This window comes from Symphalangus syndactylus, chromosome 14 (genome assembly GCF_028878055.3).
Source record: "Symphalangus syndactylus isolate Jambi chromosome 14, NHGRI_mSymSyn1-v2.1_pri, whole genome shotgun sequence".
In the NCBI taxonomy this organism is placed as follows: Eukaryota; Metazoa; Chordata; class Mammalia; order Primates; family Hylobatidae; genus Symphalangus; species Symphalangus syndactylus.
Window position 1 is genome coordinate 70,974,856 of NC_072436.2, and position 50,851 is coordinate 71,025,706.

At 43.0% G+C, this 50,851-nt stretch overlaps 1 protein-coding gene across 6 annotated transcripts; it reads left to right on the top strand.

Moving 5' to 3' along the window:
• Positions 1 to 1,856: 1,856 nt before the first annotated feature.
• On the top strand, positions 1,857 to 43,149 carry NFU1 (NFU1 iron-sulfur cluster scaffold). 6 transcript variants are annotated; one of them, XM_055242008.2, is made up of 8 exons: positions 1,857 to 2,146; positions 7,510 to 7,613; positions 17,220 to 17,355; positions 21,198 to 21,264; positions 25,509 to 25,623; positions 33,796 to 33,856; positions 38,433 to 38,607; positions 42,979 to 43,149. In XM_055242008.2, the coding sequence occupies exons 1-8, from the start codon at positions 2,085 to 2,087 to the stop codon at positions 43,021 to 43,023; spliced, it is 765 nt and encodes a 254-aa protein (XP_055097983.1). In that variant the 5' UTR covers positions 1,857 to 2,084; the 3' UTR covers positions 43,024 to 43,149. The 6 variants fall into 6 exon arrangements, with proteins under 6 accessions (XP_055097983.1, XP_055097986.1, XP_055097987.1 ...); XM_055242009.2 differs by having other exon boundaries at positions 2,102 to 2,175; XM_063617872.1 differs by lacking the exon at positions 1,857 to 2,146 and adding an exon at positions 2,283 to 2,303.
• The last annotated feature ends 7,702 nt before the right edge of the window (positions 43,150 to 50,851 follow it).

The window sequence follows — 50,851 nt, forward strand, 5'->3', positions numbered from 1 at the left end:
TTCCACGTTGTGAAAGCTTTGCTCTTTTGCTCTTTGCAATAAATCTTGATGCTGCTCACTCTTTGGGTCCGTGCCGCCTTTATGAACTGTAATACTCACCGCAAAGGTCTGCAGCTTCACTCCTGAAGTCAGCGAGACCACGAATCCACGAGAAGAAACAAACTCTGGACACATCTGAACATCTGAAGGAACAAACTCCGGACATATCATCTTTAAGAACTGTACCACCACAAGGGTCCGTGGCTTCATTCTTGAAGTCAGCGAGACCAAGAACCCACCAATTCCGGACACAGTAGCACAGAGGCTGTGGGTGGTTTGACTAGAGCAGGCCCTAGGAATGGTGGGACACAGAAGCCTCGTTTCAGGGGTTTGAGGAGTGGGAAGTGAAAAACTAGAGACTAAGAGTGCAGACAAATTTTTTAAGCTACTTGGTTCTGAAGGGAAGAAAAGAGAGTGGAAGAGGATTTGGGGCAAGGCAGGATTTTTCTTATGATAAGGAATCCATAAGAGAGGGAAAAATTGAAGTCTGAGAAGAACGATTGTTCCAAGGTGGAAGAGCCACATTTTATTTTTGATTGAGGGTCAAAAAGAGAGCCTTGGACTGCCTTGTGGTCTAGAATGGGTGTGTGTGTGGGGGGGGGCAGGGCAGAGGGTTAGATGGGGGAAGACCACTAGTGGTTAAAAGCAAGTATGCAGCATTGGGAAGTGAACCAAACTGGTAGGAGGCACTGTCCAGGCCTGGGCGAGCTGCAGGCCTGAAACCCACCCACCCTCTTAGATGTGTCTGTGGGCCATAGAAATTACTAGGGTTGTCTTGGGTGTGGCCTCAATCTGTCCAACAACAGGTGTGCTGTTTCCATTCTGGAAACCAGTCCTCTGTCTTGCAGAACAGTGATTTTCAAATTTTAGCTGGCATCAGAATCCCGGGAAGGGTTTGTTATAACACTACTAGGCAGGGAGAGGTAACCTAAGAGCTTTTGGAGGCCCAGGCGAGAGGGATCACTTGAGGCCAGCAGAGTTCAAGAGCAGCCCAGGCAACATAGGGAGACCTCTTCTCTACAAAAATACTACTACTACCACTGCTACTAAAAATAGCCAGGCATGGTGGCTCACACCTGTAATCCCAGTGCTTTGGGAGGCTGAGGCTGGAGGATGAATCACTTGAGCCCAGGAGTTGGTTTTGGTGAGCTATGATTGCACTCCTGCTCTCCAGCCTGGGCAACAGAGATAGACCCTGTCTCCAGAAAAAGAAAAAACAACAACAACAAAAAGATTTCTAGTCCCCATCTATAGAGATTGTCCCTCAATAAGTATAAAGTGGGGCCCAGGATTTCTAACATGTTCTAACGTGCCTTTCTAACGTGTTCTGCTGTTTTTTGGCCCCTAGTCTGCACTTTGAGAACCGCTGTCCTAGAGAAAACTGAATACTCCAGGAAGGTTCTGGAAGAATAGGTAATGGGCTTTGGCACTCTGCCCTGGAAACTAGTCAACTCTCATGTTAATCCAGAGAAGGGCGGCACTGTACCAGGTACGTCCTCTGTGCGGGTTGGTCCAAGATGACCAAGAGGCAGCCGACAAGCACAGCTATGAGGAAGGGTTAGACACAGTTCCACATCAGACCCGTGGGAAAAGGGCAGGAGAAATGCGAGAACCTCTTGGAAGGAATGCTCCAGGGAGTCTTTGGGGGCACTCACTAAGCTGGGCCTGGAGGCTGAGTAGGGTCCTACAGGAGGGAATGGGTCAAGTTTAGGGACGGGAAACAGCATTCGCAACCGCAGCACCAGCACCAGCTAAAAACCCAGCCAACAGGGAAAGCAAAGTACGGAAATACGCATGCGTTCAGAGTGCTGCGTGAATTAACCAGGCGCCGGCGCAAACACCAAACGTTTCCCGGCCTCTCTTGGTCAGGGTGACGCAGTAGTCTGCAAACCTCGGAGCGTAGGCCACCGCACTTATCCGCAGCAGGGCCGCCTGCAGCCAGTAGGGTGGGCTCTTCCCCGTGCCCGCCCAGCTACCGGCCAGCCTGCGGCTGCGCAGATCTTTCGTGGTTCTGTCGGGGAGACCCCTGGGCATTCCGGACTAAGATGGCGGCGACGGCCAGGCGGGGCTGGGGAGCTGCGGCTGTTGCCGCCGGGCTGCGCAGGCGGTAGGTGACGAGCCTGGAGCTCCGAATAGGTGTGCCCCTGGGCTTAGCCAGCGGAGCGGTAGCCGCCTTTGCAGACCCTTTCTCGAGGCGGGTGGGTGGTGCATCTGATGGAGCCGGCGGGTCTGCCCTGTCGCCGCAGTTGGGGGTGAGCCCTGAGGTGTGTGGCTGTCGGTGCGGGAGCTCAGCGCTTCTGTGGCCTAATCGGACGGACTCTCTGGAGCTTCGTCTCAGGCTCAGAGACCCAGTGCTTGAGTCTCTGCGGTACGGAAGCTTGTAGAGACTGGCTGTAGAGCCAGAACGGAGGAGCTGTTTTAAAAAATCGTGTGCCTCTCCCGCCCCCAAGCCCTCTACCAGGTGCATTCCCTCCTCTTCTAAACACAGAATCAGAATGTCACACAGAAGGGAAGAAAATACCTTGTCTCGTTTCCTCATTTTCCCAGTAAGGCCCTGAAAGAGGAGGTGACATGTCCAAGGTCACACAGTTTCTAAGTGATGGAATTCCGACTAGAATCCAGACCCCTAGATTCCTTGCACCCACCACCATTAAGCCCACTGTGTTTCCTTGTTTTTCCCCCTTCCCTGAGCCATACCTTTGAGTTTCACCTTTCAAAGACTTCTGTGAACATTGCTAAGAGGACATTTATGTAGGTGTACCTTAATTTTACGTCTGGAGAAAATGGCCTACGGAGAGTTTGCCCTTTTGAGTATTAGAAATTTTAGTGTTAATGTTTCTCTTGAAGTTTAAATGTATATCCTAAAAAGATTTAAGTTGGTAGAATTTTTTGTTAGTTACCTCCTGTGTTTGAGTAGATGTCTTCCTTGAATAATGTAATCCATTCTTACTTTAAAAACAAGACTTTAAACCTGTATGTTGGAATGTGCTTCCTCTTTATTCATTCTGCTGCCTTTTCCCTGGGCTGAAGGGACAAGAATATTATTCTTCTAGTCTATTTCCAAATTCCAGAGTATTCACAGATTTAGATACTGAGTTATAGAAAAAGGCATTTTTACCCCAAAGCTTGAACTTCACTCAATTAGTAATTATTGGGCACCAATTAAATAATGGTAGCAGCTGCCATTTATTGAGCACTTACTGCATGGCCTGGCACTGGTTTAAGCACTTTACATGGATTCGCTGGATTATTTATGAAGTAGCTGCGAAACTAACCTCATTCTAGAGATGAACTGAGGCCATTGTGCTAGCAGCTAGAAATGAAGATAGTTTCTCCCCTTGATGAGTATGCAGTCTAGCAAGAAAAATATATTAACAAATAATGACAGTCATGAGTGCTGTAATAGATTCATATAATTTAAAGTGCTGTGCCGGGCGTGGTGGCTCACGCCTGTAATCCCAGCACTTTGGGAGGCCAAGCTGGGCGGATTGGCTGAGGTCAGGAGTTCAAGACCAGTGTGGCCAACATGGTGAAACTAAAAATACAAAAAAAAAAAAAAAAAAAAAAAAGCCGGGCGTGGTGGTGTGTGTCTGTAATCCCAGCTACTCAGGAGGCTGAGGCAGGGGAATTGCTTGAACCAGGGAGGTGGAGGTTGCAGTGAGCCAGATCACGCCACTTTACTTCAGCCCGGGTGACAGAGTGAGAAAAACGAGATTATTTCCATCTCAAAATAAATAAAGTGGTGACAGCTCTTACTGTGATCAACACTGGAGCTAGTGTGGGGAGTGGCAGTCAGGACTTCACATATTATTTGATTCCCATTCAGTGTTGATTCCATTGTTCTCTTGAATCCTCAGTGCCGATCGTTTTATCTCTCCAATAACATCTAAGAAACTCTATGGGTTACAGTCCCACAGTATCCCAGTAGTCTTTTGCTTATCAATGGCATATAAAGATTACCGAAGGTAGGAAACAGTTCATCTGTATTCTGTTAATACTTAATTGGTGCCCACTCATTCTTTTCCACAAGAATTCCAGTTTTGTGAGAGAGAGAAAAAAATGTGGCAGCCCCTGTTGCTTCTTGCCTGTTTTAAGCAGAAAATAATTAGATAAATGTGATCTTGTGTTTGATCACAAACAATTTTTGCCTTTGCAAAAAATTTTAACAGAAAATTATGACAGTGAAAGACCGTTCTAACCGACCACCATTTTGCCTTTAGCCTCTAGATGCCCATTCCCGGGCTTGGGCCAAGCTAACTTTGGGAGACGTTTAGTTTATAGTTTAAATGATAATAGCCCTTTCCCAAAATTAAACCATCTTTATAAAGCTAATGAAAGACCACCAGGTTTGGAGGATGAGAGGAGCCTGAATTCTGCTAAGGTGTAGATGTAAATGATTACCAGCCATTATTCTGGCGGTCCTAAGAGTTGCAACTTCCCCAATTACTCCTGCAGAAAACATCACTCTTGTAGAACCTAAGATTAGCCTTTTCAGGTTTTTGCATTTCTGACTGGTCCTGTGGCCCTGCCCACAAACGAGCTGAGCACTCAGGAGGATCATTTTCCACACGCCTGTGATTGCATCCCCAACCAATCATCAACACCCGTTCCCTGGCCTGCCAATCTATCCTTGAAAACCCCTAGCCTCAGATCCAGAGAGACTGAGTACTAAAACTCCACTCTCCCTTCCAGCTGGCTCCGTGTGAATTAAACTCTTTATTGCAAATCCCCTGTCTTGATGAATTAGTATCTGGACAGTGGGCAAAGTGAACCCAGTGGCAATTATAAATGACTCCTGTGCTTAAAATTTTTCCATGGCTCCTATGAAGTGCCAGTTGTAATGGATAGCGATGATATTTTCAAGTAAACCAGATTTTAAAGTAAATCGCATTGGGATTTTAAGAATTTTCACTATTAAAGTCTCCTTTTACTTCCTTTTCCAGTAATATTTGCTTTCATTTTCTTCCTTTGTTTTCAGTTTGTCAAAGCCATCAAAAATAGCCAATTAAGTTTTCTCTATGAGAGTGAAGTAAAGTTAGAGGCCTGGCACGGTGGCTCACGCCTGTAATCCCAGCACTTTGGGAGGCCAAGGCAGGTGGATCACGAGGTCAGGAGTTCAAGACCAGCCTGGCCAAGGTGGTGAATCCTGTCTCTACTAAAAATACAAAAATTAGCCGGGCATGGTGGTGGGCACCTGTAATCCCAACTACTTGGGAGGCTGAGGCAGAGAATTGCTTGAACCCAGGAGGCGGAGGTTTCAGTGAGCCAAGATCGCACCACTGCACTTCATCTTGGGTGACAGAGCAAGACTCCATCTCACAAAAAAAAAAGAAAAAAAAAAAAATGAAGTGAAGTTACAACACTGGGTTAATATGTTTCCATCCAAAAAGCATATAAAAGGCAGGGCACGGTGGCCTGTAATCCCAGCACTTTGGGAGGCCAAAGTGGGTGGATTACCTGAGCCAGGAGCTGGAGATCAGCCTGAGCAACATAGTGATAATCCATCTCTACCAGAAGTAAAAAAAAAAACTAGCTGGGCATGGTGGCATACACCTGTAGTGTCACCTACTTGGGAGGCTGAGGTAGGAGAATCACTTGAGCCTAGGATGTTGAGGCTGCAGTGAGCCCTGATCACACCATTGTACTGTAGCATGGGTGACAGAACAAGACCCTGTCTCAAACCAAAACACGAAAAGCATGATCAAGATCGTTGGCTGTGTAATCTCAGCATTTTGGGAGGCCAAGGCGGGTGGATCACTTGAGGTCAGGAGTTCGAGATCAGCCTGGACAACATGGTGAAACCCTGTCTCTACTAAAAATATAAAAATTAGCCGGGTGTGATGGTGTACACCTGTAATCCCAGCTACTAGGGAGGCTGAGGCAAGAGAATCGCTTGAACCCAGGAGGTGGAGGTTACAGTAAGCTGGGATCGCATCACTGCACTCCAGCCTGGGCGACAAAGTGAGACTCAGTCTCAAAAAAAAGGACGGGCCAGGCGTGCTGTCTCACGCCTGTAATCTCAGCACTTTGGGAGGCTGATACGGGAGGATCACCTGAGGTCAAGAGTTTGAGACCATCCTGGCCAACATGGTGAAACCCCGTCTCTACTAAAAAGTACAAAAATTAGCCAGGCACGGTGGCGGGCACCTGTAATCTCAGCTACTCGGGAGGCTGAGGCAGCAGAATTGCTGGAACCTGGGAGACGGAGGTTGCAGTGAGCTGAGATTGTGCCATTGCACTCCAGCCTGGGCCAACAACAGTGAGACTCCATCTCAAAAACAAAAAGGACAAGACTATACTTTTTTTTTTTTTTTTTTTTTTGGAGATGGAGTCTTGCTCTTTGGGCCAGGCTGGAGTGCAGGGGTGCAATCTCGGCTCACTGCAACCTCCGCCTCCTGGGTTCAAGCGATTCCTCTGCCTCAGCCTCCCGAGTAGCTGGGATTACAGGCGCCCACCACCACTCCCAGCTATTTTTTGTATTTTTAGTAGAGATGGGGTATCACCATGTTGGCCAGGCTGGTCTCGAACTCCTGACCTCAGGAGATCCATCTGCCTTGGCCTCCCAAAGTGCTGGCATTACAGGCGTGAGCCACCACCCCTGGCCCAATAGTATACTTTCTTTTAGATTTTTTGAAGTATTGAAATACTTTTCAAAACAGGTAATATAGGTTATCTTGAGAGAGGGAAACGTGGTAAGGGACAGGAAAGGAGGGAGGCTTTCACTATATATGCTTTTTTCCCTTATCAATTTTGAACCATGTGACTCTATTGCCTAATTCTAAATTTTTTTAAAAAATAAAAAAGCTTAATAGTCATTTGCTTCCTTCATGCATAACCAAGAGTCTGGGACTATGGGTTATAAATTACTAATGTAGACACAATTCTGTTTCTTTTTTTTTTTGAGACAGAGTTTCACTCTTGTTGCCCAGGCTGGAGTGCAATGGCATGATGTTGGCTCACTGCAACCTCCGCCTCCCAGGTTGAAGTGATTCTCTTGCCTCAGCCTCCTGAGTAGCTGGGATTACAGGCATGTGCCACCATGCCCGGCTAATTTTGTATTTTTAGTAGAGATGGGGTTTCTCCATGTTGGTCGGGCTGGTCTTGAACTCCCAACCTCAGGTGATCCACCTGCCTCGGCCTCCCAAAATGCTGGGATTACAGGCGTGAGCCACCTCGCCCAGCCCAATTCTGTTTCTTATACCTGGATGTTATATTATCCTGTGCACACCCAGTTATCAAGGGTAGGAATTTCCATTTGAGCTCTACCTGATTTTGAATTGTTTGTAGGTATTGCTTGCCTAAGTAAGTGGAAATAATGTAGATGGAAGATGAAAAGTCTGTTCTCTAATTATTTCTATTGCTGGTTATGTTTAAATTTTACATAGGTCTTTTTTACACATGAGAAGTAGAAACCAACTTTGAAAGATTAGAGCTCTTAAAATGTCATTCATTTTGTGCTTTTAAACGTAGGTTCTGTCATATGTTGAAGAATCCATACACCATTAAGAAACAGCCTCTGCATCAGTTTGTACAAAGACCACTTTTCCCACTACCTGCAGCCTTTTATAACCCAGGTAAAATTTCACCTCTTTTATAGCAGTTGTGTTTCAGAAACTACAGGAAGTGTGCTAGGATTTTGTGGATCATAAAAGATGAGAATCTGTATATTTCCTATTTAGAAGCCTATGGAAAGAATATAGGAAAAAAAAAGCTATATTTTTCTTATAGGCTTCTAAGTAGAAAATGTATTTGCAAGGACATTGTCCAATAGATCTGTGAAATCTCAGTATTTTGTATAACACATCCCCTGCAACACAAGAGTTGCTCAATAAATGATTTCCAAAATGAAAATATTATAGAAGTTAAAATCTGACTGGGTGTAGTGGCTCATGCCTGTAATCCCAGTGCTTTGAGAGGCTGAGGCAGGTTGATCGCTTGAGCCCAGGAGTTTGAGACCAGCCTGGGCAACACAGCAAAACCCTGTCTCTACAAAAAAGTACAAAAAATTAGCTGGGCATGGTGGTGCACACCTGTAGTCCCAACTGCTTGGGAGGCTGAGGTGGGAGAATCCCTTTAGCCCAGGAGTTCAAGCTTGCAATGAGCTGTGATCACACCACTGTGCTCCAGCCTGGGTGACAGAGTGGGACCCTTTCTCAAAAAGAAGTTTCAAATGGGGATTGTGTTTCAAAGAATTCTATGTATTTAAAGCTGCTGCTTTCCTTTTTTTGGATAAGAATACCCTTAAAATTAGTAAATTTCTGGCTTTCATCCAGACCTTAGAACACAGGATTTTGAATGTAGTAAAAAACTACATTCATTCAAAAAAAAGAAAAACTTTTTTGTCAAAATTAATTACTATGGTTTTGTTAATAATCTTGATTGTTAACAAGATATATACTTTGATTTTCTTTAATTTGGGAAATAGATATGATTTAAAATAATTTGAAGTGTGATGACTGTAATGTAGAGTTAGAGAAGTTTAAGGGGAGAGGGTATGTGTGTCTGCATGTGTGTATGTATGTAAATGTATACCTATATGTGTTATGGAGCTGTAAGCATATAAATTCAGCCTCTCCTTTCCATTGCTAGCTTGAACACATTCCTGTGGGCATACTCTGGCTGATTCTGGCTAAGGGCATGAATTAAATCTGGGTAGACCTTACCCCTTCTGTAGCTAGGGGCCAGAAGAGGAACACTTTCCTGCAGGCTTGCCTGACTGCTTGAATCACAGAATAGTTTAGATATAAATATTGTAAATACTGAGTAACTCAGCTGATTAAACCACTTTAATTGGACTTTTAAACTTTGTAGGACTGAAATATGTGTTCATATAGGCTTTTCAAATAGGAAACCCATTAATTTTAGTCATTGATACTGACTTTAAGCACCACTAATCTGTATTTTGGGGGAGTTTACATCTACCTCCTTAGGTACCTATTAGTACCAAGCATAATAGGAAGAAATAGGCTGGCATGGTGGCTCATGCCTGTAATCCCAACACTTTGAGAGGCTGAGGTGGGCAGATCCCTTGAGCCCAAGAAGTTTGAGACCAGCCTCAGCAACATGGTCAAACCCTGTCTTTATAAAAAAATACAAAAGTTATCTGGACTTGGTGGTGCACCCTTGTAGTCCCAGCTACTCAGGAGGCTGAGGTGGGAGAATGACTTGAGCCTAGGAGGTCGAGGCTGCAGTGAGCTGTAATCATGCCACTGCACTTCAGCCTGTGCAGCAGAGTGAGACACTGCCTCAAAAAAAAAAAAGGAAGAGATATTTTTTATCATTCTGTCCTGTTTCCTGTTGTAACTCTCATGACATTTTCATGAGCATCTTTCTGGATGATGGACCTGGGAGTCATTTTTGAGATACCAAATTAAACCCAATTGAGATTATAATTGTAATGATTTTGTTAAATACCTATTCAAATTAGGTGTTTCTTTTGTTTTTGAGGCAAGGTCTCACTATGTTGCCCAGGCTGAAGTGCAGTGGTGTGATCTTGGCTCACTGTAACCTCCGCCTCCTGGGCTCCAGCCATCCTCCCACCTCAGTCTCCCAAGTTGCTGGTACTACAGGTGTGTACCAACACACCCAGCTAATTTTCGTATTTTTTGTAGAGACGAGGTTTCACTATGTTACCTAGGCTGGTCTTGAACTCCAGAGCTCAAGTAACCTGCCTGGCTCAGCCTCCCAAAGTCCTGGGATTATAGGCGTGAGCCACCGGGCCCAGCCTCAATTAGTTTTTTAGTAATAGCTTTATTTATTGTCAAAAGTAAAAAGTTCTGTGATGATGTCATTCATTTTCATACTTTCTACTTAGGCAGTATAGAGTATATGCTCTTAAGTGACTTTTTATTTTGCATTTGTAGTTTTTACCCTCAAGGATTTCTAAAAATTTTGCTTTCTGCAGGTGTAGTTTTCCTCAAATTGATTGACTAGAATAAAGTCAGAATTTTTTTTTTTGTCTTTGCTGACTGCATCCTCTACTGCCTGGGCTCAAGCAGTCCTCTTGCCTCAGCCTCCTATATAGCTGGGATTACAGGCACATGCCACCACAACTGACCAATTTTTGTATTTTTTTGTGGAGACAGGATCTCTGTTGCCCAGGCTGGTCTGGAACTTCTGCCCTCAAGTGATCCTCCTGACTTGGCCTCCCAAAGTGCTGGGATTATAGGTGTGAGCTGATGCACCCAGTCAAAGCCAGATTTAATTCTTCAAATATTGGTAGAGTACTGTGTGCAGATTTTGGTTAGCAATAAATTTTAATGCAAGCTGCAAGAAATGATTGGTTCAGGGCCAGAGTTAGAAGATTATTTACAGAACGTGTTGGTAGCCCTTTCTTTAATGTGTCATTGAAAAATCATTCCCTTATAACACAGATATGCAGAAGAATGTCTTACTAGAAATATACATATTTTAAATCAAGTACTTGGACATTTAAAATATACATATTTTAAATCAAGTACTATTTTTTCATTTTTTAGGAATTGTCTGGTTGTCTAATTAGAAAAAGGACTTAAACAAAATGTATGGGAGTTCACTTTCAATTTTTTTCTTTATCCATGAAATGGTTTAACTTCAGCTAGCTGGAACTGCATGGCAAAGTGCAAAAATGACTCTCAGTTGTCAAATTAGAACCTTTTCTGTAATGACTAAGAAAAGCATTTTTGTACCAACCATATGTTTTGCCAAATTTAAACTCTTTCAAATTTAAAATAAAACTCTTGCTTTTTGATATTCTATTCTCTCTCCTAAAATAGGTGATGTGAAAATTAGAACAGGAAGACTGATCTTAAATGTATTTTCCTATTATGCTTGGCAATGTTAGATAAGGATTAGCAATATGTACGGTGGCTAAGAAAGTCAGCACCTAGAAAATTGTCCAGCTTTGAATCCTGGCTCTGTCACTTAGTAGCTGAGTGACCTTTAGTCTCCTTATTATAAAATAAGATAAAAATAGTACCTCACTGAAAGGATGTAAGGATTAAATGATATAATACATGTAACGTGCTTAGCACTCTGCTCAGCGCATGATAGGCACTGAATAATGTTTTTTTTTCTTTTGAGACAGAGTCTCACTATGTCTCACAGGCTGGAGTGCGTGGTGGCTGGATCTTGGCTCACTGCAACCTCCCCCTCCTGGGTTCAAGCAATTCTCCTGCGTCAGCCTTCTGGGTAGCTGGGATTACAGGCACACATCACCACGCCTGGCCAATTTTTGTATTTTTAGTAGACACAGGGTTTTACCATGTTGACCAGGCTGTTCTCGAACTCCTGACCTCAGGTGATCCGCCTGCCTTGGCCTCCCAAAGTGCTGGGATTATAGGCATGAGCCACTGTGCCCGGCCAGGCACTGAATAAATTTTTAATTGTTATATAATATTGTCAATCTATTTAAATATAATCCTGTAAGATGGAGGATTTCTTTTTACTCAGAAGGTTCATTTTCTTTCTTTTTTTTTTTTTTTTGAGACGGAGTCTCGCTCTGTTGCCCAGGCTGGAGTGTAATGGCGCAATCTCGGTTCACTGCAGCCTCCGCCTCCCAGGTTCAAGTGATTGTCCTGCCTCAGCCTCCTAAGTAGCTGGGATTATAGGAGCACACTACCATGCTTGGCTAATTTTTGTATTTTTACAAATACCTCTACAAAATACACCTACCTACCTACCTACCTACCTACCTACCTACCTCCCTCCCTCCCTCCCTCCCTCCCTCCCTCCCTTCCTTCCTTCCTTCCTTCCTTCCTTTCTTTCTTTCCTTCTTTCTTTCTTTCTTTCCTCTTTTCCCTCTCTGGCCCAGGCTGCAATCTACTCGGCTTCCTGCTGCCCGCGCCGTGGACTGCCTGGGTCTGCCGGTGCGCGCCACCGCTGCCTGCCTTTTCTCCTTTCGCTGCAGGCACGCGTTCGCCATCTTGGCCATGCTGGTCGCCAGCTCCTCACGCCGAGTGCTCTGCCCGCCTCAGCCTCCCGAGGTACTGGAACTACAGACGGAGTCTCGCTCACCCAGTGCTCGGTGTTGCCCAGGCTGGAGTGCGGTGGCGTGGTCTGGCCTCGCGGCAGCCTCCACCCCCCAGCCGCCTGCCTTGGCCTGCCAGGGTGCTGGGATTGCAGCCCCTGCCCGGCCGCCGCCCCATCTGGGAGGTGGGGAGCGCCTCTGCCCGGCCGCCCCGTCTGGGAAGTGAGGAGCGCCTCTGCCCGGCCACCCACCGTCTGGGAAGTGAGGAGCGCCTCTGCCCGGCCACCCACCGTCTGGGAAGTGAGGAGCGCCTCTGCCCGGCCACCCACCGTCTGGGAGGTGAGGAGCGCCTCTGCCCGGCCGCCCCGTCTGGGAAGTGAGGAGCGCCTCTGCCCGGCCACCCACCGTCTGGGAAGTGAGGAGCGCCTCTGCCCGGCCACCCACCGTCTGGGAAGTGAGGAGCGCCTCTGCCCGGCCACCCATCGTCTGGGAAGTGAGGCGCGCCTCTGCCCGGCCACCCATCGTCTGGGAAGTGAGGAGCGCCTCTGCCCGGCCACCCATCGTCTGGGAAGTGAGGAGCGCCTCTGCCCGGCCACCCATCGTCTGGGAAGTGAGGAGCGCCTCTGCCCGGCCACCCATCGTCTGGGAAGTGAGGAGCACCTCTGCCCGGCCGCCCCGTCTGGGAAGTGAGGAGCGCCTCTGCCCGGCCACCCATCGTCTGGGAGGTGAGGAGCGCCTCTGCCCGGCCGCCCCGTCCGGGAGGAAGTGAGGAGCGCCTCTGCCCGGCCGCCCCGTCCGGGAAGAAGTGAGGAGCGCCTCTGCCCGGCCACCCCGTCTGGGAAGTGAGGAGCGCCTCTGCCCGGCCGCCCCGTCCGGGAAGAAATGAGGAGTGCCTCTGCCCGGGCGCCCCGTCCGGGAAGAAGTGAGGAGCGCCTCTGCCTGGCCGCCCCGTCTGGGAAGTGAGGAGCGCCTCTGCCCGGCCACCCACCGTCTGGGAAGTGAGGAGCGCCTCTGCCCGGCCACCCACCGTCTGGGAAGTGAGGAGCGCCTCTGCCCGGCCACCCACCGTCTGGGAGGTGAGGAGCGCCTCTGCCCGGCCACCCACCGTCTGGGAGGTGAGGAGCGCCTCTGCCCGGCCACCCACCGTCTGGGAGGTGAGGAGCGCCTCTGCCCGGCCACCCACCGTCTGGGAGGTGAGGAGCGCCTCTGCCCGGCCACCCACCGTCTGGGAGGTGAGGAGCGCCTCTGCCCGGCCACCCACCGTCTGGGAGGTGAGGAGCGCCTCTGCCCGGCCACCCACCGTCTGGGAGGTGAGGAGCGCCTCTGCCCGGCCGCCCCGTCTGAGAAGTGAGGAGTGCCTCTGCCCGGCCACCCATCGTCTGGGAAGTGAGCAGCGCCTCTGCCCGGCCGCCCCGTCCGGGAAGAAGTGGGGAGCGCCTCTGCCCGGCCGCCCCGTCCGGGAAGAAGTGGGGAGCGCCTCTGCCCGGCCGCCCCGTCCGGGAAGAAGTGGGGAGCGCCTCTGCCCGGCCGCCCCGTCCGGGAAGAAGTGGGGAGCGCCTCTGCCCGGCCGCCCCGTCCGGGAGGAAGTGGGGAGCGCCTCTGCCCGGCCGCCCCGTCCGGGAAGAAGTGGGGAGCGCCTCTGCCCGGCCACCCATCGTCTGGGAGGTGAGGAGCGCCTCTGCCCGGCCACCCATCGTCTGGGAGGTGAGGAGCGCCTCTGCCCGGCCACCCATCGTCTGGGAGGTGAGGAGCGCCTCTGCCCGGCCACCTATCGTCTGGGAAGAAGTGAGGAGCGTCTCTGCCTGGCCGCTCCGTCTGGGAGGTGAGGAGCTCCTCTGCCCGGCCGCCCTGTGTCTGGGTAGAAGTGAGGAGCTCCTCTGCCTGGCCGCTCCGTATGGGAGGTCTACCACGGAGGCCAGAAGCAATGTGGGGGCTGGACGTGGTGGCTCACGCCTGTGGTCCCGGCACTCTGGGGGGCGAGGCGGGTTGATCACTTCGGGCTAGGAGTTCGAGACCAGTCTGGCCAACTTGGCGAAACATGAAGAATACAACAGACAAACCAACCAACCAACTCAGTGACAACAAAACAGGTCTACCCTGGAGTCATACTCTAATTTTTTCTATTTTCTTCCCTTTCTGATCCTTTATCCCACTTTCTTTTTCTTCCTCTTCCTTCTCCCTCTTCTTTGTCAAATAGAGGATTGAGTTATTATCACTGATCCATATAAAGTCCCTCTCTCATTTATTTTAACTCCCACCCCCATTTCTATTCCCCGACTTCCCATGTGCAACCTTCCTAATATGTTTGATACGCATCTTTTTGTTTGTATGTATTTTTAGAAAATGTTTATTGTTTTTGTATGCAAAAATTAATTAAAAAAAAAAAAATACCCCTACCTCTACAAAACCTCTGTAGAGACAGGGTTTCACCATGTTGGCCAGGCTGGTCCTGAACTCCTGACCTCAGGTCATCTGCCCACGTCGTCTCCACTAAAAATACAAAAATTAGCTGGGCATGGTGGTGCGTGCTGGTAATCTCAGCTACTCAGGGGGCTGAGGCAGGAGAATTGCTTGAACCCGGGAGGCAGAGGTTGCAGTGAGCCGAGATCATGCCACTGCACTCCAGCTTGGGCGACAAAGCGAGACTCAATCTCAATAAAAGAAGAGTCTGTAAAGATATCTTTTAGGCTAGGCACAGTGGCTCACGCCTTTAATCCTAGCACTTTGGGAGGCCGAGGTGGGTGGATCGCTTCAGGCCAGGAGTTCAAGACCAGTCTGGCCAACATGGTGAAACCCCATCTCTACAAAAAATTCAAAAATTAGCTGAGTGTGGTGGTGCACACCTGTAGTTCCAGCCACTTGGGAAGCTGAGGCATGAGAATTGCTTGAATCCAGAAAGCAGAGGTTGTAGTGAGCCAAGATTGTGCCACTGTACTCTAGCTTGGGTACAATGTGAGTCCTTGTCTCGAAACAAACAAAAGATGTCTTTTAAATATTCCAGGAAGTAATTTGCATAGATTCTTGCTTATGTTGTATTTTGTTATGTTACTTACTATACCATTAGGCAACTTAATTAATATCTCTAAGCCTCCATGTCTTCATTTGTAAAATGGGAATAAGAGTTCCTTCTTTACAGGGTTGTTAAAGGCATAAGTACATTTAAAGCACTTGGGCCAGACACGGTGGCTCATGCCTGTAATCCCAACACTTTGGGAGGCTGAGGTAGGTGGATCACTTGAGGCAAGGAGTTTGAGACCAGCCTGGCCAACATGGTGAAACCCAGTTAAAAAAAAAAAAAAAATTAGGCCGGGCACAGTGGCTTACACCTGTAATCCCACCACTTTGGGAGGCTGAGGTGGGTGGGTCACCTGAGGTCAGGAGTTTGAGACCAGCTGGGCCAACATGGTGAAACCCTGTCTCTACTAAAAATACAAAAATTAGCTGGGCATGGTGGTGCATGCCTGTAATCCCAGCTACTCAGGAGGCTGAGGCAGGAGAATCACTTGAACCTGGCGGGTGGAGGTTGCAGTGAGCCACGATTGTGCCACTTCACTCTAGCCTGGTGGAAAGCGCGAAACTCCATCTCAAAAAAAAAAAAAAAAATTAAAAATAAATAAATAAAGCACTTCGCCCCAGAGCTGGACATGATGGCTTACACCTGTAATCCCAGCACTTTACTTTGGGAGGCCAAAGGTGGAAGGATCACTTGAGGCCAGGAGTTTGAGATCAGCCTGAGCAACATTAGGAGACTCCACCTCCACAAAATTTTTTTTAAAAAAGCCTTTGGCTGGGCGCGGTGGCTCACACCTGTAATCCCAGCACTTTGTGAGGCCGAGGCGGGCAGATCATGAGGTCAGGAGATCAAAACCATCCTGGCCACCATGGTGAAACCCCGTCTCTACTAAAAATAGAGAAAAAATTAGCCGGGCGTGGTGGCGGGTGCCTATAGTCCCAGTTACTTGGGAGGCTGAGGCAGGAGAATGGCGTGAACCTGGGAGGCGGAGCTTGTAGTGAGCCAAGATGGCGCCACTGTACTCCAGCCTGGGTGACAGAGCGAGACTCCGCCTCAAAAAAAAAAAAAAAAAAAAAAAGCCTTTGACCCTGTATTTGGCATATAATAAGCACACAATAACTATTTATTATTACTATTATAAATTGCTAACTTTATTGTCTTTAAAATAATGGTGGCACTTTAGAAAGAAGAGAATGTGGCATTTTACTGTATTAATGTCAGCAATAAGTGATCTATGATTATGATAGCCATTGGTACAAAGTCACCAAATAGAATATATATAGGACACCTGAATTATGAATATGTATAAGACTTAAGTGTTTACTATTTCTGGAATCTGCTTCATAACACAACTATTTAAATAATCAGAGTATTGGCTGGGCACAGTGCTCACGCTCTAATCCCAACACTTTGGAAGGCTGAGGTGGGAGGATCATTTGAGTCCAGGAATTTGGGACCAGTCTGGGCAATAGCGTGAGACCCTGTCTGCAAAAAAATACAAATATTAACTAGGTGTGATGGTGCACGCCTGTAGTCCCAGCTACTTTTGAGGCTTAAATAGGAGGATTGCTTGAGCCCTGGAATTTGAGGTCATAGTGAACCGTGATTGTGCCACTACACTCCAGCCTGGGCAACAGAGCAAGACCTTGTCTCAAAAAAAAAAAAAAAAAACCGAAAAAAAAAAACCAGAGTATTAGTAGAAAACTATATGCACTTAAATATATTTATATATATATATATATATATATATATTTTTTTTTTTTTTTTGAGACAGAGTCTCACTCTGTCACCAGGCTAGAGTACAGTGGTACAATCTCAGCTCACTGCAACCTCCGCCTCCCAGGTTCAAGCAATTCTCTGCCTCAGTCTCCCAAGTAGCTGGGATTACAGGCACCTGCCACCACGCCTGGCTAATTTTTGTATTTTTAGTAGAGACGAGGTTTCACCATCTTGGCCAGGCTGGTCTTGAACTCCTGACCTCGTGATCCACCCGCCTGAGCCTCCTTAAGTGCTGAGATTACAGGTGTGAGTCACCGTGCCTGGCTATATGGTGATATATTTCTTTCTTATCTTTATAAATGCTTTGTCAGGGCAATAAAGCCTTGGGTTTTTCCCCAGTTTTTCTTACTTCTTCTGATTCTCTGCAAATGAGCACTTCATAGTCCATAAACTTGTTAACTGTTTTTTCTAGAATAACATTTTCTTCATTTTCTTTTTTAGTGAGATACATGTTTATTCAAACACAAGATACCCCAAATCCAAACAGCTTAAAGTTTATACCAGGAAAACCAGTTCTTGAGACAAGGACCATGGATTTTCCCACCCCAGCTGCAGCATTTCGCTCCCCTCTGGCTAGGTATATTACTGTTTTCATTTGCTTTTACCAAGAAACATAAATAACTGACTTTGGGGTTAAGACAACTTTATTTAAGTATTGCATTTCTATGTGCACTGCATTTTTTTTTAAGTGTAGAGAATAATTTCTTTTCAGATGACAGATTAAAAAAAAAAAGGCCTGTTGCAGTGGCCCACACCCGTAATGCTAACATTTAGGGAGGCTGAAGTGGGAGGATTGCTTGAGTCCAGGAGTTTGAGACCAGCCTAGGCAACATAGAGAGACTCCATCTCTAACACACACACACACACACACACACACACACACACACACATTTAGTTGGGTGTGATGATGTATACCTCTGGTCTCAGCTACTCAGAAGGCTGAGATGGGAGGATCACTTGAGCCTGGGAGGTTGAGGCTGCAGTGAGGCATGGTGGTGCCACTGCACTCCAGCCTGGGCAACAGAGTGAGACCCTGTTTCAAAAAAACCCAAAAATGTTGAGGAGGCTGAGGAGGTGGGGATCACTTGAGCTCAGGTGTTGGAGACCAGCCTGGGCAACATGGTGAAATCCTGTCTACAAAAAATACAAAAATTAGCCAAGTGTGGTGGTATGTGTCTGTAGTCCCAGCTACTAGGGAGGCTGAGGTGGGAGGATCACTTAAACCCAGGAGGTTAAGGAAACTATGAGCTGTGATGCCATGATTGTGCCACTGCATTCCAGCCTAGGCGAGAGAGTGAGACCCTGTCTCAAAAAAGAAAAGAAAAATGAGAGTTGATATTAAAAAAATTTTCTCCTGAAGAGTGATATATTTGAGAGATCTATAGCATGAATAAATAAAAACTTATATTTTTACTTAAGAAAAAATATTCATCAAATTGATAAATATGGTAAATTTCCATTTCAGATCTTAAAAAATCAGATTTTTAAGAATAGTGAGAACTTGCTTATTTTATTCATAAGGGTAGTTGAATTTGTAGTTCTTTCAAGATGGAATAATTTCTAAAATACTCTATTCAGAACTATAAATGAAAACTAGTCAGTGGGGACAGTTTTAAAATTCACCAGATAAAGGCATGTTTAAACCAGTAGTCCCACCTTATCTGTGGTTTCACTTTCCCTGGTTTCAGTTACCCAAGATCAGCCATAGTCTAAAAATATTAAATGGAAAATTCCAGAAATAAAAATTCATCAGTTTTAAATTGTGCTGCTTTTCTGAGTAGCATGGTGAAATCCTGCTCTGTCCTCCCCAGGGCATAAATTATCCCTTTTCCAGTGTATCCATGTCGTATACACTGTCTGCCTGTACCCTCCTCTCTGCTGAACCCCCCCACCGCCCTTGCTGCATCATTGGTCACTTAGAAGCCATCTCTTAAAGTAGTGATGCTGGCATATTGTTGGCATATTGTTGTAATTGTTCTATTTTATTATCAGTTGTTAATCTCTTACTGTGCCTAATTTATAAATTAAACTTTATCATAGGTATATATGTATAGGAATAAAACATAATACTTGCAGGGTTCAATACTATGTGTAGTTTCAGGGATCCACTGGGGGCATTGGAATGGATCCCCTGAGGATAAGGGTGGACTACTGTATGTTAGAGATGATAAAGAACAGGTGCGGTGGCTCATGCCTGTAATCCCAGCACTTTAGGAGGCCGAGGCGGGTGGATCACGAGGTCAGGAGATAGAGACCATCCTGGCTAACACAGTGAAACCCCATCTCTACCAAAAATACAAAAAATTAGCAAGGTGTGGTGGCGGGCGCATGTAGTCCCAGCTACTCTGGAGGCTGAGGCAGGAGAATGGTGTGAACCCGGGAGGCGGAGCTTGCAGTGAGCCGAGATAGCGCCACTGCATTCCAGCCTGGGCGACAGAGTGAGACTGTCTCAAAAAAAAAAAAAAAAGCACAAATGATAAAATTGTTGGGATGAACCTCTTTTTAACTGATAGTTAGAGAAGTTAATAATAAAGAATATTAGAGTCAGTCAGCATCAGCTGAAATTTTGGGGAACTGAAGCCTCAATCTCATTGCCAGGGATACTTGGAAAACAGAGCTTAGATAACTATTTCTATACATACAGCCATTTTATATGTCTCATTTAAGGAACCTAGGGATTTGCCAAGCTCTGGAATCGTTTTTAAAATTTACAATTAATAGGTACTCTTTACTGAAACATACCACTTATCAGAATATACCTTAGAGTGTTTGTTTTTCATATTTTATTTTTTACTTTTTATTTATTTTTTGAGATAAGGTTTCACTTTTTTCGCCCAGGCTGGAGTGTGATGGCGTGATCTTGGCTCACTGCAACCTCCACCTTCTGGGTTCAAGCTATTCTCCTGCCTCAGCCTCCCTAGTAATTGGGACTATAGGCACATGCCACCTCACCTGGCTAAATTTGGTATTTTTTTGTAGAGACTAGGTCTCATCATGTTGCCCAGGCTGGTCTCAGACTCCCGAGCTCAAGTATTCTGTCCTTCTTGGCTTCCAAAGTACTGGGATTACAGGCTGTTTTTGTACTTTTTTGATATAAGTCACAGTAAAAAGTGTGTTACATTATGTGTGTGTATGCGTGAGATACAAATGTTTGATGGGATAGTTTTCACTCTTTTTTCACCCTTAACAATAGATAATAGATTCTTAAATTTCCTTTCTTCATCTCTTTTTGTTGTTCTGTTTTATTTTATTAAATAAAACCTTGTCACTACATACATGATTCCACAACTCACTACTGGGTTTTAAAAATCTTACCCTAGAAGTTACTTGCACATGTGCCCAAGATATGTGCAGGGATGTATTTACTGTCATAGAAAGACATCTGAGACATAAAAGTGAAGAAAGCAACTTGCAGAACTGTGAGTCCAGTATGATACTATGTATATAAAAGCAAAAACCACAGAACAACAAATGCACTGACAAAAAGATCTGGAAGAATACACACGAAACTGATAACAGGATTTGGTAGGGGTGGTCAAGGGGCATTTAAATTTTATTGTTTGAAACATTTACATCAAGAATGAGTTCATATTTTGTATTAAAAAAGTAAAAGTAAAAAAGCCCCAATTAATTCAGTTATAGTTTAGTTAGAAATTATTTCTGTCAGATGTTCAGTTGGCAAAATCTCTTTTCAAGTTAGTCTTTTGAAAATAGTCTGTTTAGGCCAGGTGTGGTGGCTCATGCCTGTAATCCCAGCAATTTGGGAGGCCGAGGCAGGCGGATTGCCTGAGGTCAGGAGTTCAAGACCAGCCTGGCCAATGTGGTGAAACCCTGTCTCTACTAAAAATACCAAAATTAGCCGGGTGTGATGGCAGGCGCCTGTAATCCCAGCTACTTGGGAGGCTGAGGCAGGAAAATCAGTTGAACCCAGGAGGCGGAGGTTGCAATGAGCCAAGATCTCACCACTGCACTCCAGCCTGGGCGACAGAGGATGACGCTGTCTCAAAAGAGGAAAAAAAAAAAAAAGAGTCTGTTTAGTGCTTAGTACAGTGCCTGGCACTTAGGAGGTATCAAATATTTGTTGAATGAATGATTGATATTATAGCAGTCTATTCATTCACCAGGTGATGGACATTTCTATATTTTTCTGTATGTGTGGCTATTTTAAATGAAGCTGCTATAAAGATTTATGTACAAGTCGTTGTGGAGCATGAGTTTTTATTTCTTTTGGCTAAATAACTAGGAATGGGATTGCTAAATCGTAGAGTAGGAATATAAAACAAAATTGGCCATGAGTTGATAATTGTTAAAGCTGCAAAGGATATGTGGAGAATTTTTTACTTTTCTCTACTTTCGTGTATGCTTAAACTTTTCCATAATCAAGCATTTTAATATCTCTTATTTTTTCTTTTTTTGCAGGCAGTTATTTAGGATTGAAGGAGTAAAAAGTGTCTTCTTTGGACCAGATTTCATCACTGTCACAAAGGTAAACATAGGATTATATAAAATAAGACTCGAAATACTCTTCATTTTTTTCTGAGTCCAACGCCTCTCTCCAACATTTCCATTCTTTCTGTTCTTTAATTTTTATTATATTTTATTTTTGAGACAGGGTCTTACTCTCTTGCCCTCTAAATGTCACAAAAATCAAGCAAAATATGCTATGTTTTTCTTTTTCTTTTCTTTCTTTCTTTTTTTTTTTTTTTTTTGAGATGAAGTCTCACTCTTGTCTCCCAGGCTGGAGTGCGATGGTGCGATCTTGGCTTACTGCCACCTCTGCCTCCCAGGTCCAAGTGATTCTCCTGCCTCGGCTCCCCGCCACCCTGAGTAGCTGGGATTGCAGGCGCCTGCCACCATGCCCGGCTAATTTTTATATTTTTAGTAGAGACAGGGTTTCGCCATGTTGGCCAGGCTGGTCTAGAACTCCTGACCTCAGGTGATCCACCCGCCTCGGCCTCCAAAGTGCTGGGATTACAGGCGTGAGCCACCACGCCTGGCCAAAGTATGCTATGTTTTTCAACAGTCAAGGCAGTATCTGCTAGAAAGGGCTGTTCCATTTTTGATGTCTACTAGATTAATGGGATATGAACTATTTAAATTTGAACTATGTATCCTTTTAAATCTGTTAATTGACATATATCCACGGAACTTAAATCACTTGCCTGATAGTGTGTGAAAATCAAAAGTATTTATTAAACTCCCCTTAAGCAAATTGAAAGGATTAGTCTGAGCTCTTTATGTCCTTAAAAGTGGACATATTGGGGGCCGGGTGCGGTGGCTCACGCCTGTAATCCCAGCACTTTGGGAGGCCGAGGTGGGCAGATCATGAGGTCAGGAGATCAAAACCATCCTGGCTAACACGGTGAAACCCCGTCTCTACTAAAAATACAAAAAAAAATTAGCCGGGTGTGTTGGCGGGTGCCTATAGCCCCAGCTACTTGGGAGGCTGAAGCAGGAGAATGGCGTGAACCCGGGAGGCAGAGTTTGCAGTGAGCGGAGATCGGGCCACTGCACTCCAGCCTGGGTGACAGAGCGAGACTGTGTCTCAAAAAAAAAAAAAAAGTGGACATATGGGTTAGTGACATGTTAAATCTAGTCATCTAGTCCAGTATTCTCTTGTGGCTATTTATTTAGAGACAGAGTCTCACTCCACACCCAGGTCAGAGTGCAGTGGCATGATCTCAGCTCACTGCAGCCTCAGCCTTGAGCTTAAGCAGTCATCTCACCTCAGCCTCCCTAGTAGCTGGGACTATACGTGCATACCACTACGTCCAACTAATTTTTGTATTTTTTGTAGAGATAGGGTTTCGCCATGTTGCCCAGGCTATTCTCAAATTTCTGAGCTCAAACAATCTGCTCACCTTGGCCTCCCAAAGTGCTGGGATTACGGTGTGAACCACCACGTCCAGCCCCCCATTCTTCAGTTTTCTTTCTTCTGTATTTTTTAAGGGGAAGAAGGGATGAACATTTATTTAACATATTCAATGTCAGATATGGCCCTAGTGCTTTACATATGTTATCTAATTTTTACAACTAGTTATTTTATAAGTGGGAAATTATATATTTGTTTTTTAAAGTTATTTAGTTCTTTTACGTATAGCCTATGCTATATAAAAATTTTTATAGGTAAAAATGTGATTATATCTTAAAGGGTTTTGGTTGTTTTTTTTTTTCCTATTTTTCTTGATTAGATTTAGTAAGTCATCTTTTAGCTCTCTTACTTTCATTATTTAGTTACCCTATTTGAAATTGCCCTAGCTCTACAATTTTTTCCTAAGTGAAATGACATAACCAATAGATAATATCCCAAGTTAGGGTATATGTTGATACATATATATGTATGTGTGTGTGTATCTATCTATCTACACATACATATAGATGGGATCTTGCTCTGTTTCCCAGGCTGGTATACAGTAGTGCGATCATGGGTCACTGCAACCACTAACTCCCAGGCTCAAGCGATCCTGCTTAGCTGGGACTACAGGTGCATGCCACTATGCTCAGCTAATCTTTTTTTCTTTTTTTTTTTTTTTTAATTGTAGAGACAGTGTCCTTCTATGCTGCCCAGGCTGGTCTCAAACTCCTGGGCTTATGCGATCCTTCTGTCTCGGCCTCCCAAAATGTTGGGATTACAGGTGTGAGCCACCATGCCTGGCCCACATTGGTATTTAATAGACGGAATACTGGATTTGTTTTGTTTCCTTTCAGTAACCTTTCTCATCATGGACTATCATATTTTACTGAATGTCTTCAGCAATCGCCTGTTTCTATTTCTGATTTCCAGTTGATGATTAGACTTCTTCATGTATCATTTGTGTTATTTTTTCCTAAATATATATGTATATTTGCAGCTTAACGCTGCCCTTTTTTTCTTCTTCAGACAACTTTAGAATATTTTTCTTCTTTTTATTACCAATATTTTCCTATTTAGTAGAGCCTATTTACTGAAGATCTGAGGTAACACTCTGATTTGTTTTCTAAATAATTTATTACCTAGAACTAGTTTCCATTCCCAGTCACTAAGATATTTCACTAGTTTTACTTTTATAACCTTAGCAGTCCCCATTTATCTCACCTTTTATGTACTATCTCTATATTGTTTCTTTTTTTTTTTTTTTTTTTTTGAGATGGGGTCTCTGTCGCCCAGGCTGGAGGGCAGTGACACGATCTCGGCTCACTGCAACCTCTGCCTCCCAGGTTCAAGCGATTCTCCTTCCTCAGCCTCCCAAGTAGCTGGGATTACAGGCCTCTGCAACCATGCCGGCTAATTTTTGTATTATTAGTAGAGAAAGGTTTTCACCATGTTGACCAGGCTGGTCTCAAACTCCTGACCTCAGGTGATCCACCTGCCTCGGCCTCCCAAAGTGCTGGGATTACAGGTGTGAGCCACCATGCCCAGCCGAATTTCTTTCATACCCTTTAAGTAATATATGTAAGTAAATTTTTTGAATAGTTGTAGGCTGTTCTGTATACTTGATCAAGCAATTACATCCTATTTTTTTTTAAGAGAATGGGAATCTCTTTATCATCCTCTTTAAAGACAGAAAATCCATTTAATATTTTGTCTTCACATCATGAAAAATGTTTTTTAATCATTTAAATCAAATTAAAACAATGAAAGTGAATGAATTAATAATAATATTAATTATTATTACTAATAATATGTTAATAATATTTAAATTATTGATTAAATATTAATTTTTATTAATTATAAATTATATTAATAATTAATAATAATAAGTGAATGAATTAATGAATGGGGGATCTTTAAGATTTTATCTTCTGAAATTCATTTAAACAGGACCCTTTAAGATGTGGAGCTAATATATATTCTCCAGAAGTGGTTGCCATTGCATAGGTATAGTGTGTATATAGGAAAATATATTTTTTTCCTTTCCTCTTTTCTTTTCTTTTCTTTTCTTTTTGTCTCTTTTCTTTTCCCTTTCCCTTTTCCCTTCTTCTCTTCGCCTGCCTGCTTGCCTTCCTTCCTCCTTTCCTTTTTTCTGCTTCTTTTCTCTCTCTTTTTTCTTTCTTCCTTTCCCTTTATTATTTTTAAAAATATAAAAAGAGATGAAGTCTCGCTATGTTGCCCAGGCTAGTCTTGAACTCCTGGACTCAAGCAATCCTCTTGCCTCAGCTTCCCAAAACGTTGGGATTAAGCATGAACTACCACACCTGGCCAGGAAAAGATTCTTAAGAGGTATAAGGCGGACTCGGTGGCTCACGCCTGTAATCCCAGCACTTTGGGAGGCCGGGGTGGGTGGATCACGAGGTCAGGCTTCGACCTCTCAAAATGCTGGGATTACAGGCATGAACCACTGTGCCCAACCTTAAATATCTTGTGTTATACTGCAAATTGCCTTTTTTACTAAGTATACTATTTTTGAAATATATCCATTTCAAAAAACATAGTTCTAGTTTACTCATTTTACGTGCTGGATAGTATTTCATTATAGGAATAAGATATAGTTAATTTGTTCCTTTATGTTCAAGGCACACACCGGTAGTCCCAGCTACTTGGGAGGCTGAGTCAGGAGAATCGCTTGAACCCAAGAGGCGGAGGTTGCAGTGGGCCAAGATCACGCCACTGTACTTCATCCAGCCTGGGCAACAGAGTGAGACTCCATCTCAAAAAAAAAAAAATAAAATAAAAAAGAGGTATCAGGTAGTGTTCTGTATGGGTCTTTGCCGTTGCCTGGAAATATAGCATTTTCCTTTAAATGTTTATAGGAAAATGAAGAATTAGACTGGAATTTACTGAAACCAGATATTTATGCAACAATCATGGACTTCTTTGCATCTGGCTTACCCCTAGTTACTGAGGAAACACCTTCAGGAGAAGCAGGTAACATGTTGTATTCAGTAATTAAAATTTGTCCTTTTTTTAGACTTTTCTATTATTCTTCACATTTACCTTGATTTCAGAAGTCATAGGAATCTAGATTTCTACCATTTAATATATTTGGCTCTGCAAATTTATATATCATTTTGAAAACTTGTGTATAAATTGGCATTACTATATAAAACCAAAATTTTCAATTATAAAAATTTTCAAACATGCAGAAAATATCATGCTCACCAATTTGCCCTCCACTCATATCTAGCAAATGTTAATTAAGCTACAGAATGGGCTTTTGGGAAAAACAAAACAAATGTTATCTTTTGCCACAGTTGCTTTAGACTCATTTTAAATAAAATATTAAACATACAGTGTCAGATTCTAGTGCATAAAGTAAATAAAAAAAGAAACTGCTAAAACCACTATACCCCCATCCCTTTTCCCTTCCTAGTTCCAGAGATGTGTGAAAACTTGTTTTGTTTTATACTATACATGTAAGTCTCTGCAGGGAATATATAGTATTCGTTTTTGTTTTTAAGTTTTAAATATCTGTTTTTTTTTTTTTTAGAGACAGACTCTCACTCTGTCACCCCGGTTGGAGTGCAGTGACGCGATGTCGGCTCACTGCAACCTCCACCTCCCAGGTTCAAGTGTTTCTCATGCCTCAGCCTCCCAAGTAGCTGGGATTACAGGTGTGTACCACCACACCCAGCTAATTTTTGTATTTTTAGTAGAGGGGGTTTTGCCATGTTGGCCAGGCTGATCCTGAACTCCTGACCTCAAGTGGATCCACATGCCTTGGCCTTCCAAAGTTTTGGGATTACAGGTGTGAGCCACCGTGCCTGGCCGAGAGCTTCTTTAAATTATGTTCCTAAAAGTGGAATTGCTATATCATAAGTTGATCTAATTAAGCACACATTAGCAGTATATTTTAAGAATTTCAACGTTCTTACATCTTTGTCATCATTAGTGTCTTTTTTTTTTTTTTTTTTTACCCGTATGTTGGGTATACAATGGTACCTTGTTTTTTTTTCTTTTTTTTTTTGAGATGGAGTTTCGCTCTTGTTGCCCAGGCTGGAGTGCAATGGCGCGATCTCAGCTCACCACAACCTCCACCTCCCGGGTTCAAGCGATTATCCTGCCTCAGCCTCCTGAATAGCTGGGATTACAGGTGCCTGCCACCATGCCCAACTAATTTTTCTATTTTTAGTAGAGACAGGGTTTCACCATGTTGGCCGGTCTGGTCTTGAACTCCTGATTCATCTGCCTCAGCCTCCCAAAGTGCTGGGATTACAGGCATGAGCCACTGCACCTGGCCGGTATCTTGTTTTAATTGCATTTCCTTGATTAATACTGAGTGTTAAGAGTTTCATATGTTTATTGGCCATTTACTTTTCTTCTCAGTAAATTTTCTATTTATATCTTTTCTACTTAAAAACAAATTGACTCATGTGTCTTTTTTTTTTTTTTTTTTTTGAGACAGTGACCTGCCCTGTCACCCAAGCTGGAGTGCAGTGGCGTGATCATGGCTCACTACATCCTCAGCTTCCCAGGCTTAAGCAATCCTCTTGCCTCTGTCTCCCAAGTAGCTGGGATTATAGGCTCCTGCCACCATGCCTGGTTAATGTTTTCATTTTTTAAATTTTTTTGGCCAGGCATGGTGGCTCACGCCTGTAATCCCAGCAATTTGGGAGGCCGAGGCAGGCAGATCATGAGGTCAAGAGTTTGAGACCAGCCTGACCAACATGGTGAAACCCCGTCTCTACTAAAAATACAAAAATTAGCTGGGCGTGGTGGCACATGCCTGTAATCCCAGCTACTCGGGAGGCTGGGGCAGAAGAATCGCTTGAATCCGGGAGGCGGAGGTTGCAGTGAGCCGAGATCATGCCACTGCACTCTAGCCTGGGAGACAGGGCGAGACTCCATCTCAAAAAAATAAATAAATAAAATTTTTTTGTAGAGGCCTGGCACAGTGGCTCACACGTGTAATCCCAGCATTTTGGGAGGCCGAGGTGGGCAGATCACGAGCTTAAGAGATCGAGACCATCCTAGCCAACATGGTAAAACCTCATCTCTGCTAAAAATACAAAAATCAGCTGGGCGTGGTGGCACGTGCCTGTAGTCCCAGCTACTTGGGAGGCTGAGGCAGGAGAATTGCTTGAACTTGGGAGGCAGAGGTTGCAGTGAGCTGGGATCATGCCACTGCAGTCCAGCCTGGTGACAGAGCGAGACTCTGTCCCCCCACAAAAAATTTTTTTCTGTGGCGATGAGATCTTGTTAGGTTGCCCAGGCTGGTCTTCAAGTGATCCTCTTGCCTCAGCATCCCAAAGTACTGAGATTATAAGCATGAACCACCGCCACCTGGCCCATAAGTCTTTTTTACATTTATTTAAGCGGGTTTTTAAAAAATATTCTGGGCTGGACACCATGCCTCACACCTGTGATCCCAGCACTTGGGGAGGTGAAGGTGGCAGATTGTGTGAGCTCAGAAACTTGAGACTAGCCTGGGAATATGGCAAAACCCTGTGTTTACAAAAAAATATAAGAATTAGCTGGGCATGGTGATGCGTGCATGTAGTCCCACCTACTTGACAAGCTGAGGTGGGAGGATCGCTTGAGCCTAGGAGGCTGAGGCTGCTGTGAGCCATGTTCACGCCACTACACTCCATCTTGGGTGATAGAACTAGAACACATCTCTTAAAAAAAAATAAAAAGTCTAATTCTCTCTGTATATGTATAAATATTCTGAATATTAATTCTTTGTTAGGTATTTTCTTAGCAAATGATATCTCCCTGTGACTTAACTTTTCATTTTGTTTATGATGTCTTTTGTCATACAGAAAATTTTCTTTTTAATGTGGTTACATTTGTTCATCTTTTTCCTTTGTGGTTTATGCCTTTTGTATCTTGTTTTAGTAAGTTATTTAGTGTAAAGCACTTGGAAGAGTGACTATACATGAAGCTCCATAAGTATTTGATGATACTGTTATATTTGTTGTTGGTGAAGTTTTTCCTTTCTCCAGTATCACAAAGATACTGTCATATGTGTATGTATATATGTATTTTTGTTTTTTAAAGTTTTATTCTTTACACTAACATATTTAATCACTGTGGGATTTGTTTTTCTATATAGTTTAAAATATAATAATTTTATCTTTTTCTACATAGGTAATCAATTATCTCAGTCTTTCCTCATGAATTTGTAATATTATACATGGGTCTTTTTCTAAGATGTTTTTTGTCCCTGTGGTCTTTTTGCCCCCCTTCCTGTTTTAATAACATATGGAGTTTTAATTACAATATCTCTGTAACAATTAGTATACTATGTGATAATATCTGGAAGAAAAAGTTCCTCAATTAAAAAAAACTTTCTGATGGTCTGGTCACTTTATTCTTCCTTGTAAATTTAATGATCATCTTGTAAAGTCTCTGAAAAACCATGTCAGGAGTTTGGTTGAAGTTGCATTAAATTTATAGATTAAATTTGGGAGAATTAACATTTCTTCAACAGTGATATTTTTTCGTCCCCAAATTTTCCTATTTATGTGAGACTTCTCTTATGTTCTTTTCTTGGTATGAGCTCATGTTAGTTCTAGGTACCATATAGGTTTTGTTATCATAAAGCGTTCTTATTTTGTTTAGTAAGCACTTAGATATACTGATTACTGTATTTCAGGCACAATTCTAAGCACTTTACAAGTATAAACTCACTTAATTCTTTAAATAACCTTATCAGATAGGAACTGTTACCACATTTCACACATGAGAAAACTGAGGCACTGAATGGTTGAGTAATTTGCTCAAGGTCACACAGGTAGTAAGTGGCAGAGATAGATAAGAACTTTGGGCAATCTGGCTCCAGCGTTCATGCTCTTAACCACTACACTGTTCTGCCTGTATCTGTTTTTTGGGTTTTTTTTTGAGACGGAGTCTTGCTTTGTTGCCCAGGCTGGAGAGCGATAGTGCGATCTCAGCTCACTGCAACCTCCGCCTCCCAGGTTCAAGCGATTCTCCTGCCTCAGCCACCTGAGCATCTGGGATTACAGGCACTAACTACCATGCCCGACTGATTTTTGTATTTTTAGTAGAGATGGGGTTTCGCCATGTTGGCCAGGCTGCTCTCGAACTCCTGACCTCAGGTGATCTGCCCGCCTTGGCCTGTCAAAGTGGTGGGATTATGGGCGTGAACCACCTCACTCGGCCCTGTATCTGTTTTAAAATAATGTTTTCTAATTTGGGGTGTTGGGTATAGGAATACTGTTGATTTTTGTATATTGATCTTATATCCATCAAGGTTAGCACTCATTAGTTCTAGTAGTTCATCAATGTTAATAAGCATTGACTACAAAAACTGAATGTTTATATGTGCATACACACATATATACACTGCTATAGTTTGGACATTTGTCCCCTCCAAATCTCATGCTGAAATTTGATCCCCAGTGTTGGAGGTGGAGTCTAATGGGAGGTGAGTGGGTCATGGGGATGGATCCCTCAATAGTAGATGAATGCCCTCTGGAAGAGCTGGGGGTATGAGGGGAGGGGAGTGAGTTCTTACTCTATTAATTCTTTTGAGAGCTGAGTGCTAAGAAGAGTCCCAGTAACAACATCTCCTTCCTGTCTCACCATGTGATCTCTGCATGGGCCGGCTCCCCTTCTTCTTCCATGAGGGGAAGCAGCTTGAGGTCCTCACCAGATGCCAAGTCTTCAACTTTTCTAGACATCAGAATCAACCAAATAAACACTTTTTTCTTTGTAAATTACAGTCTCAGGTATTCCTTTATAGCAACACTAAATAGACTATGACATGCAGAAACATTTGTATAATTACCTTTAGGTGATACAGGTATATTTTTAGATATATATCTTAAGAATCTTAGAGATACGCACAAGGCAACATGTAGAAACATGTTCACTGAAACATTTTTTAACTATACCAGCAGTTAAAAGGAATGAACTAGATTGGGAGATACCAACATAGAAACATAAAAAAGAAAATATTAAGTGAAAAAGGAAAATTCAAACGTATGTACATTTATAAATGTACTATTTATGAAAATTTTTAGTACTACATGAAACAGTTACATGTGTTCTTTATGGATCCATATGTAAACCTTATAACTTTTTTAGAGTAATTTGTATCTACTAACATTAAAAATGCATAAGCTGGTTTGGGTGCGGTGGCTCATGCCTGTAATCCCAGCACTTTGGGAGGCCGAGGCAGGTGGATCACCTGAGGTCAGGAGTTCAAGAACAGCCTGGCCAACATGGTGTAACCCCATCTCTACTAAAAATACAAAAAATTAGCCAGGTGTGGTGGCAGGCACCTGTAATCCCAACTACTTAGGAGGCTGAGGCAGGAGAATTGCTTGAACCCAAGAGATGGAGGTTGCAGTGAGCTGAGCTAAAAGAGTGAAACTCTGTTAAAAAAAAAAAAAAAAAAAAACACAAGCCTGTTTACCCAAATATCCCACCGGTAGGAATTTATCTCATAAATATAATTGCAAAAGTACATTGATGTATGTATGTGTATATATATATAATTTTTTTTTTGGGGGGGATGGAGTTTCACTCTGTCACCCAGGCTGGAGTGCAGTGGCGTGATCTCAGCTCACTGCAACCTCCACCTCCCAGGTTCAAGTGATTCTCCTGCCTCAGCCTCTGGAGTAGCTGGAATACAGGCACCCGCCACCACTCCCGGCTAATTTTTGTATTTTTAGTAGAGACGGGATTTCACCACACCATGTTGGCCAGGCTGGTCTAAAACTCCTGACCTCAAGTGATCCGCCCACCTTGGCCTCCCAAATTGCTGGGATTACAGGTGTGAGCCACTGAGCCCAGCCTTTTATATATATTTATATAAGCAAGTATGTTGCAGGATTGTTAGAAATAGCAGCAAACTGTATAAACAACTGAAATAATGAAGAAACTGGCCAAAGACAAATCTATATAAAAGTTACTATGTACCAGTTTTAAATATTAAGCCATATTTGTATATGCCAATGGGGAACGACCTTCAAGATATATTACACAGAAAAGAGCAAGATATAGAATAGTATGTACAGTATGATCTCGTCTGTGTTAATTTATACATGTAAATGTAAACACATGCTGGGAAGATATAAATTAAACTCATGATAGTGATTGTCTATGGAAGGGATGGTGGGGAAGTGGAATTTAGGTTTATTGATCTAAGACAATTTTAGCTTTTGTGCTTTTTTTCCCCCAACAAATTTATTTATTTTTATTTATCTATTTTTTTTTTTTTTTTTTTTGAGGTGGAGTCTCATTCTGTTGCCCAGGCTGGAGTGCAGTGGTGCGATCTCGGCTCACTGCAACCTCCATCTCCTGGGTTCAAGCAGTTCTCCTGCCTCAGCCTCCCAAGTAGCTGGGATTACAGGCGTGTGCCACCAAATCCAGCTAATTTTTGTATTTTTAGTAGAGACAGGGTTTTACCATGTTGGCCAGGCTGGTCTCGAACTCCTGACCTCAGGTGATCCGTCTGCCTCAGCCTCCCAAAGTGCTGGGATTATAGGTAGGAACCACCATGCCCGGACCTTTTGTGTGTTTTCTTTTCCTTTTTTTCTTTTCTTTTCTTTTCTTTTTTTTTTGAGATAAGAGTCTTGCTCTGTCAGCCAGGCTGGAATACAGTGGTGCGATCTTAGCTCACTGTAACCTCTGCCATCTGGGTTCAAGTGATTCTCGTGTCAGCCTCCCGAGTAGCTGGGATTACAGGCACCTACCACCACACCTGGCTAATTTTTGTATTTTTAGTAAAGACAGGGTTTTGCCATATTGGCCAAGCTGGTCTGAAACTCCTGACCTCAAGTGATGTGCCTCCCTCAGCCTCCCAAAGTGCTGGGATTACAGGCATGAGCCATGTTTTATTTCTTTTCTTAAAAAACTCAATGTTAATATAATTTAATTTTAGGGGTTACCAGAGTCTAGTGTTTCTTGTAATATGAAATCTCTACATTTTTGGTTTTCTCAAAGGCTAACTTTGTGCTCAGAAGATTTGTGGAACATTTCAGAAGCCAGGCATGGCTCATGCCTATAATCTCAGTACTTTGGGGGGCCGAGGCAGGAGCATCACTTGAGCCCAGGAGTTGAAGATCATCTTGGGCAACTGGATTAGTCTGTTCTCACGCTGCTGATAAAGACATACCTGAGACTAGGTAATTTATAAAGGAAAGAGGTTTAATTGACTCACAGTTCAGCATAGCTGGGGAGGCCTTAGGAAAGTTACAATCGTGGCGGAAGGGGAAGCAAACACATTGAGTCTTCACATGACGGCAAGAAGAAGAAGTGCCAAGCAAAAGGGAGAAAAGTTCCTTATAAAACGATCAGATCTCGTGAGAACTCACTCACTATCATGAGAACAGCATGAGGGTAACCACCCTCATGATTCAATTACCTCCCACCAGCTCCCTCCCACAACACGTAGGGATTATGGGAACTACAGTTCAAGATGAGATTTGGCTGGGGACACAGCCAAACCATATCAGCAACATGGCGAGACCCCATCTCTACAGAAAATAAAAAAATTGCCTGGGTGTGGTGGCTCACACCTGTGGTCCCAAACTACTTGGGAGGCTGAGGCAGGAGGACTTCTTGAGCCCAGGAGGTTGAGGCTGCAGTGAGCTGTGATCACATGACTGCACTCCGCACTGGGCAATAGAGTGAAAAAGAACATTTCAGAAATTTCCAGAAGGCTTACATCTATATTTAGTATGGTTGGCATTTTGAAAACCAGTAAATTGAGAGACTGAAGATGTAACTTAACTTACAAAGTAGGTGTGCCTTTTTGTCTCAAAGTTTCCATCAAAATTCAGTTTCTTTTCTCTGATACTTTCAATCCTCGAGAACAGAGAATGTCTGCATATTTACTGGCTTAAAATTTCAAACCCTAATGTCATTAGCATATCAAGATGTTTTAGTGTACTCATCTTTATCACCAAATGTTGAGTTGATTGGTATTCCCTAATTTTTCTTCAGATAATCAAACGAATGATTCTCTCATCAATTTCCCAAAATATATCTCCATACCAAGTTACATGTTCTATCTATAGTTTTATGTTTTTAATGAATCATGTAGTTAAAATCATTCTGTTTTAATACTCGTACTTGCGTGGCTATAAAATTTCTACTCTTGATGTTTTTATATGTAATTATTTCTAGGATCTGAAGAAGATGATGAAGTTGTGGCAATGATTAAGGAATTGTTAGATACTAGAATACGGTATGTGTTCCTCTCTCTACCCAAATTCAAGTGCTTTGGAGGCATTTTTCATTATAGCAATATAGTTTTTGTTGGCCATGAGATTATAGTAGATTTTCAAAGTAAGCGCAAGTTAACGTAAACCACAACAGGTAACCATGACAGTTGAATTTAAAGCCTGTATCTTCTCTACATTTACTCAAAATTTTAAAACATCCAATTTATTTAAACATATTCAATGAAGAAATGTATTCTTCACAGTCTCAATTTAGATTCGATATTGTTATAATACCAAATTTCTTAAAAAGAAAAAAAAAAAGACTTAATGTTTGGGAATGTTGTGAAGGGAGAATGAGTACCTATTTTCAGTATAATGCCCATACAGAATAAATTTAAGTGAGTGGAGAACAGCAGGCTTCTACTTTTGCTTGTAGCAGACCAGTAGTCATGCTGAGAACTCCCAGAAAAGCTGGATAAAGTACAATAAAAAGAATTTGTTTGAAAGCATTAGATAGCTGCCAGAGCAAGCAAAATTTGAGGTGCCAAGATCCTGGAGAGAAGGGAAGCTCACTGAGTTTTCCCTTCAGGCATTTGCTGTTCCTTGCTACATAGCTAGGGTAGAAGAAGCTGGGCAGAGGGCAGCTGCTAAGAATCAGAGAAACCATTGGGCTTTCAGAAAATTTGTTTAGATGGGAAGACAAAAATTAAAATTCTGGGTTACCAATGAAATCTTGATTTCAAGGATCAAGATCCTAGAGAGCAAGGAAGTTAAGAAAAGTAAGCCTATAGTTTTTTGTTTTTTTGTTTTAAGATGGAGTCTCGCTCTGTCGCCCAGGCTGGCAAGCAATCTCAGCTCACTACAGCCTCGCCTCCCGGGTTCAAGCAGTTCTCCAGATTCAGCCTCCTGAGTAGCTGGGATTACAGGCACAGGCCACCATGCCCAGCTAATTTTTGTATTTTTGGAAGAGACAGGGTTTCACCATGTTGGCCAGGCTGGTCTTGAACTCCTGACCTCTTGATCCGCCCACGTCAACCTCCCAAAGTGCTGGGATTACAGACATGAGCCACCGCACCCAGCCAAGTAAGCCTATAGTTAGTAACAATGTATTGTATTCTTGAAAATTGTGGCTGGACATGGTGGCTCACGCTTGTAATCCCAGCACTTTGGGAGGCCGAGGTAGGTGCATCACCTAAGATCAGGAGTTCAAGACCAGCCTGGTCAACATGTTGAAACCCCATCTCTACTAAAAATACAAAAATTAGCCAGGCGTGGTGGTGGGCATCTGTAATCTCAGCTACTAGGGAGACTGAGGTAGGAGAATAGCTTGAACCCAGGAGGCAGAGGTTGCAGTCAGCCAAGATTACGCCACTGCACTCCAGCCTGGGCGACGAGCAAAAACTCTTCCTCAAAAAAAAAAAAAAAAATTTGACAACATCGTAGTTATTAAGTGTTCTTGACACAAAAAATAAGTATGCGAGGTAATGTATATGTTAATTAGCTTGATTTAGCCATTCCATGGTGTATACAGGTTTTTTTTTTTTTGAGACAGAGTCTTGCTCTGTCACCCAGGCTGGAGTGCTGCGCGATCTCGGCTCACTGCAACCTCTGCCTCCCAGGTTCAAGCGATTCTCCTGCCTCACCCTCCTGAGGAGCTGGGATTACAGGCATGTACCACCACACCCAGCTAATTTTTGTAGTTTTAGTAGAGACAGGGTTTCACATGTTGGCCAGGATGGTCATGACCTCCTGACCTCAGGTGATCTACCCTCCTCAGCCTCCCAAAATGCCAGGATTACAGGCGTGGGTCACCGTACCCGGCCTACATATTCCAAAACATCATGTTGTACATGGAAATATCTACAATTTTTGTGAATTAAGAATAATTAATTGGAGGCTGGGTGCGGTGCCTCATGCCTGTAATCCTCCTAGCATTTTGAGAGGCCGAGGTGGCAGATTGCTTGAGCCTAGGAGTTTGAGACCAGCCTGGGCAACATAGTGAGACCCCATCTCTACAACGAAAGAAAGAGAGAGAGAGAAAAAGAGAGGGAGGGAGGGACGAAGGAAGGAAGCCAAGGAAGGAAGGAGGGAGGGAGGGAGGGGAAAAGAAAAGAAAAGAGAAGAGAAAAGGAAAGAAATAGAATATTTGTATGACCTTCGGGTAGGAAATTTTTTTTTTTTCCCAACGGGACGCAAGAAATCAGATAAAGACCAGACGCGGTGGCTCACATCTGTAATCCCAGCACTTTGAGAGGCTGAGGCGAGTGGATCACCTGAGGTTGGGTGTTTGAGACCACCCTGACCAACATGGAGAAACCTTGTGTCTACTAAAAAAATAAAAAATTATCTGGGCATGGTGGCAGTTGCCTGTAATCCCAGCTACTTGGGAGGCTGAGGCAGGAGAATCCCTTGAACCTGGGAGATGGAGGTTGCAGTGAGCCAAGATCGCGCCATTGCACTCCAGCCTGGGCAACAAGAGTGAAATTCCGTCTAAAAAAAAAAAAAAAAAGATATATATATATATATATATATATATATATATATATATATATGTTATATATATTATATCTCAGATAAAAATCAAGGAAAATACATATAAATTGGACTACAGTAAAATTGTGACTCTCTCTTCATCAGAAGATGCCATTAGCTGGGCACAGTGGCTTGTGCCTGTAATTCCAGCTACTTAAGAGGCTGAGGCAGGGGAGGCTCCCTTGAGCCTAGGAGTTTTAGGTAGCAGTGAGTGAACTGTGATCATGCCACTGTATTCCGGCCTATGTGACAAAGCGAGACTATTGAAAAGTGCCATTTACAGTCAAAAGGCAAGGTACAGATTAGAAGATATTTACAGTGTTTATATAACAGAATATATAAATAACTTGTACAAATTGGTAAGAAAAAGACAATCAGAGACTGGAGTGGGTACTTCGCAAAAGATAATCAAATAGTGGCTGGGTGCAGTGGCTCACACCCATAATCCCAGCACTTTGGGAGGCTGAGGTGAGCAGATCACCTGAGGTCAGGAGTTCAAGATCAGCCTGGCCAACATGGTGAAACCCTGTCTCTACTAAAAATACAAAAAATTAGCCGGGGGTATTGATGCATGCCTGTAATCCCAGCTATCTGGGAGGCTGAGGCAGGAGAAGCACCTGTACCCGGGAGGCGGAGGTTGCAGTGAGTTGAGATCGTGCCATTGCACTCCAGCCTGGGCAACAGTGAGACTCTGTCTCCAAAAAAAAAAAGGAAAAAAGATAATCAAGTAGCCACTAAACATGAAAAAATGCTTAACCTCATTAGTTATTATGAATATTCAAACCACAATTAAATATTAGTACAAATCCAGTAGAATAGTTAAAACTGTTAAGACTGACAACACCAATTGTTGGTGAGGATGTGGAGCAACAGAAGCTCTCATACACTGCTGGTGGGAATGTAAGTTTATATAACTGGAAAACTATATGGCAGTATTTATTAAATCTCAACATATTCATACTCTTTATTCAGCAATTTCACTTTCAGGTATATTCCCAGTAGTAATATATATGCATACCAAAAGACATTTCTAAGAATCTTTATGACTATACTATTTGTAAAAGCCAAAACCTAGTATTAACCTAAATGTCTATCAACAGTAGAATGGATAAATAAATTCTGGTATATTTGCTTAATGGAATACTATGCAGCAGTGAGAGTAAATGACCTGGTACTATACTCAGCAACATAGATGAATCTCACAAAGAGCATTGGAAGCCAGATACAAAAGAGTAATTCTATGCAATTTATAAATAGAATTTGTATTTGTAAATTATAAAGTTCAGAGACTGGCAAAACTCATCAGTGATGATATGAATTAGGATAATGGCTGCATTTTGGTTGTGGGGAGTCATTGGAAGGAAGCCCAAAGGGGACTTCTGGAGGTTTGGTGTTGTTTCTTGGTTTGGGTGGTTATAAATGTGTGTTCACTTTGTGAAAACTTAGTGAACTGTACATACATGATTTAAGCATTTTTCTGTATTAATGTTGTATTTCAATGAAAAGTTTACCTGAAAATGAGGTCAGCATGTGACAGTCTCTCTTTTCCTTCACCCAAAAGAAGTGACTGAGTATATTTTAGGTAATCACAATAATTATTAGGAAATTTGAAATCTTGAGTGCTTTAAAATATTGTTTTATTTAAAAAAAAAAAATTTCTTTAGAGATAGGTCTCTCCGTGTCACCCAGGCTGGAGTGCAGTGGTGTGATAATAGCTCACTGCAGCTTCCAACTCCTGGGCTCAAGCAGTCCTCCTACCTTGGCCTCTCAAATTGCTGGGATTATAGGTGTGAGCCACCATGCCCAGCCTTAAAAAGATATTAGTAAGCAAGATCAAATGTAGTAAGTGGAGGAAATATTTGTATGAGTGAATTTTGGTATTTCACCTGAGAGTAAAAAAAAAATTTTAATTATAAACTTAGCCACAGTTATTATTCTGTATTATAAAAGTAGCTCTAACTTTGTGAATTTTACTAATATAAAATGTAAGCTCTGAGCTGTATTAAATTTTTTCAATGAAAACTTGTATTTTAAAGAATATGTCATAAATATTCTTTGACCTCACAGGCCAACTGTGCAGGAAGATGGAGGGGATGTAATCTACAAAGGCTTTGAAGATGGCATCGTACAGCTGAAACTCCAGGGTTCTTGTACCAGCTGCCCTAGTTCAATCATTACTCTGAAAAATGGAATTCAGAACATGCTGCAGTTTTATATTCCAGAGGTAGAAGGCGTAGAACAGGTATGCCAATATTATATGACAGTCTAGATTTTTTTCATTTTTTCTTTTTCTTTGTAGATACAAAGGCTGGAAATAGATGTTAAGGCCAGTATTTGAAAAGAAGTTCATGACCTAGCTTTTTCTAGGGCTAGATTTTTGTGTTGCAATTTTTATGAGACTTGAAGTCTCTTATTTTAGAAGTAACTTTGGGCCGGGTGCAGTGCCTCACACCTGTGATCCCAGCACTTTGGGAGGCTGAGGTGGGCGGATCACCTGAGATTGGGAGTTCCAGACCAGCCTGACCAACATGGAGAAAACCCCGTCTCTACTAAAAATACAAAATTAGCCGGGCGTGGTGGCAGACGCCTGTAATCACAGTTACTCAGGAGGCTGAGGCAGGAGAATTGCTTGAACCTGGGAGGCAGAGGTTGCAGTGAGCCGAGATCATGCCATTGCACTCCAGCCTGGGCAACAAGAGCGAATCTCCGTCAAAAAAAAAAAAAAAAAAAAAAAAAAATGAAGTAACTTTAGTGTTATGAGAACCTACTATGTGCCAGGCATTTTTACTCATTTCATCTTCTAATAACACAGTGCATTAAGTCATTACCATTTTGCACACAAGGTACAGAGACTCAGAGGGCATATTGCTGCCCTGATCGCACAAAAATTATGAAAAAGGTTTAAAATGTAATGCAGTGTTTTATAGATGAGATTTAGAAATCTTTAGTGGAAGAACTCTACTATATCATATTTACCAATTTTTTTTTTTTTTTTTTTTTGTAGAGACGGGTTCTTGCTATGTTGCCCAAGCTGGTCTTGAATTCCTGGCCTCAGGTGATCCTCCCAAAATTCTGGGATTAAGGATTAACACAACTGGCCTAATCTACATATTCTTAAATATGCAAGCAAGAAGCCCATTAAGAAATCATAGTTTGTCGTTATACTGAGTAGAATTCTAGAGCTTTATGTGTAGCACAATATCAACTTTTTTTTTTTGGCCAACATACCTAAGGAGTATAACACAGCACCTTGTCATCAGTAATAATGACTCTCACTGCAGTTATTCTCAACCAAAAAGCATGGCCTTGTGGAGAGAGATTATCAAGGAGTGAAGGGATGTGTGGAAATTAGAAATTTCCAACCCACAGAATTTCAGGTAATTCATTCTTTTTTTTTTTTTTTTTGAGACAGAATCTTGTTCTGTTTCCCAGGCTGGAGTGCAGTGACACGATATCTTGGCTCACTGCAACCTCCACCTCCCAGGTTGAAGCAGTTCCCATCCCTCAGCCTCATGAGTAGCTGCGATTACAGGCACATGCCACCATTTTTTGTATTTTGTATTTTAGTAGCAACGGGGTTTCACCATGTTGCCCAGGCTGGTTTCAAACTCCTGAGCTCAGGCAATTTGCCCGCTTCGGCCTCCCAGAGTGCTAGGATTACAGGCGTGAGCCACCACGCCTGACCACCTCAGGTAATTCTGTGCCCTTAAGGGCTCCATTGGAAATCACTCATCCTTGGGCAGTATTAAAATTCATCTGTTCCACAGTGAGCAGGTTTATATAGCTATCCCCAAAGTCTTAGAGAGCTGAGAGGCTGAAGACAGAGGTTGGCAAATCCAGCTGGTCAGAAAGAAACACAGGAACTGAGGAACAGAAGCCATTTATTGGGCAGCTGCAAGATGATGGATTCCCGCATTGTTACCCCCTAGACTCAGGGCTTATATACCAGGAGGAATGGGTATACCTGCTTCAAAAGGTATGTGTAGGACAATTGAAGTCAGCCCCTCTGGAAGAGGCAAGAATGCTACTTGCCTAATAGCCTATAATTTGCTTAAGGGTAAGATTTATGCTAAGTATGTGTTTGTTTAGGATAACATCAAGGTTATTTTGACCTAAAGGCAGAATTAAGTAGAAATCTTAGAGGCATTCCTAGAACTGAGGTTAGTCAATGTGGCAGATTAGCATCCAAGATGGAGTTGCTTTAGCCTCCACACCATCGTTTTGGTCCAGTACATGACATTTCCTCTTTGAAGTTTTTATCCATCCCTCACTTGGAATTAAGTTCTTCTTTGACAGGTCCAAAGCTTCTGTTTTGGCTTTATGTTTATGTAGCTTTCTGCATCTGTTTTAGCTTTATGTTTACATGGAAGCTCCCTAAGAGACTTGAAGTCATATCCAAGTCTTTGTGTTCCTCTGCAACAACTAGCTGTGTGCCTTACAAATGTCCTATACATGCTTTGTATTAAGTATTTGGGAATATTATTCCAAATTAAGGAATAATTCTGCCTAAAATATGAGTTGGTTGACAAAATTTTTTGGATTGGGTATTGTTGAAATTGGATGTAAAATATTAATTTCTTGGAAATAAATACCAATTTTTTTTTTTTTTTTTTTTTTTTTGAGACAGAGTCTTGCTCTGTCACCCAGGCCGGAGTGCAGTGGTGCGATCTTGGCTCACTGCAAGCTCCGCCTCCCGGGTTCACGCCATTCTCCTGCCTCAGCCTCCCGAGTAGCTGGGACTACAGTCTCCTGCCACCATGCCCGGCTAATTTGTGTGTGTGTGTGTGTGTGTGTGTGTATTTTTGGTAGAGACGGGGTTTGACGTGTTAGCCAGGATGGTCTCGATCTCCTGACCTCGTGGATCCGCCCGCCTTGGCCTCCCAAAGTGCTGGGATTACAGGCATGAGCCACCATTCCTGGCCACCAATTTTTACTCAACCGAAAAGATATCCTATGAAAGAATTCTTTTTCTATTGATTGTTTCAGATCAGAGCCAGAATCTAGATTTTTTTTTTTTTTTTTTAAGACATAGTTTCACTCTTGTTGCCCAGGCTGGAGTACAATGGCACAATCTTGGCTCACTGTAGCCTCCGCCTCCCGAGTTCAAATGATTGTCCTGCCTTAGCTTCCCAGGTAGCTGGGATTACAGGCGCACGCCACCATGGCTGGCTAATTTTTGTATTTTTAGTAGAGATGGGGGTTTCGCCATGTTGACCAGGCTGGTCTTGAACTTTTGACCTCAGGTGATCCGCCCGCCTCAGCCTCCCAAAGTGCTGGGATTACAGGCGTGAGCCACTGTGCCTGGCCTAGATTTTTTTTTTTTAAACCGTATTTGTTCCATCATCATCTATATACCTTAAAAAGTTACGTTAGTTGATACTTTGGTGGATTGACTGAGGAACATTTTTATTCATTTGTCCAGGGTGGGGTGGATGAATTGGCCTTCAGATTAGAAACTTGAATTGGCATCTAATTGTAGTAGGTGTGGTGAGGAGAAAAAAACATTCTTAGGTTTATGTAACTTTTTCCTTCTCCAATGGAGTTAGTCGGTTATCTTAGTAATACATTAACTCATGGAAAGATAATAGCTGTTGTAACATTTTCCTGAGGTTTAAAATGATCTTTTATCTCAGTAAGACCAAAATAATTAATTCCTAATATGGTGGGGTTTTTTTTTTCCTGGGGGATTCATTTTAATAAAAATAAATGTTTTTATAATAACAATTTGGTATAGCTTCACAGAATATATTTAAGTAAATAAGATGGTTTTGAAAAAAAGAAAAAGTCAATTACATTAGTCTTATGGCTAGAGAATACCAGTTAATTTTTTTTTTTTTTTTTTTTTTGAGACAGAGTCTTGCTCTGTCACCAGGCTGGAGTGCAGTGGCACTCGGCTCACTGCAACCTCCACCTCCCTGGTTCACGCCATTCTCCTGCCTCAGCCTCCCGGATAGCTGGGACTACAGGCACCCACCACCACGCCCGGCTAATTTTTTGTATTTTTAGTAGAGATGGGGTTTCACTGTGTTAGCCAGGATGGTCTTGATCTCCTGACCTCGTGATCCACCCGCCTCAGCCTCCCAAAGTGCTGGGATTACAGGCGTGAGCCACCACGCCTGGCCCCAGTTAATTATTTATAGTCTTTTCTGCCCAGCTGAGACTCTGCTATGGGTAGCCTCTTTGAGACAAGGAGAAATGATCAATGCTTTAATTAATTTCCAAATATTTAATTTGCTTTTATTTTATTTTATTTTGAGACAGAGTCTTGCTGTGTCGCCCAGGCTGGAGTGCAGTGGCGCGATCTCGGCTCACTGCAAGCTCCGCTTCCCAGGTTCACGCCATCCTCCTGCCTCAGCCTCCCGAGTAGCTGGGACTACAAGCACCCACCTGGCTAATTTTTTGCATTTTCAATAGAGATGGGGTTGCTTTTATGTTTTTAGGATACCAGGTTATGATTCAAACCTTGTTCTTTGGGGCTGTTGATAGATTTATTCTTACTGGCTTGTCATGCCTCATAGAGTGTATCAGGTAAAGAAGTAATATTAAAATCAGGAAAATAGCAAAATCTAATCATTTTCTTAATTCTTAAATTGTCTTTGTTTTTTGGTTTTAGGTTATGGATGATGAATCAGATGAAAAAGAAGCAAACTCACCTTAAAATAATCTGGATTTTCTTTGGGCATAACAGTCAGACTTGTTGATAATATATATCAAGTTTTTATTATTAATATGCTGAGGAACTTGAAGATTAATAAAATATGCTCTTCAGAGAATGATATATAAATATTGCATGTTCGCTTTACTTCATATGAGTTATTTATAACCTCTTGAATCATCTTCTATACAAGTGGATTTTATCCAAGGATATTTTTATTTTTGTTCCACATTTCCCATGGCTCCTTCTTTGCATATGTGTGAAGGAGTTTAAAATACATTTCCCCCCATCTAATTTATTTACTTTTTTCCATACAGGAAGAAACAGAATGCTTTTTAGAATATTCTAAAATGGATTTTTGTGAAATATCTAAAACTATTTTTACTGAAGTTTTTAGCTTAAGAAACAGCTAAACAATTCTGTTTTAAAAATGGTATCTGGCTACTAGCCCCCAATTAAGTAGCAAAGAACTGCTCAAGACCAAAAAAAAAACCAAAAATGGCCGGGTGTGATGGCTAACGCCTATAATCCCAGCACTTTGGGAGGCCGAGGTGGGCGGATCACGAGGTCAGGAGTTCGAGACCAGCCTGAACAACATGGTGAAACCCCGTCTCCACTAAAAATACAACAATTAGCCAGGCGTGGAGGCACATGCCTGTAATCCCAGCTACTTGGGAGGCTGAGGCAGGAGAATTGCTTGAACCTGGGAGGCGGAGGTGGTAGTGAGCTGAGATCGCGCCACTGCACTCCAGCCTGGAGGATAGAGCGAGACTCCATCTCAAAAAAAAAAAAAAAAAAGCGATAAAATCGAAAACTAACTTCCAGAATCCGGACAGTTTCTATTGGTTAAGATGGAGATGGCCGAATTAGAAAAACTGCTTCAGCATGACCAGCCTTTACCTTATCTATCAGAATTGCTGAAGAAAAGAGAAGAAGCTGCTTTGGTCTTTCCACTGGCATCTGACTCAGAGATCCAAAATCTGTACCATGCCAGAAATGTGCACCATTACCTTTCTACTCTAGGGGTACTGCTTTTTCAGGTAGCCAAAAGAGTGATTTAGCCTTCTCTCTCATTTTTCTGTAGTAATTCAGAGACTGCAGTTAACAGAAAATACAGGGAAAGGAAAGATGGGAAAAATAGTAGTGATACATTGCATCTCTGGAATTCTAGTCCCTCAAATTAAGGAGATTAAGATAGTGATGGAAACAGGAAGAACTCCAGCAGTTGTGAGTACTGGGAATTGAAGTTTTTACTTTTATCCTTTGATTCACTGAACCAAATAGTAGGGTTGGATAATTCATTCCTTGAGATATCATGTATGAATTTAATTTGGACACTGGGAATTGCTTCATAAGCAAGGCAACTTAACCTGCCCTTTAGTTGAAGCTACAGGAAATTGACATTGTGGATGAGATGCAAGTAATGGCAGATCTTGGATGTGGCCATGAAATAAGTGGCTGTATTGGGTGGAGGATTAGTTTATTAGAAGAGAGGAAATTGGCCTGGCACAGTGGCTTATGCCTGTAATCCCAACACTTTGGGAGGCTGAGGGGGGCGGATCACTTGAGGTAAGGAATTCGAGACCAGCCTGGCCAATGATGAAACCCCATCTCTACTAAAAATACAAAAATTAGCCAGGCAAGGTGGCATGTGCCTGTAATCCCAGCTACTCAGGAGGCTGAGGCACGAAAATCCCTTGAACCTGGGAGGCGGAGGTTGCAGTGAGCTGGGATTGTGCCACTGCACTCCAACCTGGGTGACAGAGCAAGAGAGTCTGTCTCAAACAAACAAACAAAAAACAGGAAATTATTCAATTGAGAGGCCAAAGTATTGGAAAGATTTTCTACAAAAGCAACAGCCATGAAGAACAAGGAGGAAAAGTGTGGGAAGAACATTCTAGGCATAAAGAGCAGTATAATCAGAATTGTAAGTGTGAAATGTATTTGGGAACCTCAAGAAGCTAAGTATGGCTTGAGTATAAAGTGAAAATGGTGCACAAGTAGGCAGTGGTAGTATAGAGAGTGCCACAGAAACTCTTGGTTGCCTACCCAACATACACCCTCACTTCTTGTTAAGGAAGGCACTGTCAGTAGGTCTCACCTCAGTCCCAGGGGATAAGTTATGATTAAACCAGTCACTTTAACTCCATTTTTCTTTTCCAATCATTAGCCTGTGGGTAGTCATATGACCTAGCTCTGGCCAGTAAACTGGAAGAGAAAGTCTATTGGAGAATTCTGGAAAGATTGTCTTTACTGGTTAAGAGAGTGTGTATGTGGGTTAATCTCTGGAAAGAAGGCTCTTTTTTTTCCCCTCCATCTATTCCTTTGCTTCCTGCTTGGTACACTGTAGAGTGTGATGTTCAGAGCAATGACAGTGAACTTGTAATCATGACTAAAAGGTGATCCACTGAGAATAGCAAAGAGCAAAGAAAGGATCTGGATCCTTGGCCTTGCACAGTGGCTCACACCTGTAATCCCAGCACTTTGGGACGCCCAGGCAGGTAGATCACTTGAGGCCAAGAGTTTGAGACCAGCGTGGCCACCATGGTGAAACCCCATTTCTACTTAAAAACACAAAAATTAGCCTGGTGCAGTGGCACATGCCACCTAGTAGTCCCAGCTATTAGGGAGTCTGAGGCTTGAGAATCACTTGAGCCTGGGAGGTGAAGGTTGCAGTGAGCCGAGATCACGTCACTGCACTCCACCATGGGCGACACATCAAGACTCTGTCTCAGAAAAAAAAAAAAAAAGGGTCTGGATCCTTGAGGCATTGTTGGCCTTTTGGCCAGACTAAGAATTACTCACTTTCAGAATTTATATGACGTGAGATGAATGTTTTTCTTGTTTTAGCTAGTGTTATCAGGTATTCTGTAACTTGAAGCTGATTGCATTCTGAGAGACTGGTAAATGATGGAGGACTTGGTAAATACTTTCACCGATTTTTCATTTGTGGTAAACTGCCAAATGTCAACCTTAAAATGAAAACAGGCCGGCCGCAGTGGCTCACGCCTGTAATTCCAGCACTTTGGGAGGCAGAGGTGGGTGGATCACCTGAGGTCAGGAATTTGAGACCAGTCTGGCCAACATGGTAAAACCCTGTCTCTACTAAAAAAATACAAAAATTAGCTGGGCATGGTGGTGGGCGCCTGTAATCCCAGATACTCGGGAGGCAGAGGCAGGAGGACCGCTGGAACCCAGAAGGCAGAGGTGGCAGTGAGCCGAGATCACGCAACTGCACTCCAGCCTCAGTGACAGACCAAGACTCCATGTCAAACAACAACAACAACAAATTAACATGTATTTTTTTAATTAATTGAACCACTATTCAAAGATTAAGTTTAATCAGGTAATGGTTTTTATTTTGGAATATTTATACTGAATTTCTTCCTATCTAATCCCAAAGAAAGACTAATAATCACTATTAGTTGTGTTTAGCCAAAACAAAAATTAAAAAAAAAAAATACAAGAAACCCCCAAAATGTATAAAATATTTTGTATCTATTTTATTTTTTTCTTTTTAAAATAGAGATGGGGTCTTACTCTGTTGCCCAGGCTGGAGTTGCAGTGGTGCAATCATAGCTCAGTGCAGCCTCAAACTCCTGGGCTCAAGCCATCTTCCTGCCTCAGCCTCCCAAGTAGCTAGGACTACAGGCATGCACAACCACGTCCAGCTTTTATAAAATACTTTACATGAAATATCCTGAAAACACTTTGTAAATATAGGATGCTTCAATAAGTATTTGAAACTAAGATTATTGGTCAAGAGTAAGCCAGGCACTTGGAGGGTTTTTCTTGTTTTTGTTTTTGTTTTTTTTTTTTTGAGACAGGGTCTCACTCTATTGCCCAGGCTGGAGTGCAGTGGTGAGATTATGGGTCACTGCAGCCTTGACTTCCCAGACTCAAGTGATTCCCCACCTCCACCTCTCAAGTAGTTGGGACTATAGGTGCACACTACCACACCCAGCTAATTTTTGTTGTGTTTTGTTTTTTTTGTTTTTTTTTTTTTGTAGAGATGGGATTTTACCATGTTGCTGAGGTGGATCTGCAGCTTGTGGGCTCAAGTGATTCACCTGCCTCAGCATCCCAAAGTGCTGAGATTACAGGCATGAGCCACCACGCCTGGCCTGGGGATTTTTCACTAACCAAAATTAGGATGAAGCCCTATGCAGGATGACATACAGTCATATGAGAGCAACATATATAAAAATAGCAAACGTTCATTGAACATTCAATGTTCATTTATTCATTGAACATTCAATGTTCATTTATTCATTGAACATTCTTTGTCCTCAAGCCTGAGGTTTTCACAAACACTGTTCTAAGCACTTTACATTTATGAAGTCATTTAATCCTATGTGATAGTTAACTATTGTCCCTCCTCCGCCCCCCCTGCCCCCGCCTTTTTATTTTGAGACAAAGTCTTGCTCTGTCGTCCGGGCTGGAGTGCAGTGGCACCATAGCTCACTGCAACCTCCTCCTCCCAAGTTCAAGCGATTCTTCTGGAATTACAGGCATGCGCCACCACACCCGACTATTTTTGTATTTTTGGTAGAGACAGGGTTTCACCATATTGGCCAGGCTGGTCCCTGACCTCAAGTGATCCACCTGCCTTGGCCTCCCAAAGTGCTGGGATTACAGGCGTGAGCCACTGTGCCCGGCCTATTGTCCCCATTTTTATAAACTGGTGGATGGAGGCACAAGGAAAAGTACACTGTCCATTGCCATGCAACTTGAGTGGAGAAGCTAGGAACATGAACTCTGGCATTCTGGCTGCAAAGCCTATGCACATTATAGCTATACTATTCTGCCTTAAGGAAGTTGGGCCCATACCCCTCTTGAGTATTCCTACTTGAGGGAGGAGAGAAGCTTTCCTTGCTTTCATAGGTACTTACTAGTGGGCAAGAGTCTAGAACCACAGTAGACAAAAGCAGTGGTATGTACATGTGTGTCCATTTTTTTATGCAGGAATATGAAGCTAGTTGCTTTCCAGTCCAGAGGGAATCTACACCCCTCTTGGGAAATCCCAGCCATATACTCTATTTTGCCATATCAGTGTTATCTGTGATTATTCCCTAGGGGCCTACAAGATATACAGAAGCAACTTTTGTATCCCTTGAAAGAAACCCTAGAAAATAGTACTTTTGGCCGGGCGCGGTGGCTCAAGCCTGTAATCCCAGCACTTTGGGAGGCCAAGGCGGGCGGATCACAAGGTCAGGAGATCGAGACCATCCTGGCTAACACGGTGAAACCCCGTCTCTACTAAAAATACAAAAAAATTAGCCGGGTGTGTTGGCGGGCGCCTGTAGTCCCAGCTACTTGGGAGGCTGAGGCAGGAGAATGGCATGAACCCGGGAGGCAGAGCTTACAGTGAGCCGAGATCGCGCCACTGCACTCCAGCCTGGGCAACAGAGCGAGACTCTGTCTCAAAAAAAAAAAAAAAAGAGAAAATAGTACTTTTTCTGTGTCCTTATGTTTCAAGTGATCTTTCAGTTCTAGGCAGCTCCCTGAATGGTCCAACCCTTATTGTGGCTCTGTTCACATCCAACAGGACAGAAATAGTAGGTTAAAGGTAGGACCAGTTAATCTCATGGTTTTCAATTTGTTGACTTTCTTGGCAGTAGAATGAGTTTCTTTCTCGCAGAGCTAGAAAACTCTGCCCCAGCTTCTGCCTACTGGAAAAATTTGGAGCCACCTTGGAGAGGAGTATTGGGGAGGGCACAACTTCTAGTTGGAGTTAGCATCCTTTGTCCTCAAGCCTCAGGTTTTCTCGAGGGCAATCAGGTCATATTTGCTTGATGCGGTGGACATATTTTTTTGTGTGCCTTCTTGGTGTTCTTCTTTTAGCAACACGTTCCCCTTTCCTTTGAAGGACTGCTTCCTCTTGCTGTATGTGGCTGTATGACTCTATAGGGCTCTGGTGGAGCTGTCCTATCACAATGTCTTGCCTTCTTTGCCACAGGAGTGGGGCATGTGACTCACACTGGACTGGCCAGAATCCTTGTCCAGAATATAAAAAGTAAGGATGGAGGAATAGCCTCTCTCTCCCTTTGGGCTGCAAGCTATAAAGTTGTGATTGCAGAGCTATTTGAGGATTATTTCCCTGTCCATGAGGTCAGAGAGGTAGTTCAAGAGTTCTGACAACATTCTGTCCCTGGGTATAGATGTGCTGAAAGCTGTTTGTATTCCTGTTCTTTCCAATTACATGAGCTAGTAAATCCCCTTCTTCCTCTAGTTTGAGTGGGCTTCTATTTATTATTTGTCAGTGAAAGCTCTGCCCTCTAGGCACATCTTTCACCATGACTGTGAGAAATAAATTTGTGAGAGCTGCATCCTTGAAGAGCTCTGTGAAAGCTCTTTCTGTGGGAGTGCTGCCACTCAATTGGGAAACCTAGTACTCATCCTGTGGGTGAAGAGTACCCACGAAATTGGAAGCAAGGAAAAACTGGATCACATTTGTATTTTTGACAGGTCCCTCTGGAGCCAAAGTGTGTGGGATGAATTGTGGGAGGCTAAAGGGGTTCACTCAAAGGGTCTTTCTGAGGCCTTGATTGATGTCTTTTGTTCTTGTCCTCATTTCTTTTCACAGGCCTCAGGGGCTCAACCTATTTCTTTTTCCTTTGATACTTGCTACCGTCTTCTCTGTCCACTGGGGTACATTTCTCCACAAAGCTCCCTAAAACGTAGGACATATGTGCCCCAGCTCCCCATATTCTTATGCAAAGGAATTTTTAAAAAATAATTTTATTGCTATTTATTACTGGAATTCACATAAGGGTTGACAAAAATGACTACAGCTATTTCAATTAAGGTTCTTCATTGCGTTAGTAATGGCAGCTTGAAGCCCTGATGGCCTTCAGCCATCAGATCCAATGGGACTGAATCTATGAACAGGGAAATAGACTTACATAAAGAGATGGTGAATGACACCCCCTTGCCATCATTACTTTTTTTTTTTTTTTTTTGAGGCGGAGTCTCGCTCTGTCGCCCAGGCTGGAGTGCAGTGGCCCAATCTCGGCTCACTGCAAGCTCCGCCTCCCAGGTTCACGCCATTCTCCTGCCTCAGCCTCTCCGAGTAGCTGGGACTACAGGCGCCCGCCACCAAGCCCGGCTAATTTTTTGTATTTTTAGTAGAGACGGGGTTTCACCATGGTCTCGACCTCCTGACCTCGTGATCCACCCGCCTCGGCCTCCCAAAGTGCTGGGATTACAAGCGTGAGCCACCACGCCCAGCCACCATCATTACTTTTTTTGTGGTCGTTCAGAATGTTTTGATCAGGAGAGAAAATCCATTCCCTCAGATGTTTGAATTAGACCCAGATGTCCCCTTTCCTTCATAGATCATTTATTTGCTTCTCCTTCAGGCCTTATTCCCAAAGGTCCAGCTAAGGCGGAGCTCTGTATAAAGGGAGGTCAGGCACCCAAAGTGTATATTTTAACTGGCACATGGTTACAAAGGGTTCTTTGTTGTGTTGGGTTAGTGAGGTTCTTCAAGGCTGAGTTGGGAAAATACTGTCCTTCAAAGTTTCTTCTCTTTTTTGTCAAATTATTTTTTTATTTACTTTTTTTTTTTAACTTTTTTTTTGAGTTGGGGACTTTCCAGTCTTTACTGAAAACTTTTAAAAATTTGTATTTAGACAAATTCTAAAAGACCTGTAACACTAGTTTCTTCTTCTCAACTGATTCATAAATATCTTCCAAAATAGTTTGTTGAGTGGAGATGGATAAGGCAAATTGATAGTCATTGTGGTGGAGTAGCAGGCAGGAGAGGAAAGCAAAGGGTTAAATAGATAATTATAGTTGGAGCATGAGAACTCTGGTAGTACTGCTGACA

Excerpts from the sequence above, each read along its gene's own strand:
- NFU1 (XM_055242008.2), top strand. The coding sequence starts at position 2,085 with ATGGCGGCGACGGCCAGGCGGGGCTGGGGAGCTGCGGCTGTTGCCGCC. Across the intron at positions 17,356-21,197 it reads TTTCGCTCCCCTCTGGCTAG|GCAGTTATTTAGGATTGAAG; the intron begins GTATATTACTGT and ends CTTTTTTTGCAG. Across the intron at positions 38,608-42,978 it reads AGGTAGAAGGCGTAGAACAG|GTTATGGATGATGAATCAGA; the intron begins GTATGCCAATAT and ends TTTTGGTTTTAG.